Below are 51,379 nucleotides of genomic sequence, written 5' to 3' on the forward strand. Positions count from 1 at the left end.
CCAGTCGTCCACATCACACTGACCCTCGCATGCTCTCACCTTACACTGCTTGCTGCTTTCTGTGGCCCACACTGACGAACTCGCATTGGCTGGTTATTCCTGCTGCTTACAACGGCTCCTGCCTGTCGTTCTCGCTTTGCATCTTTGTTCTCACTCCTGTCCTCTTCACCCGCCTGTGCCTGCGGGCCTGAGCTTAGGTGTTATCAGCAGACATTGCTTACGATCTTTCACGTACCACAAACGTGAGCTAATTATCCCAGCACCGAGGTCCCCTGTCTTGTTGAACTGCACAGGAAGGCAGCTGCTGCTGTCCAAGGGTATCAGGAAAGTCCAAGACACTTTTGTCAACTTCATGTCACCCTCAGGGTCTTGTGGTCCAGTGGTTTTGATTCACTGGAGGACACTGAGCCCAGAGGGTTTAAATCACCTTTCTAAGATTACACAGCTAAACAGTGATACAGTGGGCATTGTGTCCACATTTCTTCATTTCCGGTGCTTTCCCTTATGAGCCCCACGGTCCTCAGTTGACCTCACTTTAAAAAAAATTTTTTTTATTAACGTTTATTTATTTTTTTGGGACAGAGAGAGACAGAGCATGAACGGGGGAGGGGCAGAGAGAGAGGGAGACACAGAATCAGAAACAGGCTCCAGGCTCTGAGCCATCAGCCCAGAGCCCGACGCGGGGCTCGAACTCACGGACCGCGAGATCGTGACCTGGCTGAAGTCGGACGCTTAACCGACTGCGCCACCCAGGCGCCCCCAAAAAAAAAAAAATTTTTTTTTAAATGTTTATTTATTTTTGAGAGAGAGAGGGGGAGGGAGAGAGACCGTGAGCAGGGAGGGGCGGAGAGAAGGAGACCCAGAATCTGAAGCAGGCTACAGGCTCTGAGCTGTCAGCACAAAGCTCGATGCGGGGTTCGAACTCATGAACTGCGAGATCATGTCCTGAGCCGAAGTTGGACGCCCAACCAACTGAGCCACCCAGGTGCCCTGACCTCATTTTTTTATACTCCAGCTGACAAACCATTTTGAAGAACGTATAGGCAGGCCTTTTAAGACTGTTTCCTTGTTTGCTAACTGTGTGCTGTGTATATCACATATAAAGTTCAAACCAATGGGGATAAGCTGCCTCCTACCACAATCCCCATCCTCCCCCGAGCAGCCACCGTTAACAGTTTCTTGTGTCCCCTTGCACGTATGTCCTGTGCAGACACACACAACCACAGCATTTCTACCAGCATACACGGCTTGCTTTAAATTTATTCCTCCTAGGGGCGCCTGGGTGGCTCCGTCGATTGGGCGTCCGACTTCGGCTCAGGTCATGATCTCGCGGTCCGTGAGTTCGAGCCCTGCGTCGGGCTCTGTGCTGACAGCTCAGAGCCTGGAGCCTGTTTCAGATTCTGGGTCTCCCTCTCTCTCTGACCTTCCCCCATTCATGCCCTGTCTCTCTCTGTCTCAAAAATGAATAAACATTAAAAAAAAAAATTTAAATTTATTCCTCCTAAATGCAAGTTCCTTTCCCAAAGCATCAAAAACCAAGTAATTGGTGATATATGTTTAATGTTTCAGGTGAGAAGACCAGGGTTGAGAACGGGAAGGTATTTGCAGAGACAGACTCTCGTGGAGGAGTGGAATCAGCCAGGAAAGTATCTGAACCCGTAGAGCCTCGTTCTGAGGAATCTCACTTGGAAAGGCAGCGGGTCGAGCCCAAGGAGAAGCCCGAGTATAAATGCTCAGAATGTGGGGAGGGCTTCGCCCGCCACTCGGACCTGGTCACACACGAAGGCGCGCACACGCGAGGGAAGCTCTGTGAGTCTGCGGCGTGTCACAGTACTGGTCTTACTGGATGTCAGAAAACCCGCCCTCGAGAGAAAGGTCATCAGTGTCAGGAGTGTGGGAAAGCCTTTCAGAGGAGTTCACACCTTGTCAGACACCAGAAAATCCATCTTGGCGAGAAGCCTTACCAGTGCAAAGAGTGCGGGAAGGTCTTTAGCCAGAACACAGGCCTCTTGGAACACCTCCGGATCCACACTGGAGAGAAGCCTTACCTGTGCATCCACTGTGGGAAGACCTTCCGACGCAGCTCCCACCTCAACCGGCACCAGAGAATCCACAGTCAGGAGGAGCCCTGTGAGTGCCAGGAGTGTGGGAAAACCTTCAGCCAGGCCCTTCTCCTCACCCACCACCAGAGGACCCACAGCCACTCCGGAAGCCATCGCTGTAATGAGTGTGGGAAAGCCTTCAGTCTGACTTCAGACCTCATTCGACACCATAGGATTCACACCGGAGAGAAGCCGTTCAAGTGTGACATTTGCCAGAAAGCCTTCCGCCTAAACTCCCACCTGGCTCAGCACGTGAGGATCCACAAGGAAGAAAAACCCTATGAGTGTAACAAATGTGGAGAAGCCTTCAGGCAGAGGTCGGGGCTTTTTCAGCATCAGAGATATCACCACAAAGACAGTATGGCTTGACGGGGCGTCCTGTCTGCGGAGACCATCACAGACAGGATGTCGACAAGCAAACAGCACGTCAGGAAGAGTCACTGCGGCCAATTCTAGCCTCACAGAACTCGGGGGGTGGGGGTGGGGGGCCACACAGGAGGCTGTGCACATCCACTTGTGCTCAGCCTTGGCCCATAGAGATCTGACCCTAGAGGGTACCATGGGAACAAGAGCATTCTTTACTGCAGGACTTCTCTGAGCCTTTAACATGGTAAATGCTTGATTGTGCATCTCCAGGTAGTAGAGAGCCTCATGATTGAGTTAGGGCTTTGAAGTCAGCAGCAAGTCACATATCCACAGATTTATAGGCTTAAACAGAACAAGAGCAGGTTGATAATTTTACATCTGGTGCAGCAACAATGCCTGTAAAATAAAACTAATGACATTTGGAAATATACCACTCTTAAAGGTGTCTTAAAGTGTAGGTTTAATGGTGGACATTTTCCCCCAGTGGTTTTACTAATCACCCCCTACTGGCATCCCCCCCCCCCCACCATCTGCAGAAGCATTTTAGAAAGCAAAGATGATCTAATTTTACCATTTCCCACCCCTAGTCTTGCTACAATACTTCACTCATTCAGGTTAGAAATCCAGGTTAAACTGTGGGAGAGATTTTATAAGTCATGTGAATGAACAGTGCTGAGTGAATCCAGGTAGTAACTGTCTTGATACAAACTTCAGTGTCAGGAAAGTGGGTCCTCCATAGACACTGTTTAGGAAATGGGGAAAGAAATTAGACTGTTTTCCTTTAATACTGATGATGCAGTTAAAAAAAATTTTTTTTAATGTTTGTTTTTGAGAGAGAGCGCGTGAGCAGGGGAGGGGCAGAGAGAGAGGGAGACACAGAATCCGAAACAGGCTCCAGGCTCTGAGCTGTCAGCACAGAGCCCGACATGGGGCTCGAACACACGAACCATGAGATCGTGACCTGAGCTGAAGTCTTGCGCTTAACCGACTGAGCCACCCAGGTGCCCTGATAATGCAGTTTTAAAATGTTGCTTGTTCTGGAATTCTTTGGAAGCAAACCGTAAAGTCAGCTGGGAGGAGATCATGATCTTTGTACTGTGAATACCAAAATGTCACGGAAGTGATAAGAGTAGTAAGCTTCAGGGAGTCCACTCATGAAACATCATCACTGCTTGCTGATCGGCAGTAGCTGCTTAGGGTGTAGTGTCTGGGAAAGACTTCTTAGTCTGCCACAGGAGCGAGGCCTCGTGTGTGGCTGAGGATCTATCTAGTTCAGCTGCATATAAATTACGGGAAAAAAGTAGGAGTGATTCATGAAAGCTTGTTTTTCTCTCAGAATAATCTGGAGATAAGCAGTCCAGGACTGATAAAGTGGTTCCATGACACGGCCAGGGACCCTCCCTCTGCTTTTCTGTTCCAACATGCTAGTGCACACCATCAGCCCTTGAGGTGGTCACATGGTCCTTGGTGGTGCCGAAGCTCCAGTCATCACATGCAAGATGCAGACAGGTGGGACAACAGATCCCTCGCAGTTAAGCCAGCCTTCTGCAAAAAGCGTCCTGTAAGTACATATGTCGCACGCCAAAACTTGGGAGAGGGAGTCTGGAGAGTGTCTTGTTCTGGGTTGCAGGGTGCCCAGCTGAAAATCAGCCTTCTGTCACTAAGAAGAAAGGGTAGCATGAAGGCCGGAACAGGCACTTGGCAGTCTTTGACCCACTTCCTTTCGTCCTGCATCCGGCTGTATGCAGGCCGACTGAGAGCAATGTCCTGGGGGACACGTACCATGTCCTGGGGGAGGACAGAATCTGTAGGAGAAGCAGTGCAACGTTTTAAAAATTTATTTATATTTTGAGAGAGAGAGAGCATGTGCAGAGGAGGGGCAGAGAGAATCCCAAGCAGTGCAGAGCCGGACATGGGGCTTGAGCTCATGAACCATGAGACTGTGACCTGAACTGACCAAGAGTCAGACGCTTAACTGACTGAGCCACACAGGGACCCCAAAGCAGTGCAACTTTTTTTTATTAAAGAAATTTTTTTAATGTTTATTTTTATTTTTTTAACATTCATTTTTGACAGGCAGAAATAGACAAAGTGCGAATGGTGAGGGGCAGAGAGAGAGGGAGACACAGAAACAGAAGCAGGCTCCAGGCAGTGAGCTATCAGCACAGAGCCCGACACGGGGCTCAAACTCTCAGACCGCAAGATCATGACCTGAGCCGAAGTTGGCCACTTAACCGACTGAGCCACCCAGGCACCCCTTAATGTTTATTTTTTATTTATTTATTTATTAAAAAAAATTTTTTTTTTCAACGTTTATTTATTTTTGGGACAGAGAGAGACAGAGCATGAACGGGGGAGGGGCAGAGAGAGAGGAAGACACAGAATCGGAAACAGGCTCCAGGCTCTGAGCCATCAGCCCAGAGCCTGACGCGGGGCTCGAACTCCCGGACCGCAAGATCGTGACCTGGCTGAAGTCGGTCGCTTAACCGACTGCGCCACCCAGGCGCCCCTAATGTTTATTTTTGAGAGAGAGAGAGTGACACAGTGTGAGCAGGGGAGGAGCAGAGAGACCGGGAGACACAGAATCTGAAGCAGGCTCCAGGCTCTGAGCTGGCAGCACAGAGCCTGATGCGGGGCTCAAACCCATGAGCTGTGAGATCATGACCTGAGCCCAAGTTGGATGCCCAACTGACCAAGCTACCCAGGCGCCCCAAAAACAATGCAGCTTTTCAGGCACTTTGGTATTTCATGGAAACACAATCCTATGCCATCCCTCAGGAAGTCTTTTTCTCTGCCTTTATGGGTAAAATTGAGTTGATATCAGGGATGTCACCCTGTGTGTTTTGAGGGCTGTGCTGAGGTTAGTACGTAAGCACTCAGCTCCATGTCCTGGTTTAAGTCTGTTTGATTCTTTTCAGTTTAAGAAGGAAAGAACAGAGAATGTCATCATTATTCCCATGAAAAAGCCGTGACAATGACAAGAATGTATGAAGTATGAAGAATGATCTACCCTTAAATATCTGGAAATTTTATTTCTGCGTTTTTTTCTGGTGATACTATAGTACACGCAGTATAAATTTATAAAGGTTCTAAATTCACTGGCATCTGAAATGAGCTCATTCCTCTCACAGTCCCAGGGGAAAAATGGTGTTCTCATAGGTACCCCCGGGGCACACCCATAACCGCCTAGACACGAATGTAGAATACAGGTAGATTTTATTTTTTATTTGTTTTTTAGATTTGTTTTAGAGAGCAAGCTGGGAAGAGGGGCAGAGGAAGAGAGAGAGAATCCCACACTGAGCATGGAGCCGAACCGGGGCTTCATCCCATGTCCTTGGGATCATGACCCGAGCTGAGACCAAGAGTTGGACGCTCAACTGACTGAGCCACCCAGGTGCCCAATACAGGTATCTTTTAATAATCTGCTTTCCTCATCTATTCTTGAAAATTACAGAAACACTGGGCACCTGGGTGGCTCAGTCGGTTAAGTGTCTGACTTCAGCTCAGGTGATGATCAAACGATTCGTGGGTTCGAGCCCCATATTGGGCTCTCTGCTGTCAACATGGAGCCTGTTTGGTATCCTCTGTCTCCCTCTCTCTCTCTGCCCTTCCCTGATTCACACGCATGCTCTCAAAAATGAAATAAACATTTAAAAATTTTTTTAAATTTAATACAGAAACATTGAACAAAGGGCAGATGTTATAACAGGTATTGATGAAAGTTTTGGTTACAATGCAACACATCTTTAAAAATTTTTTTTAATGTTTATTTATTTTTGAGAGAGAGAGAGAGAGAGAGAGAGAGAACAAGTGGGGGAGAAACAGAGGGAGACACAGAATCCGAAGCAGGCTCCAGGCTCTGAGCTGTCAGCACAGAGCCTCATGCGGGGCTCAAACTCACAAACCATGAGATCATGGCATGAGCTGAATTTGGACGCTTACCCACTGAACCACCCAGGCACCCCACAATGTAACACATCTTAGACACTCTTAAAGCAAAGTTGGAAGTCTGTTTAGACTGCAGGAACCCAGAAAGTATGAGCTGTATTACAGCTCTCTAAAACAAATCTGAAAAACAAATTCTACTGATCAGCATTTCTGTTGGAATAGTATCCTGTAATATTCAAACAGTAGTGGAATGAAAGTCCTTGTGTGTCTTCATTTCCTGCTCACTTTCTGGTTTAAAAAACATAATGTTATTAATAAATGTGCTGTTATAAAACTAGCATGAAATAATAGGAAAGGGAAAAATAAATCACCCTTTCACCTATCAAAATAATCACTATTCAGTGTGTGTGTGTGTGTGTGTGTGTGTGTATGTACAAACTAATTGTGATTAGTATTGATAGTTTCTGCTCAATTTAATTTTTGTATTTTTTAAATTTTTTTTTCCAACGTTTATTTATTTTTGGGACAGAGAGAGACAGAGCATGAACGGGGGAGGGGCAGAGAGAGAGGGAGGCACAGAATTGGAAACAGGCTCCAGGCTCCGAGCCATCAGCCCAGAGCCTGACGCGGGGCTCGAACTCACGGACCGCGAGATCGTGACCTGGCTGAAGTCGGACGCTCAACCGACTGCGCCACCCAGGCGCCCCAATTTTTGTATTTTTTAAAGTTTATTTATTTTGAGACAGAGTGAAAGAATCCCAAGCAGGCTCTGTGCTGTCAGCATGGTGACTGATGTGGAGCTTGAACTCATCAACCATGAGATTACGACCTGAGCCGAAATCAAGAGTTGGACGCTCAACTCACTGAGCCACCCAGGCGCCCCTCTGCTCGATTTTTAATGTATCATAATTGTCCATGTTGTATCTTCATAAATTCTTAATAAATTAACTCATGTTTACTTATGATAGAAATTCACATAAATTGTAAAAACTGTGAAAAATATAAAGAAAGCAAATCATCCTGTTCATGGTCCAGATAGAATCTCTTAATAATGTATTTTGAGATACTGAAGCATAGAAACACTTAACTTTTCTCACTGGACTTAATATCATGAACAATTTTTATTTGTAAAAGAAAAGTACAATCAATTTGCTTATCTTCCCAGTCCATTCTAGTCCAGATCTGCCATAATCCTGAGTTGGCAGCTTGCCACGTGATCCTTCTCTGACCACTGAGGATTGGACCAAGAGGGGACCTGTAAGCCAGGGGTGGTCATTTGGATACCCCCAGAAGTTTGATACTGGATCAGATTCTGGTTGGTCTCTGTTAGGCATTTGGATAAGAAACTAATCTAGAGCTCGAACCATTTTTATGATCACATAAAAACTAAATAGAAACAAATAGAGACAGGAGACAGGAGAAGCAGGTCTGGCTCTCAGCTTCTGAGGTCCACTGTGCTCCCAGCTGGTCCTGGAATCCAGGGAATACCCTTGTTTCCTTCTGTTAAAGGTTTCTTTTAAGTTAGTTTGACTGGGTTTCTGAACCTTGCCCACAAACGAACAAAAACATCCCTGATTAAGACAAACAGATAACCAAAAGTCTTTATGGAAGATAACTTTTAATATAGGTGGCACAATATTCTATGATATATGTTCCCATTGTGAGTCATTTAGTTAATAATTCTGTCACCGTAAACAGTATTTCAGTGAACATCCTTGTACATACAGCTTTGCTCACTTGTACAATTATTTTTCTTCGTTCAATTCCTGTAACTGGACTTAATGAGGCAAAGGGGTAAGCGTCTTTTCTTTTTTTCTTTTCTGTCTTTCTCTTCCCTTCCCACCCCACCCCCAACCCGCCCCCACCCCTCTTTCTTAAGTAGACTTCATGCCCAGCACAGAGCCCAATGCAGGGCTTGAAATGACACCCTCAGATCAAGACCTGAGCTGAGATCAAGAGATGCTTAACCCACTGAGCTATCCAAGCACCTGATAGGCACATTTTCTAAGGCTTTTGATTCATTTGCCAGGTGGTCCTCCAGAAAGGTTATACTAATCTACACCTCATGTTAGCAGTCTGTGAAAATGCCCACATTTTTCGTACCCACATCAACCCTGGGAATTACTCTTTTGATTTGCCAAGCTGGTACCTTTTAAGTGGTTTTACCAAATATTTTTGCTGTCAAAGTTGAACATCTTTTTATATGTTAATTGGTCAGTTATAATTCTGATTTTGTAAACAGCCGTGTTCACATTTTTCTGGATTTTTCTGTTAGATTTTTCTTTTACTTTAAACAGCAGTGCCCTTAAAAATTAACCAGGGGATCTGTATATAAAATTTTAAAAGCACATGCTCTTTAACAGATCAATTCCAATGTGTAGCATTTAACCTGGGATTATAAGCATGTAAAGATACTGAATGTTCTCTGCACCATTACTTACTGTATACACACACACACACCTACATATACACACACATATGTGTATACATGTACACATAAAACAGGGATAGTTAGGTAAATTATGGTGCACCCATACAATGGAATATTATTTAGCTGTTAATAAGCTGGTATGGAAAGATCTCCCAGCTATCTTTTTTTTTTTTTTTTAATTTTTTAACGTTTATTTATTTTTGAGAGAGAGACAGAGCATGAATGGGGGAAGATCAGAGAGAGGGAGACACAGAATCCGAAACAGGCTCCAGGCTCTGAGCTGTCAGCACAGAGCCCGACGTGAGGCTTGAACTCAGGGACCGCGAGATCATGACCTGAGCCGAAGTCGGCCGCTTAACCGACTGAGCCACCCAGGCGTCCCATGATCTCCCAGCTATCTTAACAGAAAAAGCTGAGGTGCAAAATCCTATGGTGATCCTATAGGTCCATATTCACTCAATAAATATTTATTGAGTGCTACTATGTGGCTGGTGGCGTCCTGGGAAAACACACACACAAAATATTAACAATGGTTGACCTTAGGGATGGTGCAGTTTTCATTTTCCAGTCTCTATGCAACCTGAGTTTCTATAATCTGCATACTTAAATTTTAAGAACTTGTGCTTCTTATTTTGTAATTGTTCATTTATCTGTCTAACCAGCAGCCTGAGAAGATCCTAAACAGTCTCAGTTTTGCGTTTGCCGTCTTGTTTTTAATTGAAAAGATTTACAGAGAGGAGGGTGGGCGCGGGGCGTCGGGACGCGCCTGCGCGGGGCGGAAGGAGCGACGGGGTCCTCCCGGCGCACCAGAGAGAAGCGCGGCCGCCATCCTAGAGAGGCCGGGACCGCGATCCTAGAAAAGCCGAGACTCGACTGCCCGTGTGGTGGAAGAAAGAGCTGTGGAGACTCGGCCTCGGGGTTGCTGGGAGGCTGGCGCTCGCGAGACGGTGACGTCTTCGTCGAGTGCGGTGCTTGGGCTTTTGGTGGACTGACCGGTAGTCGGACGAGTACGTATTGGGCGACAGCCGAGTGCCTCCGGGGTGCCTGAGGCCACCTCGGGGGGTGGGTGGGGGCCCTCGGTGCATTCTGCACCCGCCGCGCGGACCGGGCACCAGGTGGGCGCTGGACCGTGTGGAGGGGAGCCCCTGTCCTCTGGCGTCCGGCGAAGGGGGACCGGGTGGGCGTGGCTGGTCGGGCTCGCTCTGCGGTTTTCCCTGTGTGGACTTGAGGTTCAGGGAGGTGTTTGCGCTGGGACTTGGGAAATCGGCCCTCCTGGAAGGGCAGTCCTGGCCGCGAAGGAGAAAGCGGGCGGATAGAAATTGAGCAGTCAGCGTGGCAGGGATGCGGAGTTTGCAAAGGCGAGGGCTGTCTAGGGGGCCCGGGTTGTCTTTCATTCCGGGGTTAACATTCCTGCAGGATAAAGACGTGCTCAGATGTCTATCCAGTGACAGACAAACCAGTAAAAGCCCAGGGAAGGGCAGGTCCTGGGGAGTGTGAATTTAGTTCAAAAGGAGCAGTTGAAACTCTTTGGTGGGGGAGATGCGTTGAACAAGGTCCCAACTGTACTTTAGGAAATATTAACCCATAATAGAGTGGACTGTGGGGCAGGGATACCACACAGAAAATTACTGTATTGCAAATTTTATTGCCATGTAAATGGTAATAGGGGAATAAAAGGGAAGTAATCGCTGTTAGAGGCGTTTTGGAGGAAGAATTGGCTGGACTCAGAATAATATTGTACAGGGGCTGGTTTTAAGCCTGAATGCATGGAGGATGGTGGTGATGCCAATGGAAATATGGGGGAAACCGTGAGTTCAGCTTTGAGGGCACTTTGATTTCAGTTTGGGATGTGCTGAAATTACGACCCAGGAGAGGCTGGAAGCTGGAGGCATCCTACTGTCATTTCAAGACGTGAGTCTGGAATGTAAAAGGCAGGTGGAGTCAGCCAGAGATTTGAGTGTTCCTGGAATAGAACTGAAATTGTGATTAATGAGATCATACAAGGAGAAAGTAAGGAGAGAGAGAGAGAGAGAGAAGAACCTGAAGCATGTGTTTCAGTGGTCTATTCTTAACATTAAACAAATTAAAAATTAAAACACCAAAGTTAGTGGCTCAAAACCACCTCAGCTTATTACTTTTCATTGATTTTGTGGGTTGACTGGGCACTTCTAGGGCTGGACTTACCTGTGGTTGCACTCAGGTGGTGAATCAGCTGGGAACAAGGCCCCCGCTGGGCTTTAGTTGGGGGCACCTGGGTTCCAATCCACATGACCTATGCATGGCAGTCTCGTGGCAGTGTGCCAAGAGCTGTAAGCACTTCCTCTTGCAGAACGATTATTCCCGTGTTCTCTTGGCCAAAGCAAGTCACAGGCCGGCATAGATTCAAGGGAAGGACAAGTAGACTCCACCTTTTGATGACAGAAGTGACAGAATCTCATCATACGAAGTTTTAGAGGACAGGAAACTTTGTAAACAGTCTACCTCCCCTGCATTTAAGGTGGAATATTCTGTGGGAAGTACACAGATGAGAGAGTATGTTAGGATTCCTCCACGGATGAAATTCTCTCCAGCTGGAGTGTAGGCTGCTCAAGCATCTTCTTGTTTACTCTGCTTCCCTCACATCCCTTACCTCCTGGATCAACCCCCCACTCAGGGTTCAAGATATACTTCTCATTAACTTCACTGGTAGTATAGGCAAGCAGGCTCAGTTTCTGAGCATGACTTACAGTGGGGACAAAAATACAAGTATGTTTCATAGAATTTTGAAGCTCTTCGAATTTACTGATCCATTTTTAAAATTATTTTTATTTTTTTAAGTTTACATCCAAGGTAGTTAGCATATAGTGCAGTAATAATTTCAGAAATAGAATCCAGTAATTCATCTCCTACATATAACACCCAGTGCTCATCCCAACAAGTGTCCTCCTTAATGCCCCTTGTGCATTTAGCCCATCCCCCCACCCAAAACCCCTCCAGCAACCCTGTTTGTTCTCTGTATTTAAGAGTTTCTTATGTTTATGCTAACTAACTTGGATGTAAATTTTAAAAAATAACATTTAAAAAACAGAGTTTCTTGGGGCGCCTGGGTGGCGCAGTCGGTTAAGCGTCTGACTTCAGCCAGGTCACGATCTCACGGTCCGTCAGTTCGAGCCCCGCGTCAGGCTCTGGGCTGATGGCTCAGAGCCTGGAGCCTGTTTCCGATTCTGTGTCTCCCTCTCTCTCTCTGCCCCTCCCCCGTTCATGCTCTGTCTCTCTCTGTCCCAAAAATAAATAAACGTTGGGAAAAAAAAAATTTAAAAAACAGAGTTTCTTATGTTTTGTCCCGCTCCCTGTTTTTATATTAACTTTTGCTTCCCTTCCCCTGTGTTCATCTGTTTTGTATCTTAAATTCGACATGAGTGAAATCATATGATATCTGTCTTTCTCTAATTTCACTTAGCATAATACCCTTCAGTCCAATCTTGCAAATGGCAAGATTTCATTCTTTTTGATCGCCAAGTAATAATACTCCATTGTATTCTTTATCCATTCATCAGTTGATGGACATCTGGGCTCTTTCCATAATTTGGCTATTGTCGATAACACTGCTATAAACATCGGGGTGGGTGTGCTCCTTCAAATCAGCATTTTAATATCCTTTGGATAAATACCTAGTGGTGCAATTGCTGGGTCGTAGGGTAGTACTATTTTTAATTTTTTGAGGAACCTCCATACTGTTTTCCAGAGTGGCTGCACAAGTTTGCATTCCCATCAGCAGTGCAAAAGGGTTGCCCTTTCTCTGCATCCTTGCCAACACCTGTTGCCTGAGTTGTTAATTTTAGCCATTCTGACAGGTGTGAGGTGATATCTCATTGTGGTTTTGATCTGTATTTCCTTGATGACGAGTGATGTGGAGCATTTTTTCATGTGTCGGCCATCTGGATGTCTTCTTTGGAAGTGTGTGTTCATGTCTTTTGCCCATTTCTTCACTGGATTATTTGTTTTTCAGGGTGTTAACTTTGATAAGTTCTTTATAGATTTTGGATACTAACCCCTTATCTGATCCGTCATTTGCAAATATCTTCTCCCATTCTGTCGGTGGCCTTTTAGTTTTGCTGATTGTTTCCTTTGCTGTGCAGAAGCTTTTTATTTTGATGAGGTCCCAGTAGTTCATTTTTGCTTTTGTTTCCCTTGCTTCCAGAGATGTGTCGAGTAAGAAGTTGCTGCGGCCAAGGTCAAAGAGGTTTTTGCCTGCTTTCTTCTCTAGGATTTTGATGGCTTCCTGTCCTACGTTTAGGTCTTTCCTCCATTTTGAATTTATTTTTGTGTATGGTGTAAGAAAGTGGTCCAGGTTCATTCTTCTGCGTGTCACCCTTCAGTTTTCCCAGTACCACTTGCTGAAGAGGCTGTCTTTATTCCATTGGATATTCTTTGTCAAAGATAAGTTGGCCAGAGGTTTGTGGGTCCGTTTCTGGGTTGTCTCTTCTGTTCCACAGATCTGAATGTCTGTTTTTGTGCTGTTACTGATCCATTCGTATGCCTCAGACGTTCGTTTGGAAAACATTCTGAAGTGTGAACCTGGGCTAAGTGAACCTTTTCCTTTAAGTCTTTAGGCTCACCATGGATGAAGCTGTGCCAGGCCCCGCACCTGAAGGTGCAGACAGCCGTGTGACAGTGAAGGAGGAGGACTCCCCCTGGGAGCAGGTGTGCAGCTCTTGGGAAAGCAGCTGCCACGCCCAGGAGCTGTGCCGCCTGCGCTTCCGGCAGTTCTCCTACCGGGATGTGACTGGGCCCCGCCAGGCTCTGGCCCAACTCCACGAACTCTGCCGCCAGTGGCTGCGGCCCGAGACCCACAGCAAGGAGCAGATCCTGGAGCTGCTGGTGCTGGAGCAGTTCCTGACTGTCCTGCCCGCGGAGCTCCAGGCCTGGGTGCAGGAGCACCATCCGGAGAGCGGGGACGAGGTGGTGACGGCGCTGGAGGATCTGGAGAAAGACACAGGACAGCAGGTTGGAAGAGGATGTGTACGGTGGCATGGGAGGAGAAGTGGGGAACGTTTGTCTATTAATTTTTAACTTTTTTTTTAATTTTTAAAAATAATTTATAACTTACAGAAGTATCTGGGAAAGTAGTACAGAGAACTGCTGCTCACCCAGACTCCCTAGTTGTTGACACTGTGTCATGATGTGCCTGCTCTTGTGCAAGCCACCCCCTTTCCTCTCTCTCTGCGTGTCACACACACTTACACACTCATGCAGTATTTTTTCGACCATTTGAGAGTTATTTGCAGATACTACACTTCTTTATCTCTGAACACTTCAGAGTTCAGTGTGTATTTCTGATGAATGAGGGCGTTCTTTTGTATAACTGGAATACAAAGATCAAGTTTTGGGAAATTAAAATTATTATGGACTATCATCTACACAGTAGTCCTTGTTCGCGTTCTGCCAGGTCACCTCCGTAGTGTTCTCTGTGGCAGTTTTACTCCGATCCAGGATACAGTCCAGCAACCTATGTTGCATTTAATTGCCTCTTTAGTCTCCTTGAATCTGGAACAGTGACTTCGTCTCTTTTTTTTGTTTTTTTAAAGTTTATTTATTTTGAGAGAGAGAGTGTGTGTGTAAGCAGGAGAGGGGCTGAGAGGGAAGGAGAGAATCCCAAGCAGGCTCTGCGTTGTCAGCCCAGAGCCCAATGCAGGGCTGGAACTCACGAACTGTGAGGTCATGACCTGAGCTGAAATGAAGAGTGGGTCACTTAACCAACTGAGCCACCCAGGTCCCCCACTTGGTCTTTCCTTGTCTGCCACGACATTGATATTTGTCTTACATTTTCTCTTGATAAGGTCCGTGTTGTTCCTTTTGCCTAGAATGCCACAGAAGATATGTTTGCCTTAGTGCATCACATCAGGGAGGCACATGGGGATGGGTTGTTGCATTACTGATGAGCTTAAGGTGGTGTCTGTCAGATTTCTGTTTCCTAAAGTTACCACTTTCCCCTTGGTAGTCCCCTAAGTAGCCTGTGGGAGCTGTCCTGTGATAGTCTCCATCCGCCAGTGTGAGCATCCACCTGGGTTTGTTTGGTTTTCTTTCTGGGCGGGCATGCTTGGTCCGCACTGTCCTCGTTTGCCGCGTATCCCCAGCACGTAGAACACAGTCCGAGTCTCCGTAGGTGTGCAGTCCCTCTTTACCAAATGGGTGGACATCTCGGTCTGCTACTCTCTTATTTACTGCTGCTTTGAAAGATTAAATGGGGCTTGTCTGGTATTTCCTTGAAGATGTCCCTAACTGCTGTTCAGTCCTGTTCCCACCAGGATGCATTTTCAAGGTAAATCTTTTATCCCCAGGCTTCTGTCTATACTCGGGGACAGGACATGCACTCGCTGGTGACAGAGTATCAGGGAGCCTCTTCAGAATGTCAGAGCCTCCAGCTCCTGCCCAGGGTAACTGCCTTGAAGTGTGAACCTCCAGAGCTCTGCCAAGAGAACCCCGGAGAAGTGAGTGGTGAGTGCCAGTGCGTGTGTAGTACGAAAATTGGGAGCAGACACTGACAGGCGCTTGTTTATCTGTGTCTTTCAGTTTTTATATATAGGTGGGTATATATCTATGTCTATATTCATGTCTATATATGTGTGTGTGTGTATCTATCTGTCTATATTTTTTCCCTACCCTGTATCTAAGCAAGCTTCTAAAAACATTTGGAATTGTAAAATGTTAGGATCCTGAGATCTTGTCCAATTCCCCTCCCAATAGTTGGGAAAACCAAAAGTCAGGCTGTTTAATGACTTGCCCAGGGTCATCAGAGGCAGAGCAACATCTAGAATTCAAGTCACCTGACCTTCTGACCGGAGGTCTCTCTGCTACTTACCTTTGCTCTACATGTCTAATTCTACACTTGTGGGTGTTTTCAATATTTACTTGGCAGCTTTCCACAAATTTACCTTTTTCCCCACAATAACATTGTCTTCAGTATCCTCCCTGCGTCTAACCTGGAGTCATTTAAAAAAATTTTTTTTTTAACGTTTATTTATTTTTGAGACAGAGAGAGACAGAGCATGAACGGGGGAGGGTCAGAGAGAGGGAGACACAGAATCTGAAACAGGCTCCAGGCTCTGAGCTGTCAGCACAGAGCCCGACGCGGGGCTCAAACTCACAAACCGCGAGATCACGACCTGAGCCGAAGTCGGCCGCTTAACCGACTGAGCCACCCAGGCGCCCCAACCTGGAGTCATTTTAAATGCAGCTGTGGGCTTAAACAGGTTCTCTCTGTTCTCCATTGAAGTGCATTCTTCTGTGTGCAGGGTCCCCCCACTTTCCATACCCAGGCTTCACCTCCAGGAAACCATCCCAACTGTTGCTTATTGTTGAGCTCTGTGCAGGCATCTGGCACAGTGTTTGAGGTCTGCAGATGGATTGATAACAGACAGAAGTACACAGAAAGTTCAAAGAAGAGACCTTAGAATTCCACCGTGCAGTGTTTTTTAACCTTCTCATGAGGGGTGCTACTAGTTTTTCCCCGGAAGTTATTGAAAACTTGACTCTCTTCCCTGGAAAATGTAGGTACATGCAAAATTATGCATATGATTTCAGAGGGTTCGTGGTTTACCCCAGTCACGGTTTACCATGGTTTACCAAATTCGCTACGTTGGTGATCTGTGAATACTGATATTTTGACAGTAAGTGTAGAATGAATAAACGGTTCATATAATAAATCACTAGAGGGAGATGAAATGTATACGGCTCATATTACTTACGGTGTTTACTCATATCATGTAGCATGAATAGGACTTGATACTTCCCTGCTTACTTGGCTGATGGTTCTGTCATATTTCTGCAGCTGTGAAAAACCAGCATTGCGTGAAGCCCCAGAATAGTTTGTTTATCTGAAGAAGTTGAGAGGTAGTGGGGAGCCCCACAGTGAGCAGACATTCCTACTTACCTATGAGATGATGAATATACACCTACTAAAAGCAATTTTGTTTTGACTGGAGAGGAGAGAGGGGTAATGAACAGAGGTGGGCAGTTGTCAGAATGGTGAGGATGGTAATTGACAAATAGGTAACAGTGATCATAGGATGTAAGATTCTTTTGTGTAAGTGAATGCTTAAAAACAGCATGACATGGCTCACAAACTGGACCCCAGCCGCATTGTGGGCAGGACAGTGGCCTCTTGTGGTTTTCTGTGTCCCCAGAGGGAGGCACCGCTGCTGTGGTAGGTGTTATCCAGATGAGAATGCTCTCTGGGCCTTCCGGAAGCATGCTTTCTCATTTTCAAAGACTTTTTTTTTTTTTTTTAATATATATCCTTTTAGCTCCTTCCGAATATTTAAAGACTCTAGCTAAAGGCCTACCTATCAGTTATAAACCCAGCACATTTCTCCAGGTTACCTGACAGTACATGACTTAGACCAATTTCCCAGACTAGTGGTGTTTCTTCCTCCTGTGCTGGGATTTTCAAGGGATAGTAAGTTAACCAGTGTGGCTGGAGGGTAGGGTTTGTTTGCAAAAGAGTGTGTGGGAGAAATGGGGAAGTCACGTGGGAACGTTTTGTGTTATTAAAGTTTGGACTGTCATTGAAAAGTTGGGTGCCATAGAAGCCTTTTTAAAAAAACTTTTTTATAATGTTTTATTTTTGACGGGGGGGGGGGAGGCCCAGAGAGAGGGAGACAGAATCCCAAGCAGGCTCCAGGCTCTGAGCTGTCAGCACAGAGCCCTATGCGGGGCACGAACCCACAAACATCTCATGACCTGAGCTGAAGTTGGACATTCAACCAACTGAGGCACCGAGGCGCCCCAGCCTTTTTTTTTTTTAAATCAAAAATATGATTTACAGCAATTGTAGTGTGTGTGTGTGTGTGTGTGTGTGTGTGTGTGTGTGTGTGTGGTATTCTCATCTGTCATGGGACACTAGAATTAAATGAAAACTCACGAGTACTGTATTTTTCCCAGTCTCTCAATGCTCAGTTGTGATAGTCTTAGTGTCAGACACATTGTTGAGTGTTTGCATGTTGGTGGAGGAGTAGAAGGGACCTTGAGGTATCACCCGATAGACCGCACCTGAAGCCTGCATCCTCCTGTTCTGTCTTGAGCAGGGATGCACAGCAGCAGATCAGTGTGGTGTCTGTATTGAACTTTCCCGTATATGAAAACATCCCTCTGCCTCTTTCTCGGGCTTAACCCTAATGCTCTTCCACCTGAGGAGGATGATAAGGAGCAAACACAAAGTCTGATTTGACCTTGGCTATCTCAGATTTTCCATTGTCTTTGTTTTCTTTCCTCACTGCATTTTATGTTTGCCCCTTTCCATTTTCTTTCCCATCCTCCCCTTCTCAATATAGCCCCTTCTCTGTCAGCAGACCTGTTTCACATTGTGCTTTTTTAGTTGAAGGGTTTGGCATGTATGTGTTGTTGGGGGAAGTTGGGGGTAAGGTCGCAACAGTGCATCAGGGACAAGCCTGTTTTTCCAGCAAGCTTTATTAGTTCCTCTAGATACGAAACAACACCAGCGAAAAGATGCTATGGTGATCCATTGTGTCTGGAGCAAAAAAAAGTGATGCTACAGCCTTGGATAAATTCTGGGTTAGAATGATCATGTCTTCTTCATTTAGTTTTGTGTAGCTGGTATTAAGCTGATCTGAAAATTAATAATACATGACCTCAGGGGGTCTTGCAGTTTTACAAAGAGCTTTTGTGTTCATTCATTTGATCTTCACCAGCCCTGTAAAGTGGACTATGTTTTCCCCACGGCACAGATAAGGAATGGGAGGCTTAGCAAGACTGACAGGCCCAAGGTCACACAGCTGCAGCTGTAACCTAGTTCTTTTTTTTCTTTTCTTTTAATTCCAGTGTAGTTAACATACAGTCTTATATCAGTTTGAGGTATATAATACAGTGATTCAACAATTTTGTGTATTAGTGCTCACCACGGTAAATGTTACTCTTAATCCTGGTCACTGATTTCACCCATTCCCCCACCCACCTGCCCTCTGGTAAATGTCTGTTGTTCTATGTATTTTTTTTTTTTTTAATGTTTTATTTTCAGAGAGAAAGCAAGCAAGCGAGAGCTCAAGCAGGGAAAGGGGCAGAGGACAGAGAATCCCAAACAGGTTCCATCCCGTCAGCATGGAGCCCTATGCAGGGCTCAATCCCACAAACCCTGAGATCATAACCTGAGCTGAAATCAAGAGTCGGACACTTAACTGACTGAGCCACCCTGTTCTATGTAGTTAAAAGTCTTTTTTTTTGTTTTTCTATGTAGTTAAGAGTCTATGTAATTAAGAGTCTTTTTTGGTTTTTCTCTTTTTTTCCCTTTGTTTTGTTTCTTCTATTCCACATGAATGAAGTCATATGGTATTTGTCTTTCTCTGTCTTATTTTGCTTAGCATAACACTATCTAGCTCCATCCATGTCACTGCAAATGGCAAGATTTCATCCTTTTTATGACTGAGTAATATTCCTGTGTGTGTCTGTGTGTGTTGGTGTGACTCCATTCGTGTGTGTGTGTGTATACTTCTATATGCGTGCCACATCTTTATCCATTCATCTATCAGTGGACACTTGGGCTGTTTCCATAGTTTGGCTATTGTAGACAATGCTGCTATAAACAGAGGGGTGCATATATCCTTTTGAATGAGTGTTTTCATATGCTTTGGGTAAATACTCAGTAGTGCGATTACTGGATCATAGGGTAGTTCTATTTTTTATTTTTTAAGGAACCGCCATACTGTTTTCCACAGTGCCTGTACCAGTGCATTCACCACCAACAATGTGGGAGGATTCCTTTTTGTCCATATTTTCACCAACACTAGTTGTTTCTTATGTTTTTGAGTTTAGCTATTTTCACAGGTGTAAGGTGATACCTCATTGTAGTTTTGATTTGCATTTCCTGATGATAAGTGATGTTAAGCATCGTTTCATGTGTCTGTTGGCCATGTGCATATCTTCTTTGGAGAAATGTCTGTTCGTGTTTTCTATCCATTTATTGGATTATTTGTTGGTGTTGAGTTGTGTAAGTTCTTTGTATTTTTTGGATTTTAATCCGTTATTGGACATGCTATTTACAAATGTCCTCTCCCATTCAGTAGGTTGTCTTTTAGTTTTGTTATTTCCTTTGCTGTGCAGCTTTATCTCCATATAGTCCCAATAGTTTATCTTGCTTTTATTTTCCTTGCCTCCAGAGACCTAGGTAGAAAGATTTTGCTACAGCCCTGTCAGAGAAATTACTGCCTATGCTCTTGTCTAGAATTTTACGGTTTCGTGTCTCAAATTTAGGTCCTTAATTTATTTGGGGTTTATTTTTGTGTATGGTGTAAGAAAGTGGTGCAGTTTAATTCTTTCACATGGAGCTGTCTGGTTTTCCCACCACCATTTGTTGAGAAGACTGTTTCTCCCATTGCATATTCCTGCTTCCTTTGTCAAAGATGAATTGACCATATAATCATGGGTTTATTTCTGGGCTTTCTACTATATTCCATTGATCTATGTCTGTTTTTGTGCCAATATCATACTGTTTTGATTACTGCTGGTTTGGTGTTTTTTTTTTTTTTTTAAGTTTATTTATTTATTTTGAGAGTGAGGGAGTGCAAGTGGGGAAGGTACAGAGAGAGAGGGAGAGAGAATCCCAAGCAGGCTGCATGCTGTCAGCATGGAGCCTGACGCAGGGCTCAGTCCCACCAACTGGAAAATTATGGCCTAAGCCTAAATCAAGAGTCAAACACTCGACCGACTGAACCACCCAGGCTCCCTGATTATTACTGCTTTGTAATATAACTTGAAATCTGGAATTGTAATACCTTCAGCTTTGTTTTTTCCTTTTTCAAGATTGCTTTGGCTATTTGGGGATCTTTTGTGGTTCCATACAATTTTTTAGGATCGTTTGTTTGTTCTAGTTCTGTAAAAACTGCTGCTGTAAATTGCTTTGGATAATATGCACATTTTAATTATATCTGTACTTCCAATCCGTGAGTCTTTCATTTGTGTCATCTTCAGTTTCTTTCCTCAGTGTTTTACAACCTCCTTGGTTAAGTTTATTCCGAGATATTTCATTACTTTGGTGGAATTGTAAATGGGATTATTTTCTTAATTTCTCTTTCTGCTGTTTCGTCATTATATAGAAATACAGTGGATTTGTGTACATTGATTTTGTAACCTGTGACCTTACTGAATTATTAATTCTAGTAGTTTCTTGGTTGAGTCTTTTGGGTTTTCTCTACATAGTATCATATCATCTGCAAATAGTGAAAGTTTTCCTGCTTCCTTACCAGTTTGGATGTCCTTTATTCCTCCTCCTTCTCTGACTGCTGTGGCTAGGACTTCCAGTACTATGTTGAATAAAAGTTGTGAGAGTGGACATCCTTGTCTTGTTCCTCACCTTAGGAGAAAAGCTCTCAGTTTTTCCCCTTTGAGACTGATATTAGCTGTGGGTTTTTCATATATTGCCCTTATTATGTTGAGGTTTGTTTCCTCTAAACCTTCTTCGTTGAGTGTTTGTATCATGAACAGATATTGTACTTTGCCAAATATTTTTTCTTTTTTTAGTTTCTATTGAAATGATTGTATGGGGTCACCTGGGTGACACAGTTCAGTGTCCAACTCTGGGTTTCGGCTCAGATCATGATGTCACGGTTTTGTGAGTTTGAGCCCCGCACAGAGCTCTGTGTGCTGTCAGTGTGGAGCTTGCTTGAGATTCTCTCTCCCTCTCTCTCTGCCCCTTCCCCACTCATGCTCTGTCTCTCTCAAATAAATACATAAACTTAAAAACAGAAAGAAATGATCATATGGTTTTTATCCTTTTATTGATACATCACATTGATGGATTTGCAAATATTAAATCAAATCACTATTGCATCCTTGGAATAAATCCCACTTTATTGTGGTGAATGATATTTTTAATGTATTGTTGGCTTAGGTTTGCTAATATTTTGTTGAGGATTTTTGCATCTGTTCATCAGAGATATTGGCCTGTAGTTCTTTTTTGGTAGTGTCTTTATCTTTTTTTTTTTTTTTTTTTTAATCCGGGTAATGCTGGCCTCATAGAACTAATTTGGGAGCCTTTCTTCCTCTTCTACTTTTTGGAATCATTTGAGAAGAATAGGTGCTAACTCTTCTTTAAATATTTGGTAGAATTTGCCTGTGAAGCCATCTGGTCCTGGACTTTGTTTGTTGGGAGTTTCTTGATTGCTAATTTAATCTTCTTGTTGGTAATTAGTCTGTTCAAACTTTCTGTTTCTTCCTGATTCTGCTTTGGTAGTTTCTTTGTTTCTATGAATTTATCCATTTCTTCTAGGTTGTCTAATTTGTTGGCATACAATTTTTCATAATATTCTATTAGGTTTGTGTTTCAGTGGTGTTGATTGTTATTTATACTCTTTTCATTTGTGATTTTGAGTCTGTTTTTGTTTTTAATGAATATGACTAGAGGTTTATGAATCTGGTTGATCTTTTCAAAGAACCAGCTCCTGGTTTCATTGATCTGTTTTTGTTTTGTTTTTTAATGTTTATTTTTGAGAGTGAGAGCCAGAGTATGGATGGGGGAGGCAGAGAGAGAGAGGGAGACACAGAATCTGAAGCCGGCTCCAGACTCTGAGCTGTCAGCACAGAGCCTGCCTGACACAAGGCTCAAACCCATGAACTGTGAGATCATGACCTGAGCTGAAGTCAGATGCTTAACTGACTGAGCCACCCAGGTGCCCCTCAGATCTGTTCTATTGTGTTTTTAGTTTGTATATCATTTATTTCTGCTCTAATCTTTATTATTTACTTTCTTCTGGTGGTTTTGGGTTTTGTTTGTTCTTTTTCTCTCATTCAGGTGTAAGGTTAGGTAGTTTGAGATTTTTCTCGCTTCTTGAGGTAGACCTGTATTGCTATAAACTTCCCCTTAGAATCACTTTTATTGCATCCCCAAGGTTTTGGACTGTTGTATTGTCATTTTCATTTGTTTCCATGTACTTGTTGATTTCTTTTGTTTCCTGGTTGACCCATTCATTGTTTAGTAGCATGTTATTTAACCTCCATGTTATTTGTGGTCTTTCCAGATTCTTTCTTTTGGTTGATTTCTTGTTTTACTTCCTTCCTTCATTTAATTTTATTTTCTTTCTTTTTTAAAAAAATTTTTTTTTTAATATTTTTGACAGAGAAAGAGAGAGAGATAGAGCATGAGTGGGGGAGGGGCAGAGAGAGAGGGAGGCACAGAATCTGAAGCAGACTCCAGGCTCTGAGCTGTCAGCACAGAGCCCGACGCAGGGCTTGAACTCACAGACTGCGAGATCATGACCTGAGCCAGAGTCGGATGCTCAACCGACTGAGCCACCCAGGCGCCCCTTTTATTTTCTTTCTTTAGGCTTCACTTCCAGCATGGAGCCCAGTGCAGGGCTCAAACTCACAACCCTCAGATTGAGACCTGAACGGAGATCAAGAATCAGGTGCTTAGCCAAATGAGCCACCCAGGTGCCCTGATTTCTAGTAATATAGTATTGTTGTTAGAAAAGATGCATGGTATGACTTTGATCTTTTTGAATCTTTTGAGATTTGTTTTGTGGCCTAATATGTGATCTATTCTGGAATAATGTTCTGTGTGTAATTGAAAAGAATGTGTGTTGTGCCTGGGTGGCTCAGTCGGTTAAGCATTCAACTCTTGGTTTCGGCTCAGGTCATGATCTCACGGTTTGTGAGTTCAAGCCCTGCATCGGGTTCTGTGCTGGCAGCCTGAAGCCTGCTTGGGATTCTATCTCCCCCTCTCCCTGCCCCTCCCCTGCTTGCCCTCTAACTCTCTCTCTCTCTCTCTCAAAAATAAACAAACATTAAAAAAAAAGAGAGAATGTGTATTCTGGCGTTTTAGGATGGAATGTTCTGAATATGTCTGTTAAATCCATCTGGTCCATCAAAGCCAGTTTTTCCTTGATGATTTTGTGTTTGGATGATCAGTGCATTAATGCACAAAGGGTGTTAACCCCCTCCCACTATTATTACTGTCATTTATTTCCTTTGTTTGTTATTAACTGTTTTATGTATTTGGATGCTGCCATGTTGCGTGCATAAATACTTACAATTGTTATATCTTCTTGTTGGATTTTGCCCTGACTATATAGTGCTCTTCTTTGTCTCTTTTTACAGTCTTTGTTTTTTTTTTTTTTTTTTTAAATTTTCTTTTTTTTTTTTTTTTGAAAGTTTATTTATTTTTGGGACAGAGAGAGACAGAGCATGAACGGGGGGAGGGGCAGAGAGAGAGGGAGACACAGAATCGGAAACAGGCTCCAGGCTCTGAGCCATCAGCCCAGAGCCTGACGCGGGGCTCGAACTCCCGGACCGCGAGATCGTGACCTGGCTGAAGTCGGACGCTTAACCGACTGCGCCACCCAGGCGCCCCTACAGTCTTTGTTTTAAAGTCTAGTTTGTCCGATATAAGTATTGCTACTCTGGCTTTATTCATAAGTGTTCCTCCATCCCCTCAATTTTAATCTGCAGCAGCCTTTAGTAGGCGCTTATAGGCAGCATACAGATGGGTCTTGTTTTTTTATCTACTATGTCACCTTATGTCTTTTGATTGGATTTGTTTAGTCCGTTTACATTCAACATAATTATTGACAGACAAGTATTTATTGCCATTTTTTACTTTTTTGTGATTGTTTCTATAGATTTTCTTCGTCCTTTCTCCTCTTGCCCTCTTTCATGGCTTGTTGGCTTTCTTTCTTGTATATTTGGATTTCTTTCTTTTATTCTTTGCATATCTGTGACTGGCTTTGATTTGTGGTTACCATTAGGTTTGTGTATAACCTCTTCTGCATATAGCAGTCTGCATTTAAAGATGATGGTCACTTAGTTTTGAACTCATTCTTTATTCCTCTCCCCCTCCCACCATTCAAGTTTTAGGTATATGGTGTCATATTTTACTAATCTCTTTCTTGACTGATTTTTACAGATATACTTGTTTTTACTTATTTTCTTTTTTTTTATTTTTCATACTCTTATGGTCTTTCCTTTCCACTCGAAGAATACCTTTTAAAAAAAATTTTTTTTTCAACATTTATTTATTTTTGGGACAGAGAGAGACACAGCATGAACGGGGGAGGGGCAGAGAGAGAGGGAGACACAGAATCGGAAACAGGCTCCAGGCTCTGAGCCATCAGCCCAGAGCCCGACGCGGGGCTCGAACTCACGGACCGCGAGATCGTGACCTGGCTGAAGTCGGACGCTCAACCGACTGCGCCACCCAGGCGCCCCTCGAAGAATCCCTTTTAATACTTCTTACAGGACTTTTTTAGTGGTCATGGACTCCTTTAGTTTTTGTTTGTGAGAAACTCTATATCTATCCTTCTATTCTGAATGATAGCCTCACTGGATAGAGTTTTCTTGGCTGCAGATTTTTCCCGTTCAGCACTTTGAATATCAGGCCACTCCCTTCTGGCCTGCTAATTTCTGCTGAAAAATCTGATAGCCTTATCAGGTTTCCCTTGTATGCAACTCTCTTCTCTTGATGCTTGTAAGAGTTTTTTTCTTTGTCACTCCTTTTTGCCCTTTTTATTTTTTTTACTCTTTGCTGTTTTAATTACTATGTGTCTTGGTGTCAACCTCCTTGAGTTAAATTCTTGGGAGGATCTCTGTGCCTCCTGAATCTATCTGGATATGTTTCCTTCTCCAAATTAGAGATGTTTTCAGCATTTTTTTTTTTTTTTTTTTTTTTTTTTTTTTGAGAGAGAGAACGAGTTGGGGAGGAGCAGAGGGATAGGGAGAGAAAGAATCCCAAGCAGGCTCCATGCCCAGCATGGAGCCCAATGCAGGGCTTGATCCCACGACCATGAGATCATATCCAAGCCGAAATCAAGAGTTGGGTGGTTAGCTGACTGAGACACTGAGACACCCCTCAGTTATTTTTCAAGTCAATTTTCTCCCCCCTCTCCTTTTTTTAAACGTTTACTTATTTAAGAGAGCATGAGCAGGGGAGAGGGAGGGGCAGAGACAGAGAATCCCAAGTAGGTTCCCCACTGTCAGCACGGAGCCCCACAAGGGGCTCAGGCCAGCATACCATGAGATCATGACCTGAGCTGCAATCAAGAGTTGGATTCTCAACTGACTGAACCACCCAGGCAGCCCTCCCTCCTTTCTATCTCTTCTTCTGAGATCCCTATAATATGAATGTTAGGCTTGGTAGAACCACTGAATTCCTTAAGGATTCTTAATTTGCATAATTTGCTTCTCCGTTTCTCAGTTTGGTTACTTCCCATTATTCTGTCTTACAGTTTGTTAATTCATTCCTCTTTTTCGACTAGCCTGCTATTTATTCCTTCAAGTGTATTTTCTTCTTCACAATGTGCTTATTTTTTAAAAATTAATTTTAAATTTACATCCAAGTTAGTTAGCTTAAAGTGCAACAATGATTTCAGGAGTAGATTCCTTAGTGCCCCTTACCCATTTAGCCCATCTCCCCTCCCACAACCCCTCCAACAACCCTGTTTGTTCTCTATATTTGAGTCTCTTATGTTTTGTCCCCCTCTCTGTTTTTATATTACGTTGCTTCCCTTCCCTTATGTTCATCTGTTTGTATCTTAAATTCCACAAGTGAAGTCAATATGGTATTTGTCTTTCTCTGACTAATTTCGCTTAGCATAATACCCTCTAGTTCTATCCATGTTATTGCAAATGGCAAGATTTCATTCTTTTTGATTGCTGGGTAATACTGCATTATATATACCACATCATCTTTATCTGTTCATCTGTCGAACATTTGGGCTCTTTCCATACTTTGGCTATTGTCGACATCGCTGCTATAAACATTGGGGTGCCTGTGTCCCTTCGAAACAGCACACTTGTATCCCTTGTATAAATACCTAGTAGTGCAATTGCTGAGTTGTAGGGTAGTTCTGTTTTTAATTTTTTGAGGAACCTCCACACTGTTTTCCAGAGCGGCTGCACCAGCTTGCATTCCCACCAGCAGCGCAAAAGGGTTCCTCTTTCTCCGCATCCTCGCCAACATCTGTCGTTGCCTGAGTTGTTAATGTGAGCCATTCCGACAGGTGTGAGGTGGTATCTCATTGTGGTTTTGATTGTATTTCCCTGATGATAAGTGATGTTGAGCATTTTTTCCATGTGTCTATTAGCTATCTGGAGATCTTCTCTGGAGAAGTGTCTATTCGTGTCTTTTGCCCATTTCTTCACTGGATTATTTGTCCTTCAGGTGTATTTTTAATTTCATGAATTGTGTTCTTGATCTCTGATTGGTTCTTTTTTGCCATTCTGTTAAGGGTCTCACTGATGTCCTCCACTTTTTTTTTCAAGTTCAGTGAGTATCTTTAGGATTATTAAAATCTCTATCAGGCATATTACTTATACCCATTTCACTTAGGTCTCTTGCTGTGGATTGGTCTTGTTCTTTTGTTCGGGACGTATTTCTCTTTCTCATTTTTTCCAGTTCTCTGTGTTTCTGTGTGATAGGAAAGTTAGCTACTTCTCTCGCTCCTAAGGATAAGAGCCTTGTGAAGGAGAGGTCCGGTAGTGCCCTGCCCTGCAGTGTCCCCTGTTCCTAGGCCTGGTGCTCCAGGGAGTGTTTTCTAGGTCTCTTGTGTGTGTTCTGCTTTTAAATCTTGGCCTGTTTTTCCACGAGCCAGTTGTCTGCAGAGCTTCTCTTTGCCTCTTCTGTGCAGTGTTTAGTCCCTAGTGGGAGTGGGGTGTGTTTTAACAAGGGGTGTGAAAGGTCACTTGTGAAAGGTGACCTGCCCTGGTCGCTGCCGGAACTGAGGTCCTACAAAGTGCACTGTCAGGAGATGTGTTGGCAGGGTTTGTGCAGCTCTTCTGCGGGCCGAGGCCCTGGGTGCAGAGACTAATCTGAGGAGGACTAGAAAGGGCAGCTCTGACCACGTGTAGGGGTGGGGGCTTGGTGGAAGGAAGTCATGTTTAGAGTGTTGGAGCTGAACTGGTTCCTCAGGTGGCTGCTTTTTATGCTGGGGTGAGGGAGATAAGTGACACCTGCCAGCTCCTTTGTTCCTGGAGGGTCTCCCTACGACCCGTCTCTCCATGCCATGTTCCGAGTTGAGCAAACCACTCTCCTGTCTGCCCCTGCCATTTTTCAGACTGTTCGTTCCACGCTGTACCTGCACGGGCTGTTTGTCACCCTAAGGGTGGGGACTCGTCTTAATACCTTCGGACTCTCCCAGAACTGAGCCTGCCAATTTTTAAAATTCCAGGATGTGAGTCCCACTGGTTATAAGAACTCAAGAAATTTGGCCCCTCTCACTTTCAGAGGCAGATGTTATGGGAATTTGCCCTCTCTTTTGTGGACTCCCTGTGTGAAGGCCTGTTTTTGCCCATCATCTTGCCACCAGCTCCCTCCCCACCACGGACGGCCATGGTCTGGTCTGTTTCTCTCTCAGACCGCATCCTTGCCCTTCCTGCCTTCTTCAGCGTGCTCTCTTCTTGGTCTTTAGTTGTGAGTTTGTTCTGTCAGTCTTCAGGTAACTTCCAGGTTATATACACTGATGTGGATATTCTCTAGTTGTTCATGTGGGGCGTGGCGAGCGTAAGGTCCGTCTCCTGTGCCATCTTCCCAGCTGACCCTCTTGCTTTTAAAACTGTCCTTATCGTGACCTTTTGCTGTTTTATTTATCATGTGTCTTGATGTGGACCTCCTTGGTTGAGTTTTTGGGGCGGATCTCTTGCCTCCTGGATCTGGATTTCTTTTTCCTTCCCTGCATTTAGGAAGTCTGCAGCTATTATTTCTTCAAGTAAATTTTCTTCCCTCTCTTCTCTCCCTACTCCTTCTGGGATCCCTGTGGTGTTAGTGAAGCAGCTTGCGACTGCATCGAGCACGAATGGAGTCAGACCAGGTGTTTGCCAGAGATGCAGTAGCAGGAAACTGTTGGGCACTTTCCCTGTGTTGTCACCTGAGAAACTTTTCGTTGGTGGTGGGACCTGCAACCAGACCAGACCAGCTCTCTGCCCCCGGCCCACTGCTGGGGCTATACCTGGAGTGGTACGTAGGACTCTCTTCTCCTCTCCCTGGAGCAGGAGTCACGCTGGAGTGGCGGTGGCTCATTTGGGCTGCTTGCATGCTGCCATGCCTGTGGCCCCGGTTTGGATGGGCTCTGGCCACAAGTGTAGTGGAGGGGTGGATCCCCAAGGTGCAGCTTTACTAAGGTTTTGTGCACAGCCCTCTGTGAATGGAGACTGAGGCCAGCTGGGTTGGAAGAGGCGGATCCATCACATTTGCGAGTTGGGGAGAGGTGGTGTTAGCAAGGTTTTCGACGGTCCTCTGGGGAGGGTACCCACAGTGCTGGGGCAGGCCTGGTTGGAGGGTTCAGATCCCCCAAAGTGCAGGGTGAGGTGTAAGGAAGTTAGGTAGTGACTGTTACTGCTGCACTAGCTGCCGCAGGTCTCCCTGTGTCTATCCTGGGGGCTGGGGGAGAGAGATGGCACCTGCTGGCTCCTTTGTCCCTGGGGGGTGGTCTTCCAGGGTTCTGTCCCTGCAGACATGCTCTGAGCTTAGCAAAGAACTCTGCCTCCCATAGGCCCCAGGTGTTTTTCCAACTGCTGCTTCTATGCTGAATCTCCATGGGCTGTTGTGTCGTCTCTTTAAGGGCAGGGACTTAGTTTTCTCTTGGCCTCCATTCTTTCCCAGAGCGGAGTCCGGTGAGTTTTTTTCTTAAATGTTTATTTCTGAAAGAGAGAAGGCAGGGATACAAGTGGGGCAGGGGCAGAGAGAGAGATGGAGACAGAGGATCAGAAACCGGCTCAGCACTGACAGCAGAGAGCTTGACGCAGGACTTGAACCCACAAACCATGAGATCATGACCCAAGCTGAAGTTGGATGATGAACCAACCGATTGAGCCACTTAAGTGCCCCAAGCCCGGTGATTTTTAAAATTCCAGATTTTAAGTTCTGCTGGTTGTAAGAATCTTGAAATTCGGCCCCTCTGGTTTTCAAAGCCAAATGTTATGAGGCTTCATCTTCCCACATGGGCAACCCTGTGATTGTCTGTCTACCCTCCCTGTGCCTGCAGGTGCCCCCACCCCGGGGAGAGTCCTGTGGGTATTAGCTCCTCACTGTATCTTCACCCTTTCTACCTTCTTCGATGTGTCCTCTTCTTTACATTGAGTTGTGGCTCTGTTCTGCCAGCCTTCGGGTTGCTTTCTGGGGCATTTACACTATGATGAGTGTTAGGTAGTTGTGTCCAAGAAACGAGGTGAGTGCCATCTTCCCAGCAGTCTAACTCCGTTCTTTTGCCAGCAAACCCAGTTTGTCTACATTCTCTTTCTCTGGTCAGTCTGTAAACCCAACCCACTGAGAGCAAACTCCTTCGCTTGTACCTCCTTTGCTCCAGGCCCACTGCTGTGCATATAGTCGAAGCTCAGTTACTAGCTGATGCTGATGAGTGTTCTGGCTTCTGCTGAGTTTGTCTCTTCATTCCTTTGGGGGCCACATAGGACTGGTTCGTGGCCTTCAGTTCTTTCTTGCCTGTGTCCTGTTCTCTGCCTGCCAATTCTATGGCCTCATTGTCAGATGACATAGCCCCCATACTCGCATAGTTCTTAGCTGTCTTTACCAGAAAATTCTACCCTTCCTTCCCTCCCTCCCGTGTACCCAAACGATGGTCAGATGGTTGAAAGAGGGAACTGTGCCTCCTCTGAGAATTTTTAGACACCCCTCTTCTTACTGTCAGTATTCAGGTGTGAGCCTTAAAAACAGAACTTGACCACAGAATCTCATTAGGCAGTAACTGATTTTGTAGTATTCTGGTGCCTCTTCTTAGCTCAGGGTGATTTGCAAAATTGCCTCTTGCATTATCCAAGGAATCCAATTTTCTGTTATCTTGAACTTAGATGCGGAGGCAGCAGAGCAGTTAGGAGGAGATAGTGGTCAAGGGTTTCACATTGTGGTACAATATATCGGCATTTGAATGGTGTGATCCCTGCCTCCATTAAAGGGCAGTGGTTTAGGCCTTAGCCTCCAAACTGGAATCCTTCACTCTCTCAACTGAGCAGGCTAGAGTTGTGCCTGCCTCAGTGGTGTGGTTGCCCCAGCAGCCAAGGCCTTAGGATTGTCCATCAGGGTCAAGACCAGACAGCACGATGGCCTAAAGGTGATGTGAACGGAGGGTCTGGGAGAGCCACGTGCAGCCCCCAACCTACTTTCATTCCTGGCATCCTTCAGATGAGAGAAGCATTCTGGCGCCAGGCTCCAGGACAGGAGGAAAACATTCCAGAAAGACAAGAAGAAAGATAGGTGGAGGTCTGAATTGCAGCTCTGCCATCTGCCAACGGTGGGACCTGGGCAAGTTAATTAATGGGTCATTGATTAAGCAGTCAATCAACAAAGGTCTGTTTGGCTTTATGTGCCTTTATTTTAGAATTTTTATTTTAAGTAGGCTCTGAACTCATGACCTTGAGATTAAGAGTCACATACTCTATCAACTGAGCCAGCCAGGTGCCCCTGACTTTACATGCCTTTGAAATTTTTTATTTATTTTAATTTTACCTCCAGCGTAGTTAACATGTGATGTTACATTAGTTTCGTGGGTAGTGTAGCTTACTTTTTTGTGAGAGCGCGTGTGAGTGTCGGGGAGAGGGACGATTTCAAGCAGGCTCCAGGCCCAGCACAGAGCCCGACCCGGGGCTGGATCCTATGACCCACACCAAGATCAAGAGTCGGACGCTTAACTGGCTGAGCCCCCCCCCCCAAGGTGCCCCACTTATTGTCGGTCGTTCTGGAATCCGCTCCTATGTGGCACATTCCTAACATTTTTACCTCACGCTAATGTCACTTGTATTTGTGTCTGGCGGGGGGGGGGGGGGGTCTTTATTTCCCTGTCACCACAATTCTTCCTCTTTTCTACTTTCCCGTTTCCCCCGGCCTTGTATCTGTTCTCAGCTTAATTTCTCCTTTAGCACTAGCTTCTCCCTTCTCTGATATGTACCGGTGCATCACCGTAAAGCACTTGACCAGTTCATAAGCACTCAGTTGTGTGGATGGCAGGCCCTGAAGTTTCAGAATGGTAGGCTCCCTGGCAAAGCGGACACGGCGATGGGGGATGTTCACCACACAGAAGGTGTGCAGGCCGGGCCCCCACAAGAGGCGCTCGTCAAGGCTGTCAGGTCTCACGCGGGACTCCTGTCTCCTCCCAGCTCACGGGCATGTGGGTAGCAGTCCTCACCTGTGGGAGCTTCTGGGTGGCACCAGCCCCCCACGTTCCCCTTGTGACGAGAGCAGACCACGCATGCCTCGTGCAGGGGCTCGTTCCAGTGACCGGCTGCTGCCTCATTCTGTACCGTGTGGGGGAGGCACGTCCACGTCTGGAGGGAGGGAGGGCCGGCAGGGAGATGCCTGGTCGCAGATTGTGCCTCCGCTCCTTTGAGGCTCAGGGCCGGATGCTTTATTTTGGGAGCTCCTCCTCACGCTCCTTTAGGTTCTTGGTGTTCCTGCACAGACCTCACCGTCACGATGGTAATGGGAGTTCTGTCATCAGAACTTCACATGCCACAGAGGACCCTTTTTTTCCCTGATCTCACGGTGGTTCAATCATTTTCCTAGTCATTTACTTAAAATTTAAGTCCTGTGTCGCTACCTCAGTTTTCTCAAAACATGTGCCTGTGGGGTCCTCTCCTCACTTGGTCCCTGATCCTGTTGAGCCCAGAGTCTTCTGTTCTTAATTTACTCTTATGAAAAGAATTGTATAGGAAGTAAAACTTACAGGATTTTCAATCAATGTAACTGACGGTGTGGGTTGAACCGTGTCCCCCTGAAAGATCTGCGTCCCTAACTGTAGGTACCTATGAGTGTGGTCTGATCTTGAAAGACACGCTGTGGGTATAAGCAAGTGAAGATGAGGTTGTACAGGATCTGGGAGGGCCCCAGGGCTGGTCACTGGTGTCCTTATAATGTGAAGGCAGAGATCAGAACAAGGGACCTCCCAGCCAGAGAACCCTCTGGACTGCTGCCGACCCCCACAGCCCAGGAGAGAGGCAAGGATGGTCCCGGTCTTGGCACCACCGGTCTACGGTGTGGAAGCCACCACCCTTCACAGCTGGACCCCTGTCCTCACCACAGCGAGGACCCCAAGAGGCTGTCCTTTGCCGATTTCCCAGAATGGCCCCTTCTGAGTCCGGCTCAGAGGAGAGAGCGCTCCTCTATGGGAGCTCAGCTCAGAAGGTTACAGACTTCCATCTGCTAAGTAGTGACAGCCTTGGGCTGCTCCCCTGTCCCATCATTAACTCTGACCTGGCCCCGGGGAGCCCACATGCCCTCCAGACCCTTGCTTTTCCTTCCGCTTCTGCCCTCTGCCTGCACACTTCTCCGTCTTGACCATTTTGCATCCCTCCCCCTCAGGCAGCTTAATGACTCTTGTTGTCTTCCCTGATCATTTCTCACGAGTCCTGCCTTGCTTCCCATTTTCTTCCCTGTAAAGGGTTCCCTGTCATTGTCGTCTTCAGACAGCTCTTCGTGTCTGGAAGTCTCACAAACTCCTCTGCCTGATCCCTTCTTCATATCGGAGGAAGTTCTCCTCACTCTCTGCGAATACTATTGTCCAAGTAGAGTTTTCTCTAAATTTGCTTTGCCTTGTCAGACATCCTCTCCAGCTAACTGACGTTTCTTATTATCTTCCCATGCTGTGCCACACTTTGTAGGACTGGCTGTGACGGCACTTCTGGGGCACCTGATGATTATTTTAATTTGAAAATCCTATTCCCTCTGGATATTGAATTGGGGGGGGAAAATGCAGATGATGACATTTATATTCTTATTTTAGCGGAAGAAGCTGTAAGTAAAGATGGATTGTTTAATGCAAAGCAAGAAACTTTTGAAGAGATACAGCAAGGTGCTGAGGCCTCAGGAGCACCCAACAGGTGAGTGTCCATGTTAAGTGGAACTGATCCTGCAGCTGTAAGAACAAATTGGAGTGACCAGAGAACCTAGTTGGTCAAAGCTGCTTCCCTGGAAGAATACAGGAAGAGAACTACTCTCCCTTCAGGAATGGTAGGAGGCCCCGGGCCAGGAACGGGACCGGTCCGTATCCTCATTATACAAAACCTTCGGTTGGTACACAGTTGCCCCCAGGAATCCTATCCTGACTGTTCACCCTGCCTGGCCACCGTTCCCTGGGTTCCCTTCTGTCTTGGTGGAGCTACAGAGAAGAAAAGCCAGAAAAGGAAGAGAATTCAGACAAGAGTGAGGGCTATCATGGCAGTGGAGAAACGAAGAACACTGGGAGAGTCCTGAACAAGAACTACCAGGAAAGTGGCTGATGAAGCGGAAATTAAAGATAGTAGTAGGTACTTACTAAGCCTCGGATGTGGAGGAAAAAGGGGAAAGGGAAGGGAGGGAGATGTAGCGCAGATGCTCCTAAAGCAGAGAGGGAAGGACCTGATCAAAGGCGGGGTTGGATTGGGTGAGGCCATTGGCTCCTCCGAGATGAGCACAGAGGAGGAAGAAAACATCATGGGACAATTAGCTTGAAGCCTGGGGTGGGGGGACACTTGCTCATCTCAGGGAAATGGGGCTAAATCTTAGTGAAAATGGAAAGGTCTTAAAGGTTAAGAGAAGTGAAATTTTTCATAAAGCTTTTGAGGTCCGAACCAAGCTCTACCAGACACGTTTTGTGACCATTCTAACTGCAAAACAGGAATATATTGTGCCTGTCAGACGTTTAACTTCAGTGAACAGAAACTGACTCAGCATCTCCCCACCACTACCCCTGCCCAGCCACACACACACACACTTACACACTTTCTTTCCCACTTTTCCCCCCACTACTACCTCTCCTTTCCTTCTACCATTTAGGGCCATAATGTGTACCCATTGTCAATATTTGTCAAAAATAGGCACTTTGATGTGAATGTTTTAAACTACTTAAATGGTATTGTGAATATTCTCTCACTCAGCATAACGTTTTAGGAGCTATCTGCACACATCTACTCCTTTACCTACAGCTGCCACATACTATCTGTAACGTACATCTATGGCCTGTCAGCTTCCCCAGAGATGGTCACCCAGCTGCTTCCAGGTCCCCGTCAGCAGGGACACTGCTGCACGGAACAGCCTCTACGTGCCCCCTGTGCGAGCACTTCTTTGGGACAAACACCTAGGAACAGAACTCCGAGTCGTAGCGTGTGTTTTACTAAAGTTAGCTCAGTATTGCCGACTTGACTTCTGAGAAGAACACCCCACCTGTACTCGGCTCAGTAGAGGGTTCACACCCTTCCAGCATTTGTCATTACTCAGTTCTCAAACCGAAGGATCCAGGCTCTTGGTCTCTTGTTCTACCATCCTTAGTGTGCTGGTTTCTGACCGAGGACCATGACGGTCCCTGCAGCTCGAGTACAGAAAGGAGGTAGGAGGGCATCTTTCCCCTTGTTTGTTCCTGGCACCACGAAAGGAGAGGTCTCCCCCCGCCCTCCCCCGTTCCTCACGGGCAGAAATGGACTTCTGTGACCACCTCTGGCTATAAGAGAAGCTGGGGACGGGGGGTACCAAGGAAAGGGGAATGCATTACTTACTATGCCTGGCTTAGACCAATTCATGCCTTTACCTGGACGCACTGCTGCCCCCAGAACGGGGTCTCTGACTGGCTAAAGGGAAGAGGGCAAGGGGCATTGGCAGGAAAGTCCCCGACTCTGCCACTGTCATGAAGCAGGTAATTAGGGAAGCTTTCTCTGGGTGTCACAGGTCAAGGTGAACTAGACAGAGGTATGCATCAAGAACTTGGTTTGGAGAATCCAGGATGAACTGATAGGAGAGGTCAAGAGAGTTTGGTTGACAAGACCGTTTTCCAGGCACATCTTTAGAAGTTTCCAACTTAGATATTTTTTTCTTCTACTCATTCAGGAAGCATTTTATCACTTGTATTCAGAGGCCTGTGTCACAGAGACCCCCACCTGCAGTGGGTCATGTGAGGGCACAGCGGAGCAGACAGAACCACAGTGCAGCGGGACATGTGCCTGTGCTGTGGGTATGGAGAGGCACCCGGCCGAGACCTGGGATGCTGGAGGAGGCGTCCCAGAGCACTGACCTCTGAAACAAGACTCGGGCACCAGGCAGGAATTTGCTAGATGCAGAGGAGATGGAGAGAAAGCAGACAGAGAAGTGAATGTGCCTGTGCCCAGACAGGGTTGGAGAAGACTGGGAGGAGTTACAGGATCCATGGAAGGCAGACCGTCTCAATGAGCAGGTTTCTACCTGAGAAATGGTCCTCTTTGGAGTAGGAAATAAGGCTCTGTTTGCGGATACCTAGATGTGGAGTGTGGGGAAAGGGGATAAAGGGGCAAGAGGGAAGGAGCGGCAGTGTCCCTCGTGGGATATCTGCGGCCCTGCTCGCTCTGGGGTGTGGATGGAGAAGAACCAGCCAGGGTCTCCACTGGGTGAAGTTTTGCTGGTCTGGGGCTAGAGGAGGGACACCGCAGCAGGGGGTTGATGAGCCTGGCCTGAGAGGGGCTGCTGTGATGGATCATGAGGTCCACAAGTAGGGAGGTGAGGTCCACAAGTAGGGAGGGAAGGGAGGAGTTGGTGAGATGCGAGGGTAGCGATTGAGCATGACAACAGGGCCGAGGAGGGTCCCTGCAGTTGAGAGTATTTGGGAACCCTAGGATGGGTGGTGTGTTGAATGGGCCAGACAAGCACACTGGAGACACCTCAGATGATAAAGGCTTTAAGGAAATGAGTCAATACATGTAGTGTGAATTCTATTCCCTTCACTGCTTTTTGCCCTTCAGTCTTTTAGAACTAGACTGTTTAATGTCCTGTTGGTTTCATCTTGGTAACTTTAGCTTGCTTCCTTGTAACCCCATAAAAATCAGTTCAAAGGCAGGAAGTTTGAGTTTCTCCCCAGAGCAGAGTGTCCACCAGATGAATGTAGATCCTTCCGTGTTCAGAAATCCTGTGAGAGGTGTGAAGAAGCCCAGTAAATAACCTCCTTCTTGGTCCAGGTTTAGAGTCAATTGATAGAGCTACAGGAGTAAAAGGATTCTGGAAACCCTCAGCTTCGTTACTGACGGAAGCTCAACTGGACAGGGAAGCCCTGAAGCAGAGGACTCGGCCCATCTCCCACTGTAGAGGCTGGGGTGATTCAACTTGGGCCCAAAGGAACATGGGATGTTTGCCACTCGCTCCTGAAGATGGGGGAGGCACTGCCCTCAGCTGCCCAGTTCCTTGTTTCAGACTCAACAGCTACTGGGAGGGAGGCCCCCAGTGTTAGGTCTGGCCAAAGTCCTAGGAGTGAGAAGGGGGTAGTCTTTGCAGAAGAATACTTAGGTGTCACCAGATTCATGATGTCATGGTGAGGAAGACTAAGGATTTTTATAATATGGTAATTTTTTCATTTCCAGAGATTGTATGCTCCAGCCACCTGGTACCTCAATCTGTACTGACAGGACAGTTGTACATATGAACACCCTGAAGGACCGTCACCCAGGTGACTTGTGGGCCCGAATGCACATCTCCTCCTTGGAATATGCTGCAGGAGACATTACCCGAAAAGGGAGAAAAAAGGACAAAGCTCGAGTGAGTGAACTGCTCCAAGGCCTTGCATTTTCTGGTGACTCAGATGTAGAAGAAGAGAACAAGCCTGAGGCCCACCCTGCTCCAAAAAGGCTAAAGATATCAAACGTCCCAGAGAAGAATTGGACCAAAAGAGATCTTAAACCCAACTTTCCAAGCTGGTCAGCACTGGATTCTGGACTTTTGAATCTCAAAAGTGAAAAGTTGAACCCAGTAGAACTCTTTGAATTATTTTTTGATGACGAAACATTCAGCTTGATTGTCAATGAAACCAATAATTATGCATCTCAGAAAAATGTCAACTTGGAAGTCACAGTTCAGGAAATAAGGTGTCTGTTTGGGATCTTGCTTTTGAGTGGATTTGTGAGGCGTCCCAGAAGGGGAATGTATTGGGAAATCTCGGATACCGATCAGAACCTAGTCAAGGATGCAATTAGAAGGGACAGATTTGAATTGATTTTCTCATACCTACATTTTGCAGATAACAACCACCTAGATCAAAAAGATAAGTTTACAAAGTTGAGGCCTCTCATAAAGCAAATGAATAGAAATTTCCTCCTCTATGCTCCCCTTGAAGAACACTATTATTTTGATAAGACAATGTGTGAATGCTTTGATAGTGACCAATTCCTGAATGGGAAACCTATTAGAATTGGCTATAAAATTTGGTGTGGCACAACCACACAGGGTTATCTGGTTTGGTTTGAGCCCCATCAAGAAGAATCATCTGTGATGGTGGATAAGGATCTTAACCTTGGTTTAGGTGGAAATCTAGTGATGCATTTTGCTGATGTCCTTTTAGAGAGAGGCCAATATCCCTATCACCTGTGTTTTGATAGCTTCTTTACAAGTGTCAAATTGGTTTCAGCCTTGAAGAAGAAAGGCGTGAGGGCAACAGGAACAATTCGTGAGAACAGGACTGAAAAATGTCCCCTTATGAATGTAGAACATATGAAAAAAATGAAGAAGGGGTATTTCGATTTCCAAGTCGAAGAAAAGGAGGAGATAATTTTGTGTCGTTGGCATGGAGATGGCATCATCAGTCTGTGCTCCAATGCCGTAGGCATAGAACCGGCCAGTGAGCTAAGTTGTTGTGCCGATGATGAGGAGATCCATCAGATAGCTCAACCGTCTATAGTGAAATTGTATGATGAATGCAAGGAAGGTGTAGCTAAAATGGATGAAATCATTTCCAAATACAGGGTGAGAATAAGAAGCAAAAAATGGTACTCAATTTTAGTGAGCTACATAATTGATGTAGCCATGAACAATGCATGGCAGCTACACAGAGCCTGTAACCCAGATACCTCTCTAGACCTCTTGGATTTTCGGAGATATGTTGCACATTTCTACTTGGAGAACAATGCTAATCTATCAGATTAAGGCAGATAAAATGCGCATAATGCTAGTATTAACAAGATAAAATCACAGGTATATATCAGATTGTACCCTTCCAAAGCAAACCTGATGTAATGAAATTAACATTTTAAAAAGTCGTATCTATGACCTATGTAAAGTTTCAAAGAAGTAATTTAAAAAATTGTATTGACTGAGTGCTACACCTTTTTCTATGACTAATTTTGGTGTGAAACATGTGGGAAATAACTTGGATTAATTTGTGCATTGAAAGAAGGAAATTGTGTCTCTTTAATTCTTTGTGGAGGTTTTATTTTTGTTGTTTTTTTTTTTTAATTCAGGCAATGCCATAATATCCAAAGACTGATGCTGAATCTACAATTGAAAAATTAAGGCGGGACTCATGATGTACAGATGATCTTAAAACCTTAGGTGATAAGAGGCTGAAGACCTCAGCTTTAGTATAAAACTGGATCAGATGGTGCATAGGAGAGAAGGGCCAGGCAAGCATGCTGAAGAAGAGTGCTACAGAGGAAAAACTGGAAGTGAAGCAGTGCCTTTGAAAACTGAGAAAAATGATGAAATATGAAGCAAATCAGGTAACAACAGCACCATCAGGAAAAGAAGTTAGGAGTAAAGCTGACATAAAGCCCCTGTGAAATCAGTTGGGGAAAACATATGTGCCAATAAACTGGACAACTTAGAAGAGATGGACAAATTCCTAGAAACCTAGCCTCCCGAAGCAAAAGAATAGAAAATTTGAACAGACCAGTCACCAGAAATGAAATTGAATAAGTAATCAAAAAACTCCCAGAAAACAAAAGTCCAGGGCCACACAACTTCACAGGAAAGTTCTTCACAGGAAAATTCTACCAGACATTTAAAGAAGAATGAATACCCACTCTTCCCAAAATATTCCAAAAATAGAATAGGAAGAAAACTTCCAAATTAATTTTATGAGGCCAGCATTACCCTGATGCCAAAACCAGATAAAGACACCACCAAAAAAAAAAAAAAAAAAAAAAAAGAACTAAGGGCCAATATCTGATGAACACAGACACAAAAATCCTCAAGAAAATATTAGCAAACTGAATCCAACAGATTTTAAAAAATCATACACTACTATCAAGCAGGATTAATTCCCAGGATGCAAGTGTGGTTAAGTATTCACAAAACAATGTGATACATCACAATAAAAGAAAGGATAAAAACCAGGTGACCGTTTCAATAGATGTAGAAAAAGCATTTGACAAAGTACATTGGCTGATTCATGATAACCCTCTGCAAAGCAGGTCTAGAGGGAATATATCAGCATAATTAAGGCCTTATATGAAAAATCCATAGCCAACATAATGTGAAAAACAGAGCTTTTCTCCTCAGATCAGGAGCAAGACAAGGAGGTCTGCTATCACCCCTTTTATTCAAAATAGCACTGAGAAGTCCTAGCCAGAACAACTAGATGACATAAATAAGAGGTATCCATGGTATCCATATTGGTAAGGAATTAGTAAAACACTCACTGTTTGCACAGGACATGACACTATGTATCGAAAACCCTAAAGACTCCACCAAAACCTACTAGAACTGATAATATGTAAGGAAGCAATATACAAAAATCAATACACAGAAATCTGCATTTCTATACACTTACAATGAGCTAGCAGAAAGAAATAGTCCTATTTACAGTTGCACCAAAAATAATACGTACGTAGGTAACAAATTTAACCAAGGAAGTGAACGACCTGTACTCTGCAATTTATAGAACATTGATGAAAGAAATTGAAGACTACACAAATGGAAGATATTCCATGCTCATGGGTTGGAAGAACAAATACTGTTAAAACATCTATAAATATCCAAAGCAATCTATAGATTTCATGCAATCCTTACCAAAATATGAATAGCATTTTCCAGAACTAGAAAAAAAACCCAAGATTTTCTAAATAAAAGACCTCAAATAGCTAAAGCAATCTAAGGAATCTACTCCTGAAATCACTGTTGTGATATATGCTAAGTTGGATATAAATTTTTTTTTAATTAAAAAAATTAAATTTTATTTTGGGGATGCCTGGCTGGCTTAGGTTGATAGAGCGTATTGCTCTTGATCTTGGGGTATAGATGTTACTTAAAATATTTTTAAAGGTTTTCTTAGTGCAGAACCCAATGTGGGGCTTGATCCCACAACTGTGGAGTCCTAACCTGAGCCTAAATCAAGAGTAGGGTACTTGGGGTGCCTGGGTGGCTCAGTCAGTTGAGCATCCGACTTCAGCTCAGGTCATGATCTCATGGTTTGTGAGTTCAGGCCCCGCATCTGGCTCTGCTGACAGCTCAGAGCCTGGAGCCTGCTTTGGATTCTGTGTCTCCCTCTCTCTCTGCCCCCCCCCCCCCACATGTGCTCTGTCTCTGCCTCTCAAAAAATAAAATTAAAAAAAAATTTTTTTAAAGATTAGGGTACTCAACCAGCTGAGCCACCCAGGTGTCCCATGATTTTATTTTAAAGTAACCTCTACACCCAATGTGGAGCTCAAACTCACAATCAAGAGCCATATACTCTACCAACTGAGCCAGCCAGGTGCCCCTGGAGGACCATACACAAAAATAAACTCAAAAATGGATTAAAGACCTAAACGTGAGACCTAACACCCTAAAAATCTTAAAGGAGCACACAGGCAGTAATTTCTCGGACACTGACCATAGCAGCATTGTTCTCCAGAGCAAGGGAAATAAAAGCAAAAACAAACTATTGGGACTACATCAAAATTAAAAGCTTCGGCACAGCAAAGAAAACAAAACTTAAAGGCAACCTACTAAATTGGAGAAGATATTTGCAAATGACCTATCCAAAATATATAAAGAACTTCTACAACTCAAGACCAACAAAACAAATACTCTAATAAGCAGAAGACCAAAACAAACACCATGAAACAGAAACCGAAGGCATGAACAGGCATTTCTCCAAAAAAGACATCGAGATGGTCAACAGTAACATGAAAAGAGGCTCAACATCACTCACCATCAGGGAAATGCAAATCAAAAGTACAATGGGGTATCACCTAACACCTTTCAAAATGGTTAAAATTAACAAGAAATTAACACAAAAAATAAGTGTCCTTGCCGAAGTGGAGAAAAAGGAACCCTCTTGCACTGTTGCTGGGAATGCAAGTTGGTGCAGCCATTATGAAAAACAAGCACAGTGGTTCCTCAAAATATTAAAAACAGAATTGCCCTATGATTCAAGGATTGCACTATGGGGTATTTACCCCTCAAATACAAGAACACTAACTGAAAGGGATAGGTGTTAAAATACAGATTGTTACAAGAAGAAAGGACACTATATAATCATAATCACCAAAACAGAGAAGCTAGTAACAAACATAAAGGAAGTAGCCATAGTAATATACTAATAGGGGACTTTATTACTCCCTATACACGAATGGATCATCCAAACAGAACATCAAGGAAAAAGTGGCTTTGAACGACACATTGGATCAGATGGATCTAACAAATACATTTACAACATTCCATCCTAAAACAGCAGAATGCACTTATTCTCAAGTGCACCCAGAACACTATTCGAAATAGATCACAAATTTCAACAAATTCAAATAGACCAAAGTCATACTATGCATTTCCTGCACCCCCATCACAATGCTGAGGAACTAGAAATCAACCATGAAAAAAATCTGGAAAGAACACCTATAAAAGAAGGTTAAATAACATGCTACTAAACAATGAATGGGTCACACAAGCAATCATGGAGGAAATTTTTTTTAAAAGCATGGAAACAAATGAAAATAAAAACATTTAGGACAAAAATCTTTGAAATGCACAAGCGGTTTGTTTATAGCAATGCAAGCCTACAACAAAAAGTAAAATCTCAAAAACCATTTAACCTTACACTAAGGGAGCCAGAAGAAGAAAAAAAAAAAAAAAGCCAATTCCAACATCAGTAGAAGAAAGGGAAGAAAGATTACAGCAGGGGCACCTAGGTGGGTCAGTGGGCTAGGCATCTGACTCGATCTCAGCTCAGGGACTGATCTCAGGGTTGTGAGTTCAGGCCCTGTGTTGGGCTCTGCACTGAACATGAAGACTACTTAAGAAAAAAAAATTAAAACTATAAAAAAAAACAAAACAGATCAATGAAACCAGGAGATGGTTTCTTTGAAATGATCAACAAAAATCGATAAGCCTTAAACCAGACTCCTAAAATGACTCAAACACAATCGGAAAAAAGATAGCTGACACCCGATACCACAGTAATACAAAGGATTAAGAGAATATGATGAAAAATTACATGCCAAGTTGGACAACCTAGAAGAAATGCATGAACTCCTAAAAACATGTAACATCCCAAAGCTGTATCAAGAAGAAATAGAAAATTTGAACAGAATGATTACAAACTCAAATTTCATTGCTGGTAATCAGCTCCCAAGAAAAAAAAGTCAAGGGCCTCATGGTTTCACAGGTGAATTCTACCAAACATTTAAAGAAGCGTTAACACCTACTCTTCCAAACAATTGCAAAAAAAAAAAAAAAAAAAAAAAAAAAAAAAAAAAAAAAAAAAAAGAGGAAGGAAAGCTTCCAAATTCATTCTATGAGGCCAGCATTACCCAGATACCAAAACAGACAAAGGCACCACTAACCAAAAAAGAAAAACTACAGGCCAATATCTCAGATGAGCACAGACACAAAAATCTTCAAAATATTAGCAAATTTGATTCCAAGAATATATTTTACAATGTATGCATCACAATGAAGTGGGATTTATCCCTCAGATGCAAATGTGGTTTGACATTTGCAAATCAACATGCTACCTCACATCAACAAGACAAAGGGTAAAAACCATATGACCCATTTCAATAGATGAAGAAGCATTTGGCAAAGTACGACATCCATAGTGTAAACCCTCAACAAAGAAGGTTTAGAGGGAACATACCTCAACATAATAGAGGCTATATATGAAAAAGCCACAGCTAACATCAAACTCAACGGTGGGGGGGGGGGGGAAGCTTTTCTCCTCAGATCAGAAACAAGACAAAGATGCCCACTCTCACCACTTTTTTCACCATAGCATTCAAAGTCCTAGCGGCAGCAATCAGACCAGAAAAAGAAATAAAAGGCATCCAAATTGGTAAGGAAAAAGGAAAACTTTCACTATTTGCAGATGACATGACACTACATGGAGTAAATCCTAAAGACACCACCAGAAAACTAGAACTGATAGATGAATTCAGTAAGGTTGCAGAAAACAAAAATCAATACACTTATAATGAAGTAGCAGTAGAAGGAAATTAGAACAACCCTATTTACAATTACACCAAAAACAATCAAATACCTGGGAACAAACTTAACCAAGGAGGTAAAAGAGCTGTACTTTGAAAACTATAAGAACACTGGTGAAATAAACTGACAATGACACAAACAAACAGTCCATGCTCCCCAGAAGCCTGGGCAGCTCAGTTAAGCACCAGCTCAGGTCATGATCTCATGGCTTGTGGGTTGGAGCCCCACATCTGGCACTGGACCGCTGGGATCCTGGATCCTGCTTCTGATGCTGTGTCTCCCTCCCTCTCTGCCCCTCCCCTGCTTGCACACACGTGTTCTCTCAAAAATAAATAAAACATGAGCGTTCCTGGAGCGGGAGAACAATTACTCTTAAAAGATCTATATTACCCAGTGCAATATACCGACTTAATGCAACCACTATGAAAACACCAACAGCATTTTTCACGGAACCAGAACAAATAATCCTAAAATTTGTATAGGAACCACAGAAGACCCCATATAGCCAAAACGTTGAAAAAACAAACCTGGAGGTGTCACGATCCCAGATTTCAAGCTATTCTCCCTAACTGTACTAATTGAAACAGTATGGTGCCGGCACAAAAACAGACATATAAAGCACTGGAACAGAATAGAGATCCAGGAAAGAAATCCAAAATTATATGGTCAATTAAACTTCGACAAAGGAGGCAAAAATATACAATGGAAAAAAGTCTCCTCACAAATGGTGTTGGGACTGGACAGCTCCATGCAAAAGAATAAAACCAGACGACCTTTGTTCACCACAGATGAAAATATGCCCCCAAGATAAATTAAGGACGTAAATATATGATCTGAAACCATAAGAATCCTAGGTTAAGAGCATAGGCAGTAATTTCTCAACCTTGGTGGCAGCAAAATATTTCTCGATGTGTCTACCGAGACAAGGGAAACTAAAGCAAAAATAAACTACTGGGAGCACGTGCTGCTCCTGTGCAGCAAAGGAAACCATCTAAGAGACAAAACAATGAATGGAAGAGATTTACAAACGACATATCCCGTAAAGGGTCAGTATCCAAAACACAAAGCGGGAAGCATGGGTGCGTAGGCATAATAAAGTACACTTTTACCATCATCGTTTAATTGAAGGAGATCACATACCGAAGTGCGTGATAAAGGAGGTGTGTTCTATAAAGCAGGGAGGACGCCCGAGCGCAGTGACCACGCACATGTACGTCTGGTAGGTGCACACACACACACACACACACACACACACAGAATATTACACCGTGTAAACATACGCCGCCACATGTAAGTAGCAGCACTCACAGACATGGGCTGGGACGCCCTCGAGGAAAACCTCAAGCGGTAGACGCGAACGGCAAGCGCGCCGGCACATGCGCGGGGAGCCGCTCGTCACTCTCGGCCATGCGCGAGTCCGGCCGGCGATGTCGTCCCCAGCAGCGACCACGGGACACGACCTCCACGCCAGCCCACGGGGAGCAGCCCGCAACGCGCGCCCTCCGCTCTAGGAGGGCCGTAGGGACGAAAGTCCGGCCCGGCCGCCTGAGGGGGTTAGCGCTCCTCCCAGACACGGCTCGGAGCCCAGGGAGGCACCGCGTCATGCCCACGCGGCCCGCGGGCGCGCACCCTAGCGCTCCGTGCCGTCACCCCGGGGCCGAGGCCCGCGCTCACCCGGCCGCGGCGGGGCTACCACCGAGGCTCCGGACCCCCTCCCGGCGCACGCCCGGCCACCTCCGCTGCCGCTCTAGGCTGCTCGGAGGCTGTGTCCGCTCTTTGGCCTCCTCGCGGGCGGCCAGTGGAGGAGGAAGAAGTGCCCCACTCCCCACTCCCCCAAAGCGGGCCTCCCGTAGGAAGCCAGGCTGGCCCCAGCCTTCCAGTTCCCGGCCCCGTCCCACTTCTCACCTGCCGCAGGAATGGGTTTCTCACCTGTTGCCTCGCCTCCTGAGATGCGCCCTCCCCCCGCCTTCAGCCCTTCCACAGCGGCGCAGAGACGGGAGGAGCTCGTCCGCGGGCACACAGCTGCAGACTAACGAACACCTGCGCTGTGCTGACAAACTAGCGTACTTCTCTGCGCCTGCCGCCGGACCCCAGCGCCCCCCAGTCCCCACCTGCCCCGCCCGCCCCCTCCCCGCCCCCACCCATCTTCTCCCCGTCCCCTACCCGCCGCTCGCCGGCCGTCGGACCTGTCCCCCCCGCTCAGCGCCGCGTTCTCCCGTGCGCGCGAAGGCTGCGGGCTCCGGACGCTGCGAGTCTCCCGGCAATGACGCCGATACCTGTGTGTGAGGCACCACCTACTCCTTCTAGGTGAGGAAGGAAAAAGCGACTTTCCAGGTGCACAAAGCTTCCGGGCACTTACTAGGAGGCACTAGATGGGGGCGTCAGTCAGCCTCAAATATGAACCTCGATCAAGTACAACATGAGGCCGACGCGGGGCTCCGTTGACGCAGTTATAAAGGCCCGTGGTGAATGCCCACGGCCGCCCCTTCTGCGGGAAGGTGAGGATCATTACACAAACCCAATGGAAAGCTATCTTCATTCCTTCCCTCAGGGCCTTTGCTCCACCTCATCCCTTTGCTGGGAGGCCTACCCTCTTCCCACATTGTACCGAGGGCCTCCCTCACCTCCCACGGTAAAGGAAATTTTCAGCTTCTCGTGTTTGCGGGCCCTGCTCCTGGACTCCCAGGGAAGCTATACTTTAACATTTGCCAAAGGCAGAACACCTGGGCAAAACCTCAAAGCAGGGGCTCTCTTTCTGCCCTGAACACACATTGTACCTCTGCCTGGTTAAAGTTACCAAAAAGCATTCTGAACACAAAAGAAAAAGGAATCACCATCCCCGGGTGCAGTAAGTTTAAAGCCATGCTGCCCTGCAGATACTAAAACAGTTCCAGAAGCTCCCCGAGGACTTGCAACTTTTTATGTAAAAACGTATACACCGCAACACCAAACACTCCCTTACCGGAGCCCTTTTTGAAGATTGTGTATCCCTGGCAGCTGTCCTAACTTGGGCTGCAATTAAAAACTCTTCCTTTTGTAAAGAAATTCTAAAAGGTTTGTTCATTCTGCGCCCAACATTTCTTGGTGTAGCCGTAGGAGCTCAGAGCAACTTACCTGAAAACCGCGGGAGTGCTGGAGAAAGCACAGCGGGTACCAGCACGGGCCCTTGATACCCCTGACTTCGCGGCCCCTCCAAGGTGTAGCCGGTGTGTTCTCCCGCTCTCCAGAGCTCCTCAATTTGAGTTGATGGGCTTGTAATTTGAGCGGTCAAAGGTTACAGGTGATGTTCTCTAAGTGGGGATGACCTAGAGGGGGAAGTTTATGGTTGGTCGTCTTAATTTAGCATTGTACTAATTGATGTTACTAATATAAGGCTCGGATACAATTTTCTGGTTAGAAAAGTGAGAGACTGAATCACAGCTCAGATGAAGGGACACTTGCTGCTTCTGGCCAAATGGTGCCTTCAGGTGACCGAAAGCCTAGCGGGAGTATCTGAGGAATTCCTCGAGATTTAGCTCTCCCATAGGAATTTCCTGTCTCGTAAGGTAATTCATGATTGGTTTATCCGGGGACGCATCCATAAGGACTGATTGTCCAGTGCTCTGAGCCCCCAGACGGCCTTAGGCCTTGCTGGGAGAAACTGAGACACATGAGAGTGTATTACGGCTGTTTAGAAGTGACATTCACAGGCAGCACCCTATCTGCCCCGTTTAATATCCTTAGATCTTATTCAAGCCTTAGTCTAAAAGTAAAACAAATTAGGGGCACCTGGGTGGCTCAGTGCGTTGAGCATCGGACTTCCGCTCAGGGAACGATCTCACAGTTCGTGGGTTCGAGCCCCGCCTCGGGCTCTGTGCTGACAGCTCAGAGCCTGGAGCCTGCTTCCGATTCCGTGTCTCCCTCTCTCTCTGCTCCTCCTCCGCGTGCACTCTGTCTCTCTCTCAAAAATAAACGTTAAAAAAATGTTTAATAAGATAAAAAAAAAATAAAACTAAAAGGAACAGAGAACTGTGTTCCACAACTCCTGGAAAACCACCTCCCACCCCCAGCGAACTCTGGCAGGCTTTACGGACAATACATATGAGCCTACACCTGCAAGTCCTTCCTAACGGGAAAATGTAAGGAAAACCAGAGTCCCAGATGTCCCAAGTGGAGTTCTTTTCGACATGTCTGGACTAGTGTCTTGTGCGCAGCATTACAGAAAACCAGCTAGAAGGCTAAGCGATCAGAAACTAGGAAGCCATTTGGGTCAGTCAGTAAAGCCTCAACTTTCGTGAGGAACCAACACTCATAGAGACACTCTGGGCTTCGCTTGGTTTGCTTGTTGCCGTAGCATTTGGTATCTTTGGATAAAACGGGCCATGTTCTAACTGGAAAATGGAAAATAAGTAATTAATAGATCCATAAATTATAATGCTATCTGATGATTAGATTTGTTTTAATAAAAGGGAGATATTTGGAAATTGGGTCTTTAAATGTTTTTTCCACAAATATATTTAAAAAAAATTTTTAATGTTTATTTTTGAGAGAGCGCAAACGGAGGAGGAGCAGAGAGAGAAGGAGACACAGAATCTGAAGCAGGTTCCAGGCTCTGAGCTGTCAGCACAGAGCCCGACGCGGGGCTCAAACTCATGAACCGTGAGCTCATGACCTGAGCTGAAGTCGGACACTCAACCCACTGAGCCACCCAGGCACCCCGTGCTTTTTCCACAAATATTAATGAAACTTAGAGTAGCAGTTGTTTAGGAATGCCCGGAGGTTAGCAAAGGGGAAGTCAGGGCCAGCTATGGAGAGGGTCAGAGACCTGTCTTGGCAGCATTCCAGAACAAAGCACAGGCCCAAGATTACTGACAAGGTAGGCCAGAAACCCCTGACCACATAATGAAGACAAGGCCCAAAACAAACAAACAACCAAAAAATCCTGCTTCCAAGAAATTCCTGCTCCAAATAATGGATATTCCACCCCCTTAACAACTGTCAAGAAAAAACACAAGCCCTAGGGACACAGAGCATGTGGGGGGGGGGGGGGGGGGGAGAGAGAGAGAGAGAGAGAGAGAGAGAGAGAGAGAATCTTAAGCAGGCTCCGAGCTGTCAGCACAGAGCCCGATGTGGGTCTCCAACTCATGAACTGCGAGGTCATGACCCGAGCTCAAGTTGGACGCTAAACCAACTGAGCCCCCCAGGCGCCCCTCAAGAGCGTACTTTTTAAATAAACTTTCCCCCTTGTGTCGCTCATTTGCTGTGTCCTTGAATTCTTCTGATCAGACCGAAAACCTCCTGTTTAAAATAAACATCTTTGGGACAGGCCGGGTCGAGACTCCAGGGCCCAGAGTCTCCCCAGTTTACTGGGCAACACTTGGACCAGATTATTGAAACAGAACCTGAAAAATAAAATGAAAACATTCCCAGATTCTCCCTTCCATTTTCTCCCTGCTGCAGGCTCGCCCTTAATGAGGCCTTTCTTCCAGACTCTCCCCCTGCACCCCTCAGAAGGCCTCCTCTCCCCCACCCCCTGCTTTTCTCCTTTGCCCCTCTGGCTTCCTGTGGCTGCTTTCTCCTCTGTGGGCCTTTCTTTGCCTTCCCGAATAGAGAAGGGAAGGAGGGAAGGAGACGGGAACGTGCGGAGCCCTGGGGTGGGGAACCCAGAGGGGCAGGCTCCGGTTCAGGGCGGTATGTGGGAGCGGCAGGTACAGACACCTCAGCGGGGACCTGGCCCCTGGGTCCTGGATGCCCAGGGTCCCCGGGAGGGCCGGGGGTGAGGGCCGGCAGGCCTGCGGTGCGCTCGTGGGCGCGGGGCAGCCCCTGGGCCTCCACCCCCGGAGCTCGGGCACAGCTCAGGCACGAAGGACGAGGACCGGAGCGTTGTCTAGGCGAACATGGAGGGCGTCTTTCAGACTCCCCGCGTGAAGGCCGGGCTGGATTTGCCTGTGCCAGACACCGCCTCCCCCTCCGCCCTCTTGGGCGGAGCACAGCTCTGGGGACTACACGCTGCCGACCACGGAGGCTGCAGGACGGAGGCGGCGGGAGGGAAACCGCTCGGGCCTGGCGCCCCTTCGCATTTCCGAAGAGCCTCGTGGCCTTGGTGCTCCGGGCACCAGCGGCAGCGCCAGGAGCCTGCTGAAAATGCAGATTGCTGGGCTCCGCTCCGACCTTTGGAATTAGAGTCTGTACTTTAAGATCCCAGGCGATTTGTAGGTACTCTAAAATTTGATAAGCATTATTCTAGGATAATCCGAATTTAGCCAATTGTTCTACTCACAAATGAAACAGTCAAGGAAACTTAAAGAGCCACCCCACCTCCCTAAACTGTAAGAGCTATAAGGGAAACCACACACACACACACACACACACACACACACACACAATTCTAATTTTTTAATAATAAACTTCAAAAACAAAGGTTTAGCACAGTATACTTTAAAGCTGAACTTTTACTTCCTCATTTTAGAAATTCTGCCTCAGATTTTGACTGTGGAGACAAGTATAATGAGAATGTCCGCAGGGGCATTTAACATCCCAGGGAGTCCCAGCATGCTCACAATGCCACCTATATTCATTAGATGGTATCGTTTCTTTTCTAAATCACAGTGCACAGTTTTTGAGAGCTGGCTTACATGTTTCAAAGTTTGTGTTAACTTAGTCTTTTTTTTTAATGTTTATTTACTTTTGAGACGATGAGAGAGACAGAATGCAAGTAGCAGAGGGAGACACAGAATCAGAAGCAGGCTCCAGGCTCTGAGCTGTCAGCCCAGAGCCCGACACGGGGCTTGAACTCACGAACCGTGAGATCGTGACCTGAGCCAAAGTCGGACGCTTAACCGACAGAGCCACTCAGGCGCCCGTGTTAACTTAGTCTCATGTGCCCCGTGCGAAGGGCGCCGTTAGCACCCCGTTATAGGTGGGGAGACTAGCGCAGGGTCTACAGTGAGTTACCCAAGGTCGCACGGCTCACAAACAGAGGGCAGGACTGGAACCCACGCTGTCTGGTGCCAGAGCCCGTGCTGAACTCTGACAGCGGACGGTCTGTGCGTGCCGGTCTCTCCAGTTAAGCAGCAGGCCGCCCCAGGTCAGCAGCCGCCCCAGGTCAGCGGCCCCCCTCCTCCACAGAGCCCCCTCCATGATTCTTGCAAGGGCACTCAACGTCGCTGACCGACCTCCAAAAGGCAGAGGCGGGGGAAGAACGCTGACCGAGAGGCTGCAAGTGAAAGAGTGCACCGAGCAAGCGTTCAAGTGTCCCCTCATTATTTACAACAAAACCGGAAACCTGAAATATGGTAAGACCTGCACTTAGATATCTCCCGGCACACAGCGCTCTAAGCTGTCAGGACCACACGTTTCACGCCACGGACAACGCTGCTTAGAGAGTACACCACCCCCTCTGATGGTCGTCCACCACATTCCTCGGGGAGACCACGGCACTGATTCTCATTCCCAACCCTTAGGTGTGTATAAAATGTAACTTTTAAGGGGGGGGTGGGGAGCACCTCGTCTTAATATCCTTTGAAT

General features: G+C 45.6%; 2 protein-coding genes and 1 long non-coding RNA gene across 9 annotated transcripts in view; 2 read left to right on the forward strand and 1 right to left on the reverse strand.

Annotated features, from left to right (window-relative positions):
- The window catches only part of ZSCAN26 (zinc finger and SCAN domain containing 26), an 8,088-nt gene extending 5,089 nt beyond the window's left edge, over positions 1 to 2,999 (forward strand). For both annotated transcript variants that reach the window (XM_040457066.1, XM_040457065.1), the window contains exon 4: positions 1,570 to 2,999. In XM_040457066.1, the coding sequence (XP_040313000.1) occupies positions 1,570 to 2,471 (902 nt within the window). In that variant the 3' untranslated portion in view covers positions 2,472 to 2,999. The remainder of the gene's footprint in view (positions 1 to 1,569) is intronic.
- Positions 3,000 to 9,679: 6,680 nt separating this feature from the next.
- On the forward strand, positions 9,680 to 39,553 carry LOC121018328 (piggyBac transposable element-derived protein 1-like). 5 transcript variants are annotated; one of them, XR_005785135.1, is made up of 6 exons: positions 9,680 to 9,794; positions 13,373 to 13,773; positions 15,108 to 15,264; positions 33,492 to 33,588; positions 37,063 to 38,703; positions 38,746 to 38,885. XR_005785135.1 is itself a non-coding variant. In XM_040457051.1 (5 exons), the coding sequence occupies exons 2-5, from the start codon at positions 13,387 to 13,389 to the stop codon at positions 38,981 to 38,983; spliced, it is 693 nt and encodes a 230-aa protein (XP_040312985.1). In that variant the 5' UTR covers positions 9,680 to 9,794; positions 13,373 to 13,386; the 3' UTR covers positions 38,984 to 39,553. The 5 variants fall into 5 exon arrangements, 2 of the variants coding, with proteins under 2 accessions (XP_040312985.1, XP_040312986.1); XR_005785137.1 differs by having other exon boundaries at positions 13,380 to 13,773; XR_005785136.1 differs by lacking the exon at positions 9,680 to 9,794 and adding an exon at positions 9,837 to 9,902.
- LOC121018352 (uncharacterized) lies at positions 10,413 to 45,574 on the reverse strand. Of its 2 annotated transcripts, XR_005785157.1 has the most exons (3): positions 45,182 to 45,574; positions 10,972 to 11,294; positions 10,413 to 10,761 (listed from the first exon to the last, which is right to left on the reverse strand). It is a non-coding gene; the product is annotated as an uncharacterized LOC121018352 (long non-coding RNA). The 2 variants fall into 2 exon arrangements; XR_005785156.1 differs by lacking the exon at positions 45,182 to 45,574 and having other exon boundaries at positions 10,972 to 11,660.
- Positions 45,575 to 51,379: the final 5,805 nt, after the last annotated feature.

The sequence above is a fragment of the Herpailurus yagouaroundi genome, unplaced genomic scaffold (genome assembly GCF_014898765.1).
Source record: "Herpailurus yagouaroundi ecotype Mexico unplaced genomic scaffold, PumYag 219, whole genome shotgun sequence".
NCBI classification, from domain to species: Eukaryota; Metazoa; Chordata; class Mammalia; order Carnivora; family Felidae; genus Herpailurus; species Herpailurus yagouaroundi.

What these genes read in the sequence shown, in the direction of transcription:
- LOC121018328 (XM_040457051.1), top strand. Translation starts at nt 13,387, where the DNA reads ATGGATGAAGCTGTGCCAGGCCCCGCACCTGAAGGTGCAGACAGCCGT. An exon ending in AGAAAGACACAGGACAGCAG is followed by an intron (nt 13,774 to 15,107) that starts GTTGGAAGAGGA and finishes TTTTATCCCCAG; the next exon opens with GCTTCTGTCTATACTCGGGG. An exon ending in GAACCCCGGAGAAGTGAGTG is followed by an intron (nt 15,265 to 33,491) that starts GTGAGTGCCAGT and finishes TTCTTATTTTAG; the next exon opens with CGGAAGAAGCTGTAAGTAAA.